The following is a 70,968-nucleotide window of genomic DNA, read 5'->3' as shown; positions in this document are numbered from 1 at the left end:
ACTTTTCGCGGAAAAGCGTCCGTGGCCAATCTAGATGCGCTTTTCCGCAAAAAAGCCCCGATCGCCATTTTCGTGATCAGGGCTTTTTTGCGGAAAACAAATCTGAGCTGTCTACACTGGCCCTTTTGCGCAAAAGGGACTTTTGCCCGAACGGGAGCAGCATAGTATTTCCGCAAAAAGCACTGATTTCTTATAGTAGGAAGTCAGTGCTTTTGCGGAAATTCAAGCAGCCAGTGTAGACAGCTGGCAAGTTTTTCCAGAAAAGCGGCTGATTTTCCGGAAAAACTGGCCAGTCTAGGCACAGCCGTAGTGTAGACAAAGCCTGAGGGTATAATGGGTTTTCCCCTCCCGCTAACTGGGCTATGGGTAAGCATGAAAGCATAGAAAACGGGAAGTGAAACCAAGTAGTCAGATGGACTGGGATGGTGTGATACAAGCTCTAGTCGAGCCAGCTACTGCTGTATGTAAGGGCTTGGCTTGCAAAAGAATTGGTGGATTATGAAGACAAACGTGGGCGCCCCTCCTCCATTCAGATACCCTGACAGGACAAGTTTCAGAGGGGTAGGCATGTTAGTCCGTTTCAGCAAAAACAACACAAAGTCCTGAGGCACCTTAAAGACTAACACATGTAGTAGGGCATAAGATGCACCTGATGAAGTTGGCTCTAACCGACAAACGCTTATTCCCCTAATCAATCTGTTAGTCTTTAAGGTGCCACACGGGGGCGGTGGATATAAGAGGCAGAGGGAGGCACTACCTTCCCAAATCGCCACCCGGGCCCCACCCAGACTCCGCCCTCAGAATGCCTAATGTAATGCACTGGGGCGGAATCTTGCTGCCCCGGCGCCCATGCTCCGGAGTTGGGGAGTGGGCCTCGGCTGCTGTGGGGACGGGGCCTGGGGAAGAAGGGGCAGGGCTGAGGGCTTGCCTCCCCCAGTCCTACTCTCACCCATTGCCCATAGTGCCCAGGACTCCTCATTAGACAGCTGTACTGCTATTGCCTGGAGGCTCCTGTGCTCACAGAGCCCTTGCTGAAAGGGAGCTAACGCCCTGGCTCTGTCACTAGTTGGGGCAGGCCAGGATGAATGGCTTTGGGCTGGCAGGTGTTCAGCTAAATAGCTTGAGCAGGAGAAACAATGTGACTAGAGAAACAATGGCAAAGGGAAGCAGGCTTACCTGGTCCCTGTGCTTCAGTCAAAAGCAAAGTGTTTTCCAATTTCAGCAATGCCAGGTTAAAATACAGGCAGTCACACCCACCCACAGACCACCCAGGTCTGTATATCAATAATTATAAATTAGTAAATATTATGTTGCTCAAAAAAATCAGATTCATCTACCTGGGTGACTTTCCTACAAATGTAACTGAGGACTATTTAGGAAATGTTGACCTTTGAATAAGGAATTGTGCAAGTGGGATAAGCAACCAAATTTATCTTCAATCTTGTGTAATGAACAGGTACTGAAATAACAAACAGAGGGACTCCTGACCTGTGTGCACAGTGGGGAAGTGCCCCTTACAGGGATTTGGGCTTTTTCTCTCCTCCCTCCTCAGATTCCTAGAAGTATTGATGAGTTTGCTGGGTTGAAAATCCCTCTGGAATTCTGCCACAAGCTTGGATGAGTCATTCAGGGTACATCTACACTGCAACATTATTTTGAAATAACTAGCGTTATTCTGAAATAACTTTGTCCACTTCTACTCAGCAGGCAGTTATTTCGAAATAGTGTCAAAATACTGTCAAGCTGGAGGACTTCTTACTCCGACTCCTGTAACCCTCATTGTACAAGGAGTAAGGGAAGTCGGAGAAAGGGTGCTCTGCTTCGAAATAAGTGCTGTGTAGATGCTTCCTATTTCAAAACAAGCTATTTCGAAATAAGCTACGCAATTGACGTAGCTCAATTTGCATAGCCTATTTTGAGTTAAGCCCTGCTGTGTAGATTCACCCTCAGAGATTTGTATGTAGAAAGGTTACTGCACAGCTGTGAAGCAGGACTAAAGACAAGAAGCCCTGGGGCATTGCTGGCATTTGATGGCACAGATCACATTAGTGGATGTGCAGTTAAATGAGCCTCTGATTTGGTGGCCGATGAGGTTGGGTCCAGTGATGAAAAATGCTTGTATGGGCAGAGTTGGCACCGAGCTTTGTCAACACCTACAGCCCACAACTTAAACCTCTCCAATGCATTATCAAAAATCTACAACCTATCCTGGAAAATGATCCTTCACTCTTCCAGGCCTTGGGGGGAAAGCCCCAATGTCAACTCTGCCCACACATCTACACATCCCTCTGAAGCTTATCTACCCACTATCTTTTTTTCTTCCTCCCCTTCCATGTTTTTCCTTCTTTCCCTCTCTCTCCTTCCCTTATTTATTCTTGGATCTTCAGATGACCGGAGTGCTGGAAGTCCAGAAGAGGGCTGTGCCCATGAAAACTCATGATACCATCCACATGTTTTGTTAGACTTTAAAGTACTACTAGACTATTGGTTGGTTTTTAAGTTTTTCTTGTTACAGACTAACTCTGCTACCACTCTGAAGCTTTTTAACAGGAAAGTGCTAATTCCTGCCTATGAAAAACAAATGATCAGTGTGTGAGATCAAAGTCTTCAGGTGCATTTTTCTGTCCTCATACTGAAAGCCCCTGCTGTCTGGTCTCTGTGAGCAGAAGCTATAAATACAGACATCGGGAAAAGTTCTCCATCTCTGGACTGTTGGGATTCTAACAGGGCAAAATAACTGGATGGGAAGACAGAGATCCTCAGATTAATTCTGGGTAGCCCTGAACGTCTTCTGGGAAACTGTCTCATTCCTACATCTCGGGTACTTTTTGTAATTATAGTGTGTGTGTATGTGTGTTAGAGAGAGAGAGAGAGAGAGAGAGAGAGAGAGTGAAAGAGACTGATCTACTTTAACTCTCATATCTCTTAGTCATAGAACCTTTAGCTAGTTTACTAGAGAATTGGCTACCAGTGTTGTCTTTGGTGTGAGATCTAGGATGCAAATTAACCTGGGCGAATTACTTGTCTCTTAGAACTGGGTATAACCTGAAAATGTTGTAACTTTTGGTGTAAGTGATCATTTACCATATAGTCCAGCTTGTCTGGACAGCAAGATAGCCTGGAATGTGTAGCGACCCATCTGTAACTCCATTCTAAGAATAATGTCGTACTGTAAAAGGTCACACTTGTTACTGAGTTGGTGAAATCTAATGATAGATCATACCAGTAGTTGCATTTTGACACAGTGCTCTGAGGTTGTCACTCTCAGTTGTGCGTCACCACAGGCAGTGGGACAGATGGGATCGCTGTTAGCTTGACCTGTTGACAGCCACTTTAGAGTTTGACATTCCCCCTCTCACAATGGAGATTACTGGCATTCTTACCATGATATCCCTCCTTTTTTAGGTGCCCGCCATATTACTCTTTTGTAACCAATATAAGTAGGGTCTGAAGGAACGAGTCCCTTACAACTAGTCGGAAGGGGGGAGGGACCCTGAGTGTGTCTATGTGAATACCGTTTGCTCCCACTTAGCTAGATGTGTTAGATATTCAGCAGATGAAATGGTATTTTGCTTCCTGTAATCAACTTAATTTCCAACCCAACAACAACTATGTTTGCATGCAGTACAGGGTTATCTGAAGTATGGTTGCTGAGGTTTGTCATTTTGTGGGAACACAGAAAAGCAGGACTGTGCTATATTGGTCCGTTAGCAGAAAGAACCTTGCTAAGCAGGGGCTTGACTTTCAGAGCTCTATAAGAGTAGAGGGGCGAGGGAAGGTTATTCTGGTCAGGAGGCTTCATACCCTTCCCTGCCTGGACTTTAGACCTGTTCTCCACACACCCACCTGTTCAAATAACAGAACTAAACAGGCATCATTAGGTGCCTCTCTCTTATGTTAATTGTGTTGGTGTTCTGGTATTAATTGTGTTTTATTATTCTGCTTGCTAGGTTGAAACTACTAGGAGCTGAAATCACTTGAGATGGATGGGCAGAAGTCACAGCCAAGAGGTGGACGGCAGCGGATGGTGACCGACAGCCAGTAGCAGAGAGTTGCAATGAGTGGCCAGCAGGGCGGCAGCAGAGCTGCAACGAGTGGCCAGCAGGGCAGTGGTAGAGACCAGTGAGTAGGCAGATGGCGAATGATCAGCAGAGTGAGTAAGACGCCTCTTTACCTCCCTCTTCCAAGGATGCAGCTCTGAACTCTAGGTCTGCTCTGCCCAAAGGCAGCAATTGTGAGTGGGATGCAAAGAAGGGTTGGGCATGTGAAGGGGAAGAACATGCAAGGTCAAATTTACTCTTACACCTTGACTGCGTCTACACTGCACAGTTTTTCGGAATAAGCTATTCCGGAATAGTTATTCCAAAATAGTTTATTTTGAAATAGCACATCTACACTGCAGGGAAGCCTCACAATTAGTCCAAGGCAGGCTTTCCTAATGTAGACGTGCTGTCTCAGTTTAGAGCCCCAGGAGGAATAACTTTGGCTGTGTCTAGATTACATCCCTCTTTCTACAGAGGGATGTAAATTAGGCACTTTGAACTTGCAAATGAAGCCGGGATTTGAATTTCTTGTGCTTCATTTGCATAATCACATAATAGTGCTTTTTCGAAGGAGCACCATTTTGAAACTAAAACCACGGTCTAGACACAGATCATTTGAAAAGGGAAGGCTTTTGTTACAGGATCTTTCAAAAAAGCCTTTCCTTTTCGAAAGAACCGCATCTAGACCGTGGTTTTACTTTCATAGCGCTTTTTCAAAAGAGCGCCATTACAGGATTATGCAAATGAAGAGCAGGAAATTCAAATCCTGGCTTCATTTGCAATTTCATAGTGCCTACTTTACATCCTTCTGTCGAAAGAGGGATGTAATCTAGACACAGCCCTAGACACACCCTAGTGAGAGGCTATTTCAAAATAGCAGCAGTAGAGCATCTACACATGCCTTATTTTGACATGGCTTTTTTTGGAATAGGCATTATTCTTCATAGAATGAGGTTTACAGAAATTGGAATAAGCCATCCATTATTTTGCAATTATTTTGAAATAACGGAATTGCTGTGTGTAGATGCTTGCATAGTTATTTCGGAATAACGGCCGTTATTCCCAAATAACTTTGCTGTGTAGACATACCCCTTGTTAAAACCAGGAGTACAAAAATCATCTTTAATGGCTCCTGAAAGTTAGGGTTGCCAGATGGTTTAACCAAAAATACCGAACCCCTCCCCGCCCAAAAAAATCCACCAGGGAAAAAATTCTGTTGAGGGAAAAAAAAGGAGTCCAAGTTGTTGACGGGGTGGAGGTAAAAGGGACCCCAAGAGTTAAGAAATAAAAAAAAAGCATTAAAACAGCATGCCCCTCTAAGTGTGTGCAGAGTCAGAATAGGGATTGCAAGAGGGGAGATGTTGAGCACTAAGACCCAGGGAAGACATTGCTTCCCCTTGCTCAGGTCTTTAAGCTTTTTGCCAGTGACCATCTTGTTTTCTTGGTCGAGCCAGAAAGCAGCTTCCCTGTGGAACCAGGTAAGCAGGAGGCCCAGGGGTGGGGGTCAAAGGGCCTGAGGGGAGGCCAGGGGCTGGGCCCAGTTGCCAAGTGTGTTGTAAGGTTGCCAAGTGTCTGGTATTTTTGTCTCCTGGCAGGGAAGAAAAACCAGAAAATACTGTACATTTCAGGTGTCTGGTATTTTTCTTAATTTTTTTACGGGCAAGGAAGCGAAAATACCGGACTGTCCGGGTCAATATTGGACACCTGGCAACCCTACTTGAAGTCAACTGAATCAGCTTGATGGTGTTACAGTTTAGAAAAATCAACCTACTGCGGTTAAGTTTGACCTAAATTCCTAGGCTATGTCTAGACTGCCCCCATTTTGCACAAAAAATATGCAAATGAGGCAGTGCGGTATAACGCCGTGCCTCATTTGCACAATTAATGCGGCTCCTTTTTGCACAAAAGACCCTTCTTGCGCAAGAGCCATTCTTTTGCGTTTTTTTCAGGAAAAAACAGCTCTTGTGCAAGAGGGGAGGTTTTGCGCAAAAAGAAAATATCCACACTGCTTGTTTCTGTGCAAAAACCCCAGCGCAAAAACGGATTGGCAGAAAATATGCTAATGAGATTTCATCTTATGCTAATGAGTCCCTCGTTAGCATATTTTCTGGCAGAAAAAAACCTGACACTGTAGACGTAGCCCTAGTGAAGGAGGCAATCAGGCCTGAGTGCCAAGAGGGCACTGTGATGGATGCTGAATGTGTCTGAGCACGGTCTCTGGCATTATGACACAACATCCTGTGTACAAAACTCTCATAAGTAACAGCTTCTCTTGATAGTTCTGACAGATTTGTGTCTGGGTTCCTTTGTTTCCTGATCAGCAAGAACTGTTCCCTCAGGCTGTTGCGAGAGGGGCATGATTTGTGTTTCTCGTTTGCTTGTCTGGTCTTGTTCCAGAAATGAGGAATATTTCTGCCTGTGTACTTATCGCTCCTCTACTAGCTTTCTCTAGAAATGAGTTCTTGTGAGATGTGAGAGTGTGTTTGCTCCCAGGGGGCTCCTTCCTGGCGGGCTTTGCTTTTGGACATGGTTGGGCTCCCCAGTTCTTTGGAGGTACAGCTGTCTACTCCTCCGCTGAGACTCACAACAGCCTTCCTTTGCTTTCACACAGCCCCAAGGGGCTGATACAGCTGGGACCCCTGGGTTGCAGAGTTGTCCTAGCCAGTTCCCCTTTCCCCAGTTGCACCCCCACACTCTCCATGGGGGGGAGAGATAAGGGAGCACAGCAGCTGGAATGATAGCCCTATGCGAGCAAAGGGGACCTCTAGTCATTTTAGGGAGCCCTCTGGGGTTGGCTGCAGCAGCTGTGGGGCACCTTACCGGTGCTGGGGCATAAACCAGATGAAATCCTGAAGTCCGCACGTACCAAGGGAAAGAGGAGGGGGAGGCCTGACTAATCCAATTCTCTACGGGGGTGGAGGGGAGAGGAGGGTTGACTGAGGACAGAGGAGTGTTCTGGCAGCCTGCGGAAGTGGCTTCCCAGATCTCTCTGTTCTCTGATGTAAAACAGCTGGCGCAGAACAAAGAAACATGTGTTCCAAGGTCATGCAGAAACTGACCCTTGGCATGAGGGCGGGGGTGGGGAGAGGAAAGAGGCATGAAACTTTTTCCCGTTTGCACGAGGGCCCACCACAGTTGCTGTGCAAGAAGTGCTCCCTGACTGCACTCTTGTGAGGGCAAGGAGGCTCGCTTAGAGGGCCCCATTCATGCTTCCTCTGACTGGGGCTGCTCCTGCTGCTCCCCCGTGCGGCTTTCGGATGCCCTTGTGCGCACACAGCCTGGTGCTGCGTGGGTGGTAAATTGCCTATTGGTTTTAAAGGAGAGGGAGCGTACTCAGAACTAGCAAGGGGTGGGCCGTGCCGGAGAGCCTCCGGAGACACCAGAGGAGTAAGCCTAACCCTGCTCCAGCAGGACTGAAGAAACTACCACGGCAGCTAAGAGCAGAGTCCACACCTCCAGCTGGCAGTATGGGCAGGTTTGGGATCCATCACAGCCCATGCAAGGCTGTGCCTCTAGACCAAGCAGCTGACCAATATTCAGGGGCTGTTTCTTTTAGGAGGAAAACTTGCTGAAAGGAGTCAGGACTAGTCTTTGGCGCAGTCCTGTTTATTTCCAAACTGCCTGAGGATCTTTTGACCCTGAATGCAGCAGGACCAAAGAGCAGGCAGTTTCCTTGCTGAGAAATCCAGCCAGCCAGTCCCAGGTCCTAGGGAGCTCTGTCTCGGCTGTCTCAGTTAGGGTGGCCAGGTGTCCGGTATTTCCATCTCCTGTCCGGTAAAAAAAAATTCAGAAAATACCAGACACCTAAAATGTCCGGTATTTTCTGATTTTTTTTCCCCCTGCCAGGAGGCAAAAATACCGGACACCTGGCAACCCTCCGACACATTCAGCAACCAGGCCCAGCCCCTGGGTTCCCCCCTCCCGTCACGAGGCCCCTGGGCCCCCCGCTTACCTGGTTCCACAGGGAAGCTGCCTTCTGGCTCGATCAAGAAAATAAGATGGCCACCAACAAAAAGCTTCAAAGGCTTTTCTTAAAGGGACCATGCTGTTTTATTTATTTAATTTTTTTGCTCAACAACTTTGGTCTCCCCTCCTTTTTTTTTCTCTCAACAGAATTTTTTTCCTGGTGTTTTTTTTTTTTTTTTTGGTGGGGGGGGATGAGTTTGGTATTTTTAGTTAAACCATCTGGCAACCCTGGTCTCAGGGCTGTGATCATGAGGCTTCTCTTGCTGTCCCGAGGTTTTTTGTCTTCCCCTTGGCTTTGTACTCCCAACGTGTACACCTTGTCTGACAACCCCCTAGTCCTGTATTCATGGCTGGTCTCGGAGAACCCTGCAGCTTCACCTCTCATGTGTCTCAGGGCTTTGGGCTGTGGGTTCTGTGGTTTTCAGCTGTGGCTACTGTAACCCTTCTGCCAGACACAGTGGCATCAACAAGGGCCGGGGGCAGTAACTGTGGGTTTCTTTTCCACAATACGAAACCAAAACTGGCTCGAGACGCCCCCCCCAGTGCCCTGGCACAATTACACACCCCCCCCCGGGCGACTCTCACAGGCAATGCCTCCTCTCTTGCAACCACAGGGTCAGAGTGTAGCAAACTTTCATAAAGGAAGGGAAGCAGCTCAGCATTAATCTGAGCTGCTAGGATTCATAAACATTAAACCATTAGCCCAAAAGACCCACCCCGGGTAAACTGGGCAGTTCCTTTTCCCATCTGTTTCTTATGTCCAGCAGCCCAAAGTCCCTTTAATGACCCCGGCCCTTCCCTGCAGACTGCTCCCAGTTGCTGTCCTTGGTCAATGCGGCCCCAGAATGCAGAAGTTCATCTGCAGAGTTCATTCCTAGCCTGGGTGGTGGTGGGGGGTAAGGAGGCACGTTATACGCTCCATTGCCTGGGCACTAGCCAGACATGCGGCAGGCCATGCTGCTCTTCGCTGTGTGTCTTCAGCCCCCATTCACATAGCTCTCAGAGACTTTAGCTCTCCATGAGCTCAGCTGTTAGTGAGGGGAGCCTTGATGCTGGTGTGCACTAGGCAGTCTTCTTGTACCAGAAAACTGCCCCAAAGTTAATCTCATACTTAGATCTTGGCAGCCGTATTTCAGCTCTCCAGCAGGTAACAATGTTACTTGCACACAATACTCACTCTCTCTAGGGGCACCCACCCTTACCCATCCCTAGGGCTCAGGTGTAACCCTCTCAATATACAGAAGGGTAGCCGAGTTAGTCCGTAACTGGAAAAACTTAAACAACGAATAGTCTTGCAGCAACTTAAAGACTAACAAAACGTGTCGAAGGTATCATGAGCTTTCGTGGGCACAACCCATTTCATCTGAAGAAGTGGGTTGTGCCCATGAAAGCTCATGATACCATCGATACGTTTTGTTAGTCTTTAAGGTGCTGCAAGACTAGTCATTGTTTTTTAAGTTTTTCCTCTCAATATAGGGCACCTACCCGTATCTGTTTCTAGGGCTCAGGCATAACCTTTCCAAGATTAGGCACCTACCTTCACCTTTCTGCAGGCTCAGGTGTAACCTTATACTTTGCAGGTTTGTGGGATCTTTTACCAGTGAAGGAGCCTTACACAGTAATATTCTACTTAGTCTATATCTATTCACAATCATCAAAAACAGATGCATACACCGGGCACAGAGTTCTTACCACTCCCAATGAGACAGATGAACTCATCTTGCTGACCAGTCAGGATCAAGTCCATCTGAGGGACTCCAATTCCAGCATGGTGTCATTGGCACAGGGTTGAGATCTGGCAGCTCTGACCTTGGAGCTGTATCCTGGAGTTGGTTCCCAAAGAATTTCCTTATGGGCCCCAGTTTATATAGTGGTAACTGAGTCCTGCTAACCTATACTTTAACCAATTAGTTTTGTATCATTTTACTAACCAAGCATGACATACTGTAACAGAATTACCTAACCAATCATATCCCATCACTTTAGTTGATTTATACCTAGCAAAATTAATTATACAGCTGACAGAAACAATTAAAAAACAGACAGAGCTCATACAAACAATAGGAAAGTGAGGCCTATAATCATAGAATGAGGATTTCACACCCTCAGCTATTGATAAACACTTTATTGCCAGATGAAATGCTGTTTACTAAGTTTTCTCTCCTCATCTTGAGATCTATTTCTTTATCTGGCGACAGTGGGTGCTATTAGGACACGATCGCCTTCTCACAGCTTGGTGTGACACTACTGTAATGCAACATTGATAGAGTGTGAGCATTTGACTTCAGGCTGCACAGCTAATAACGGCTGCTTTTCAATCTGGGAAGGCTTTAGACCTTTCAGTATGGCCATAGAAAAACCATATGGTGACAACAGAGACTCCCAATTGAGTCTGACTTAGCTCTGTCATACCGTGGGGAAGGGGAGAGTCAAATGGACTCACACACACAAATGCTGGTTACACTGGGGGGTGAAGAGGGATGTTAATTTCACCTCTTTAAGGGCCAGCAGAGCTAACTCCTGTTGTTCTCACCCAGCACCCATGTGGCATAATGCTACCTGTACCTCATTGACAGCAGTCAGTGCCTGGTGAACTCTGCCATTGAAAGCCCTGGTGTAGACAGGCTGCTTAGCTGTTGCTCACCCTGTTACCTTTGCTGAGAGCCCGCCTTACTGACAGGGCCTCAAGGATGATTGTGAAAGAGATAGAGAGAGAAAGAAAGGGCGAGTGTGTGTGTGTGTGTGTGTGTGTGTGTGTGTGTGTGTGTGTGTGTGTGTGTATGTGTGTGTGAGAGAGAGAGAGAGAGAGAGAGAGAGAGAGAGAGAGGGTGTGGGTGTGTGTGTGAGTGTGTGAGAGAGAGTGAAAGTGAGAGAAAGTGTGTGTGTGTGTGTGTGTGTGTGTGTGTGAGAGAAAATGTGTGTGTGACTGTGTGTGTGTGGGAGGGGTGTGTGCAAGTGAGAGAGTGAGTGTGTGGGGTGTGTGAAAGTGAGAGTATGTGTGTGAAAGTGAGAGAAAGACAGAATATAGGTGTATGGGTGAAAGTGAGAGAGTGTGTGAGGCTGTGTCTAAACTACACCCCTCTGTAGGCAGAGGGATGTAAATTAGACGTTTCGAAAGTGCAAACGAAGAGGGGATTTAAATATCACGCGCTTCATTTGCATAATCGTGTCATGGCACTGTTTCGAACATCGCCATTTCGAAAGTGAAACCGCAGTTTAGACGCGCTTTTTTGAAAGATCCTGTTCTCCTCATTTTTTGAGTGTAGTCTAGACGTAGCCTGAGAAATAGTGTGTGGGTGAGAGAGCGAGAGAAAGAAAACCTGACTCAGACAGACTTCAGCCTTTGTCTCAGGCTGTTGGCGGATGCAAGTGAACTGACTTTGCTGCCTTCCCCCAAAGCAGGGGATGTCTTTACTTGGATGATAAAAGAAAGTGAAGGTCCCGAATTTAGGGCTTTACATTGTTTCTTCATCTACCATGGCCTGTGAAAAGGCAGGTGTTTCTGCTTGTGGATAAAAACGAGAGCTTCTCCTGGGACATGGCTACCATCTCTCAGGGAGGTGGGTTAATTATGCCGAGGGGAGAAGCGCTCCCGGATGGATGTGAAAACAAGCCCTGGTTGCTGTGCTGGCTGCGAGATCGCTGGGTGCCATCCCTATTCCTGTACTGCACCATCACTATGGTAATGGGGCGCCTTGGCAAGTGGAGAAAGATGGTCAGGGACAGAGGCTGGAGCTGCAGGACAGGGAGGCTTTTAGCTTCTGCTTGGCCCTGTCTCTGTCCACTCGCCCCTCAAGGTCAGGAGGGACAGGAATAGGTGAGTGCAGAAGCAGGGGGCAGGGAAAGCCCTCAGGTCCAGCAGGGACCAGGCAGCCTGGTGGGGTGGAGAGGTTGACACTGTAACCCATGGGTGAGTGAGCAGAACAGGTCCTGCTCTGTGCCACTCTGCAGAGGACACAGGTCCCCACAGCCCCAGCGAGCGAGCTTGAGTTCAAGCTGTAGCTGCCACTCAGCTTTTAGCTCCTGGGATCACCCTGTGCCGGCCAAGATGGCATGTGTCATGGAGCAGAGCCCTACGTTCACAGGGCAGAAAGCACAACTGACCAGGCATGACTCCCACACTGCCCCGGGCAAGGCCTGGAACCAGCCGTTTCAGTCTCCCGCTGGTGGGGGCAGCCTTCTTGCTAAAGCAGCCGTGTCGCTGCTGGCACTGGCCCCAGTGCAGGCTGCCCAGGGGGACCCTCTGGCAATGGTGAAGAAGTGCAGGTCAGCATAAGAAAAGCAATCCCATCCCTGCAGCCAACCTCCATGCCTCCCCAGCCCCCTCGGGGACTTCCTGCTACCACACTAAAGGAACAGCAGCCCCAGGCTTGGGAGTTTTGTCTCCTCTTGGGAGGGCCAGGCTAAATCCAGAGGGCCGGGGAGCAGTGTTCTCCTCTCTGCCCCCTCCCCCCATCTTCCCTTTTCAACTGTCTAATCACATGTAACCTCCTTTTTCCTCCCCAGGTTACTCAGGAGCAGGTCACACTTACAGGTGTTCCTGGGCGCTTGATGGTTTTAACATAAAAGGAGATCCTGAATACCCCAGTGGTGGTGATGTTTAGTTGGGGAAAACCCTATTTTCAAATGCGAGAAGTATGGGTAATAAGCAGGAAGAACTGGAATTGCTAACCAATAAATACAACTATGATATCATTGGTATTACAGAAACCTGGTGGGATGGGACGCATGATTGGAATGTTGGTATGGAAGGGTACGGTTTGCTCAGGAAGGACAGACAGGGAAAAAAGGGAGGAGGGGTTGCCTTGTATATTAAAAATGTACACACTTGGACTGAAGTGGAGATGAATGTAGGAGATAGCTGTGTAGAGAGTCTCTGGGTTAAGCTAAAAGGGGTAAAAAACGAGGGTGATATCATGCTAGGAGTCTACTACAGGCCACCTAGCCAGGTGGAAGAGGTGGATGAGGCCTTTTTTAAACAATTAACAAAACTATCCAAAGCCCAAGATTTGGTGGTGATGGGGGACTTCAACTATCCAGACATATGTTGGGAAACTAACACAGCGAGGCACAGGCTATCCAATAAGTTTCTGGACTGCATTGGAGACAACTTTCTGTTTCAGAAGGTTGAAAAAGCTACCAGAGGAGAAGCTGTTCTGGATTTGGTTTTAACAAATAGGGAGGAACTAGTTGAGAACTTGAAAGTGGAAGACAGTATAGGGGACAGTGATCACGAAATAATAGAGTTCATGATCTTAAGGAAAGGTAGAAGGGAGACCAGCACAATTGAGGTAATGGATTTCAGGAAGGCAGATTTTGATAAGCTCAGAGAACTTGTAGGTAAGGTCCCATGGGAAGCAAGACTGAAGGGAAAAACAACTGAGGAGAGTTGGAAGTATTTCAAAGGGACGTTGTTAAGGGCCCAAAAGCAAACAATTCCGCTGTGTAGGAAAGATAGAAAATATGGCAAAAGACCAGCTTGGCTTAACAAGGAGATCTTGCACGATCTCAAAATAAAAAAGGAGTCATATAAAAAATGGAAACTAGGACAACTAACAAAGGAGGAATATAGGCAAGCAACACGGGAATGCAGGGGCAAGATTAGAAAGGCAAAGGCACAAAATGAGATCAAACTAGCTACAGGCATAAACGGAAACAAGAAGACCTTTTATAAATACATTAAAAGCAAGAGGAAGACCAAGGACAGGGTAGGCCCACTGCTTAGTGAGGAGGGAGAAGCAGTAACAGGGAACTTGGAAATGGCGGAGATGCTCAATGACTTCTTTGTTTCGGTCTTCACCGAGAAGTCTGGAGGTGTGCCTAACGTAGTGAATACAAGCAGAGAGAGGGTAAGTTTAGAAGATAGGATACACAAAGAACAAGTTAAAAATCACGTAGGAAAGTTAGATGTCAGCAAGTCACCAGGTCCTGATGAAATGCATCCCAGGATACTCAAGGAGCTGATAGAGGAGGTATCTGAGCCTTTAGCTATGATCTTTGAAAAATCATGGCAGACAGGGGAAATTCCAGAAGACTGGAAAAGGGCAAATATTGTGCCCATCTATAAAAAGGGGAATAAGAACAACCCAGGAAACTACAGACCGGTCAGTTTAACGTCTGTCCCAGGGAAGATAATGGAGCAGGTAATTAAGGAAATCATATGCAAACACTTGGAAGGTAATAAAGTGATAGGGAATAGCCAGCATGGGTTTGTGAAGAACAAGTCATGCCAAACTAATCTGATAGCTTTCTTTGATAAGATAACAAGCCTTGTGGATAAGGGAGAAGCGGTGGATGTCATATACCTAGACTTTAGTAAGGCATTTGATACGGTCTCGCATGATATTCTTATTGATAAACTAGGCAAATATAACTTAGATAGGGCCACGATAAGGTGGGTGCATAATTGGCTGGATAACCGTAGTCAGAGAGTTGTTGTTAACGGTTCTAAATCCTGCTGGAAAGGGATAACAAGTGGAGTTCCTCAAGGGTCTGTTTTGGGACCCGTACTGTTCAATATCTTCATCAATGATGTAGATATTGGGATAGAGAGTACGCTTATTAAGTTTGCAGATGATACCAAACTGGGTGGGGTTGCAACTTCTTTGGAGGATAGGGACATAATTCAAAATGACCTTAGCAAGTTAGAGAAATGGTCAGAGGTAAACAGGATGAGGTTTAATAAGGAGAAATGCAAAGTGCTCCACTTAGGAAGGAACAATCAGTTCCATACATACAAGATGGGAAGCGACTGTCTAGGAAGGAGCATGGCGGAAAGGGATCTAGGGGTCATAGTGGACCACAAGTTGAATATGAGCCAACAGTGTGATGCTGTTGCAAAAAAAGCAAATATGATTCTAGGTTGTATCAACAGGTGTGTTGTAAGCAAAACTCGTGAAGTCATTCTGCCGCTCTACTCTGCACTAGTTAGGCCTCAGCTGGAGTACTGTGTCCAGTTCTGGGCGCCACATTTCAAGAAAGATGTGGAGAAATTGGAAAGGGTACAGAGAAGAGCGACAAGAATGATTAAAGGTTTAGAGAACATGACCTATGAAGCCAGGCTTCATGAACTGGGCTTGTTTAGTTTGGAAAAAAGAAGATTAAGGGGGGACATGATAGCGGTTTTCAAATATCTAAAAGGGTGTCACAAGGAGGAAGGAGAAAATTTGTTCCTCTTGGTTTCTGAGGACAGGACAAGGAGTAATGGGCTTAAAGTGCAGCAGGGGAGGTTTAGATTGGACATTAGGAAAAAATTCCTAACTGTCAGGGTGGTCAAATATTGGAATAAATTGCCAAGGGAGGTGGTGGAATCTCCCTCTCTGGAGATATTTAAGAACAGGTTAGATAGACATCTGTCAGGGATGGTGTAGACGGAGCTTGATCCTGCCTTGAGGGCGGGGGGCTGGACTCGATGACCTCTCGAGGTCCCTTCCAGTCCTATTATTCTATGATTCTATGATTCTATCCACATCCTTGCTGCTGTCCCTTGCTCATAAAGAACATACAATGGCGGTGCCTCTACCTGGCTGGCCCTGTACACACTTAATGGTGTGCCTTTGGAGCCTCCAGGAATAAAATTATTCCAGCAATAATCTGGATCTAACTCCAGAACAACAACTACAAATCATATACATCTAATAGACTACATTAGAATGAACAACCTTTACTTAGCAACTTAAAGAAAACAGGGTTTAACAGATTAACAGTGAATAACATTAATAAAGTGTAAGCAGGGGCTGAACTACTGTTTGTTATCAGCCAACTAAAAGGAGGGAGCTGCTCTGGGGGTGGGTGTGCTCATTCCAATTGTTTAGCTCTGCAAGATAATTAACTGTTAACTGTTGACATATAAATACACCTCATGCCAGGAGGGGGAAGGAAATCTGCCATACACAACGGCTACGTCTACACTGGCCCCTTTTCGGGAAGGGACATGTTAATTTCAGCCATCGTAGTAGGGAAATGCGCGGGGGATTTAAATATCCCCCGCGGCATTTAAATAAAAATGTCCGCCGCTTTTTTCCGGCTTTTAGAAAAGCCGGAAAAGAGCATCTACACTGGCCCCGATCCTCCGGAAAAAGCGCCCTTTTCCGGAGGATCTTATTCCTACTTCTAAAAGCCGGAAAAAAGCGGCGGACATTTTTATTTAAATGCCGCGGGGGATATTTAAATCCCCCGCGCATTTCCCTACTACGATGGCTGAAATTAACATGCCCCTTCCGGAAAAGGGGCCAATGTAGATGAGCCCAACCAGACCAACCTCAGAGGATGAGTTTGTCCCATCTACATCTCCAGATCTTCTGGGAGATGAATGGGCTGTTTGTCAGCTCAGCGCTGTAGTCTGGACGCGTGGGTGTTGACATCAAAGGCATTTGTTGACCACCCAGGTGTGCCTCCTGGGATGAGGTTTACCTGAGTGGTTGACAAATGCCTTTGATGTCGACACCCGCGCGTCCAGACTACAGCGCTGAACCAACAAACAGCTAATCAGGCTCAGCACGGCAGCCATGTAAATTTAAATGAAGCGGCAATTATTTAAATCGCTGCTTCATTGTCCTATGCCTGGTAGCCTCATCTACATCCTCTGTCGCCAGAGGCATGTAGTCTAGACGTAGCCGTAGACGCCATGCGGAGTCTTATTGCTAGTCCACTGGAAGCTGGAATCTTTTGTAAGTCTAGGTGATGGCTAAAGAGTTGAAATCACTAAGAGCCGAAATCACTGGTTTGGCCGGGAGCCAGACCCATTGCAGCCAGCGGAGCGGCTGGTGGGAATGACTGGCGGGTGGCTGGTAGGAGCGGCGGCAGGCGACCAGTGGAGCATCCGGTGGGAACGGCCGGTGGACAGGAGCGGCCCGAGGCCGGCTGCAGCAGCTGGCGCCCTAGGCGGAGTGGCGCAATCGGTGCCCCTGCCTGCACAGCCGTCAATGGCCGTGAAGTCATCCCGAGGCACCCCGTGACATCATAATTGGGCGCCCGGGCCAGCGGCACCCTAGACAGCTGCCTAGCTCACCTAGGCTCATGGGCCGCCCCTGCCAGTGGAGTGGAACAAGACAGCTGTTGGAGCGTGGAGGAATGGCTCGTGGTAAAGGCTGCAGCAGAATCGTACGGAGAGGTGGCGCCATCGGCCTCAGACCACGTAAGGTGCCCCTATCAACCCCCCTACCCCCCTTTTCACCCAAGTTGGGAGGTAGAACCCTGCAGGTGAACTTTTGAACTCTGGGCAGCACTGACCAGGGACAGAGACTTTTGGGGTGTCGGACTCCAGAGACTCTTGGGGTGTTGGACATTGCTCATGGTTTGGGCTATGAACCCTGTTTGTGGTATTTTCCCAAGTTAATGCCATGTGACTTCTCTCTCTGTTTCATTCAATGTTTCTTTTCTACACTCAGACTCTGTGCTTGCGAGTGAGGAAGCATTGCCTCTCAGAGGTGCCCATGGGTGTGTGAATTTCCCAGGCTACTGGGTGGGGGCTCGAGCCAGTTCTGTGTGAGATGGACCCCTAGATATTGAACCTGGCCCTGGTTGCTGCCGGGCCTACCCGGTAGAAGGGTTACAAAAGTACACAGCAATAATAGGAAACGTATCTATCTGGCATGTGCACTGCCACCATTTATCCCACTCCTCAGAACTCTCAGTACCATACACTTGCTTGTGTGGACCCGCTTGAAGATTTTGCAGCTGGAGTGGATGATTCTAGTCTCCTTCTGAGTGCGGGATGCAGAGTAGCTTCTAGCCACAGGTACAGCTAAAGGGCAATCAGAAGCAGCCTGCTAGATTCCAGTCCCAAAGGCTCTTAGTACAAATATGTAGGCTGCAGCCTAACAGCTCCTGGACTGGATAAAACTCCTCCACAGCAGCCTGGCTCCCTTTCTGTTCCAAAAACAAAGAGAAGAGTCCACTGACTGCTAAGCTTCTCTTCACACACATGGAGAGACCCTGGACCCAAAACAAAGAGTCACTTCTTTCCTTGTTTCCTCCAGGACTCATGGGAATTGTAGTCTCTTAGGCTAGATTGCAGCCCAGAGAATAAGCATCTTTAGTAAGAAGACTACACACACAAACCCAAACACTCCTGCTCTGTCTCTGCCCTCCCGTCCTTGAGGCCCTACCCCCACCCCCTCGCTAAAGCCCCTCCCCCACTCACTCAAGCCTCCCCCCCCCCCTTCTTTTCACTTGCTCTCCCACCCCGACTCTCATTCACTTTCACCAGGATGGGACAGGCGGTTGAAGTGTGGGAGGGAGTGTGGACTCCGGGCTGGGTCCGAGAGGCTTGGTGCATGTGAGGGGGCTCTGGGCTGAGCCTTGGGCAAAGGGTGAGGATGCAGCATGGGAGGGTGTTCAGGGCTGGTGCAGCAGGGGCTGTGGCGCTGGGCTGAAGAGAGATGTAGGAGGGGGTGCAGGCTCTGGAAGGGAGCTTGCGTGCAGGAAGGCGCTCAGGACAGGTGCAGGGGTTTCCGATGTGGAGGAGGGTGCGTGGGGTGGGCTCTACAAGGGAAGTCAGGGTTGGGGAAGGGGTGCAGAAGGGGGCCAGGAGGCAGGCTCCAGTGCCGGTCAGCAGCGCAGCAGGGCTAAGGCAGGCTCCCTGCATGCTCTGGCCCCACGCTGCTCCCAGAAACAGTCAGCAAACCCCGGCAGCCCCTAGATGGAGGAGGGCAGGTGGCTCTATGTGGTGCCCCTGTCTCTAGGCACTTCCACTGCAGCTCCCGTTAGCTACAGTTCCTGGGAGCCGTGGAGTCATTGCTCAGGGTGGGGTCAATGGGTGGAGACCCCTTGTGCCCCTCACCACAGGGGTCTGCTTCTGGAAGCAGCGCAGGGGCCGGGTCAGGCCTTATCCCTCCTGTGCTACTGGATGTTTTGTGGCTAATCTCCCAAGTTGGCTTCAGTAGCCTCTGGGAGATCGAGCCCAGTTCCAGGAGACTGAGAGGGCTGGCCATCCTAGAGAGCAGGAGCAGAACTTCCTCTGCCATTCTGCCCCCTCCTGTTACTCTATGCTGGGGGTGGTCAACCCATTCAACGAAGAGAGCCGAAATAGCGGTGGAAAAAATGCGAAGAGCCACACCGGAGGAAAATAAAAAAGATGCTGCCACTTTAAAAACCACGGGGTTAGACTTTTTGGCCACACCAGGCTCCCGCCAGCCACCACCATCTTGCCGACATATTTTTGCCGCATCAGACGGCTCCCCTGCACCCAGTGAGCACAGGGAGCCGGAGGCCAGGGGCTGTTTATAGGGGTGCATGGGCGGCTTAGCGAGCCACAGGGGAGGCATTGCAAGCCACACTTTCAGGGTGAAGAGCAGCATGCAGCTCGTGAGCCGCAGGTTGGCCACCCCTGCTCTATGCCCACCCTTGCCTGCAGGCCCTTTTATCTTCATCTCCTCTGCCTGAAGGGCTGGACACACTTCCAATTGCATAACTCCGGTCCCTCAGGGTGTGAATAAGCCGCTCCATGGAGTGAAGCAAGTCATGCTGACCTAAGCGCCAGCGTGAACAGGTCTATGTCAGGGCAGAGTGTCTCCTGCTGACAAGGCTGCTGCCTCTCACAGAGGCGGATTGATTATGGTGACTGGGGAGTTGCCTGCTGGGGTCAGGAGAGCAAAGACCAGCAGAGGTGGGAGCCGTGTGACTTCTCCTGAGGAGGGGGGAAGCCACCTGGAGCAGATGGTTCAACGGGAGGAGCCAAGCTCAGAATTTCTGTGTTCTGTAATAAACAGCGGAAGTCACTAACTCTTGTGTCACACACACTAACCAGGGCCTCTGGGCACCTTTCCAACTGAACAGAAGCCATCCTAGATAAGACAGGATGCTAAACCAGGTCTAGAATAGGCAAAGCACAAAGCTACTCATGTTACAGCTGCCACCCTGCAGTTCTACAAGAATCTGTTCCTGGTTGCGCTCAGAGGATTAAGGCTGTCAGACAAACAACTGTCTTTCTCTAAACACACGCCCAGTCTCTGTGTGCCTGCACAAGGGAGGGGGAGGGAATAATATGCACCCCTTGATACTTACTGCCTTTTCAGGGGGATGGGACTGAGCCCTGTAGCTCTGTTCCCCACTCATGCAGGAGGGTGGGAGGGGGCAGGAAGAAGGTGAGGTCTGGCTCTACACCCTCCCTCCCCCAGTAGAAGAATTAGGACAGCATGGCCGGAAGCGTATGCTGCAACAAGACTCAGCACTGCTTGCTCCCTGGAGCCCGGGCAGGGATTGTGAATTCCAGACCAATGATGGGCCCCTTACTGCGAACTAGACCAGTGTCTCTCAATCAGTAGTACGAGTACTCTCAGAGAATAAGCCTGGGGGGTACGTCAACACCACTGAAATTTGGAGAAAATGGAATTTGTTTTAAGTTTTACAGTGCTTTATTATTTTTGTCCTTTTTACACCCAAAAAATGTAATCGCCTGCCCAGCTACGATGAAGTTGTTTAAACAAATGTGTTGCAATGGTAGAAAAAAATGGTGTCTGAAAACTGTAGGTACTGGGGGTACTTTATAAAAAAAGGTTGAGAAACACTGAACTAGATCACAAACCAAATGGAGCTCCCAGAGGCATGGGGTGAAAGAGGAAGGGCTAACCAGGTGTGCACAGTTTCTGTTCTTACTAGCAGACATTTGTACATATGAAAATAAAACCTCCAGGATTGTGTGTGCCCTTTGAGGTGCCTGGCAACTCCAAGTGAGCTGCAAATGCTCGGTACTTCTGAAAATTCGGCTGAGCTCCCAAAATCAGCCACACTGGCAAATGCTGGTGGAATAGCATGAGACTTGAGGGCTCCCTTAACATGGAGCTGCTCTGAGCCTTTATCTGAGTGATTGCATCCTCCCCACGGGGTTGTTGGGGCCCGGCCAACTGGCTTCTCTCTCAGTTCCCTAAGCTTTGAAGCCAAGCAGTCAACTGTTCCCATCTGTACAAGGGACTGATTACCTCATCCCCATGGGTGGCTGGTCATGCAGGGGAGGGAGGGCACAGACTTCCCAAAACTGCCTACATGCCTGGCCACGAGGTAGGGCTGCAGCACAGTAGCCCGGCTCCCTGGCCGCCAGGTTAGGCTGGGGCTGCGGAATGGCAGCCCGGCTCCCACAACCACTAGAGAAGGCTGGGGTCAGGGATGCAGCACTACAACCCTGGTCCTCCAGGTGACCAGGAAGGATGGGGCTAAAGGTGGGTGGTACTCAGATCCAGGGGCGGAGCCCCAGATGGAAGGAGCAGGGCTGGGACTTGCCTTCCCCAGCTAGGCCTTCACCTGCTGCCCATGCCTATCCCCATCCCCCACCAGCAGATTGTCTTTTGCTTTCATCTGGGCCAGAACCTGAGCCCGAAGTCAAAACACTTCCAGTTTTGTCATTCATGCTTAAATGTGACACTTTACACTCAAATTTGAATAAAGACGCTAATTATCTTACCCATTACAAAGATAGCTTCCCCAATTATCACCTCTAATATCATTAGCTCACAGACATTTACCTTCCCCCCCCCCCCCCCCATCACCCTTCTGTTCTGAAATTTGATTTGTCCTTTTCATATGTGTTCATTTTTTTAATTGTATCCTTTGGTATATATGGTTGTGACAATTTTCTTCCACTATTTGATCTGAGGAAGTGGGCCTGGCCCACGAAAGCTCATCACCTAATAAACCATCTTGTTAGTCTTTAAAGTGCTACACAGTCCTGTTTTTTGTTTCAGCTGCACCAGACTAACACGGCTACATTTCTACCACTATTAAGAAAGTACAATGCTTATTAAGCCTAAGCAAACCTCAGAATAAAATGCAATGCCTACGTCCCTTCTGCTGCCGGGAACCCCCAGAAGAAGGACAGCGGACAGACCCCAGTGGCCAGTGCAAAGCATTTTCTGCGGCTTTGGACTACACTGAGGTTCCAGTGTTAGGAATATCCCTGGCACTTACATACTGTTGGATCTACAGTAATCACATCTGTTGTTTTGAGAACCTAACAAGATCGTTGATACATTGCATATTTTTCCACATCCAATAATTAGCTTGTTGATACTTTGCATATTTTCCCAGGCTAAATAATTAGCATTATCAGGTGGGAAACATTCAGCAAAGATAGCTATGTGATCTTCCCAAGCCCTCCTGTACTCCCATGCCAAGTGGCTGGCTTTGGGACCTGTCCCAGTTTTTGTTGAACGTCAACGGTACATTCCTACACTGTACTATCCTGAGCAAACAGCTCACTCTTTGAGAATAACAAAAGAATAATAAGCAGCAAAAAGCACAAATGGCTGCCTAGAGCATCCAGGCCTGTAAGAAAATGCAGGCACAAAAGGAATGATTGTGGTGCACCACCCAATTTCCTCGACCACCACAATCATAAGAACAGCCGTACTAGGTCAGACCAAAGGTCCATCTAGCCCAGTAGCCTGTTTGCTGACAGTGGCCAGCACCAGGTGCCCCAGAGAGGGTGGACTGAAGACAATGATCAAGCGATTTGTCTCCTGCCATCCTTCTCCAGCCTCTGACAAACAGAGGCCAGGGACACCAATTCTATCCCCTGGCTAATAGCCTTTTATGGACCAAACCTCCATGAAATTATCTAGCTTCTCTTTAAACTCTGTTATAGTCCTAGCCTTCACAGCCTCCTCTGGCAAGGAGTTCCACAGGTTGACTACACGCTGTGTGAAGAAGAACTTTCTTTTATTAGTTTTAAACCTGCTACCCATTAATTTCATTTGGTGTCCTCTAGTTTTTCTACTATGGGAACTAATAAATAACTTTTTTTATCCACCCTTTCGACACCACTCATGATTTTATATACCTCTATCATATCCTCCCTTAGTCTCCTCTTTGCTAAACTGAAAAGTCCCAGTCGCTTTAACCTCTCCTCATATGGGACCCGTTCCAAACCCCTAATCATTTTAGTTGCCCTTTTCTGAACCCTTTCCAAGGCCAAAATATCTTTTTTGAGGTGAGGAGACCACATCTGTACACAGTATTCCAGATGTGGGCGTACCATAGTTTTATACAGGGGCAGTAAAATATTCTGTGTCTTATTTTCTATCCCTTTCTTAATAATTCCTAGCATCCTATTTGCCTTTTTGACCGCCACTGCACACTGTGTGGAAGTTTTCAGAGAACTATCCACGATAACTCCAAGATGTCTTTCCTGATTTGTCATAGCCAAATTAGCCCCCATCATACTGTACCTATAGTGGGGGTTATTTTTCCCAATGTGCATTACTTTACACTTCTCCACATTAAATTTCATTTGCCATTTTGTTGCCCAATCGCTCAGTTTGGTGAGATCTTTTTGGAGTCCCTCACAGTCTGCTTCTGTCTTGGCTATCCTAAACAGTTTGGTATCATCCACAAACTTTACTACCTCACTGCTTATCCCTTTCTCCAGATCATTTATGAATAAGTTGAAAAGGATTGGTCCCAGGACTGACCCTTGGGGGACACCACTAGTTACCCCTCTCCATTCTGAAAATTTACCATTTATTCCTACCCTTTGTTTCCTGTCTTTTAACCAGTTCTCAATCCAAGAAAGGACCTTCCCTCTTATCCCATGGCCATGTAATTTACACAAGAGCCTTTGGTGAGGGACCTTGTCAAAGGCTTTCTGAAAATCTGAGTATACTATATCTACTGGATCCCCTTATCCGCATGTTTGTTAACCCCGTCAAAGAACTCTAATAGATTAGTAAGACAGGATTTCCCTTTACAGAAACCATGTTGACTTTTGTCCAACAAATTATGTTCTTCTACATGCCTCACAATTTTATTCTTTACTATTGTTTCGACTAATTTGCCCAGTACTGAAGTAAGGCTTCCCGGTCTGTAATTGCCAGGATCGCCTCTAGAGCCCTTTTTAAATATTGGTGTCACGTTGGCTACCTTCCCGTCATTAGGTACGGAAGCCAATTTAAAGGATAGGTTACAAACCATAGATAATAGTTCAGCAATTTCCCATTTGAGTTATTTTAGAACCCTTGGATGAATGCCATCTGGTCCCGGAGATTTGTGAACATTAAGTTTTTCTATTTGTTCCAAAACCTCCTCTAATGACACTTCAATCCGGGACAGTTCCTCAGATTCATCACCCACAAAGGACGGTGCAGATTTGGGAGGCTCCTTAACATCTTTAGCAGTGAAGACTGAAGCGAAGAAATCATTTAGCTTCTCCACAATGGATGCAAAGAAATCATTTAGCTTCTCCACAATGGCTTTATCATCCTTGATTGCGCCTTTTATATCTCGATCATCTAGCGGATGCACAGGTTTTTTAGCAGGCTTCCTGCTTCTAATGTACTTAAAAAACATTTTGTTATTTCTTTTTGAGTTTTTGGCTAGCTGTTCCTCAAAAACTTTTTTTGCTTTTCTGATTACATTTTTTATACTTGATTTGACAGTGTTTATGTTCCTTTCTATTTATCTCACTAGGATTGGACTTCCACTTCTTAAAAGATACCTTTTTGTCCCTCACTTCTTCTTTTACATGGTGGTTAAGCCAAGGTGACTCTTTTTTAAGTCTCTTGCTATGTTTTTTTAATTTGGGGTATGTATTGAAGTTGGGCCTCTATTATGGTGTCTTTGAAAAGTTTCCATGCAGCTTTCAGGGATTTGGCTCTAGTCATTGTGCCTTTTAATTTCTGTTTAACTAACCTCCTCATTTTTGTGTAATTCCCCTTTTTGAAATTAAATGCCAGGGTGCTGGACTGCTGAGGTGTTCTTCCCACCACAGAAATGTTATTATATTATGGTCACTATTCCCAAGCGGTCCTGTAACGGTTATCTCCTGGACCTAATCCTGCGCTCCACTCAGGACTAAATCAAGAATTGCCTCTCCCCTTGTGGGTTCCTGCACCAGCTGCTCCAAGAAGCAGTCATTTAAGCCATTGAGAAATTTTATCTCTGCTTCTCTTCCTGAGGTGACATGTATCCAGTTAATACGGGGATAATTAAAATCCCCCATTATTATAGAGTTCTTAATTTTGGTAGCCTCTCTAATCTCCCTCAGCATTTCAATGTCAGTATCACTGCCCTGGTCAGGTGGTCTGTAATATATCCCTACTGCTAATGTCTTATTATTGGAGCATGGAATTTCTATCCATAGCGATTCTATGGAACATGTTGATTCATTTAATATTTTTATTTCATTTGATTCTACATTATCTTTCGCATACAGTGCCACTCCGCCACCCACCCGGCCTGCTCTATCCTTTTGATATATTTTATATCCCGGTATGATTGTGTCTCACAGATTTTCCTCATTCCACCAGGTTTCAGTGATGCCTGTTATGTCAATCTCCTCCTTTAATACAAGGTACTCTAGTTCACCCATCTTATTAGTCAGACTCCTAGCATTTGTGTAGAAGCACTTTAAAAAATTTGCCACTGCTTATTTGTCTGCCCTTCCCTGATGCATTGGATTCCTTTATATGTGGTTGTTTGTCTGCTCTGGCCCATGGTTTGTCCTCTCCCCTCCTTTCTTTCTGACTATAGCTTAGAGAATCTCTATCAATGGAGTCTCCTCTAAGAGAAGTCTCCCTCCGATTTATGTGCCTCTCCGCACCAATCGGCTTTCCCCCATCTCTTAGTTTAAAAACTGCTCTATGGCCTTTTTAATGTTTAGTGCCAGCAGTCTGGTTCCACCCTGGTTTAGGTGGAGCCCATCCTTCCTGTATAGGCTCCCCCTCTCCCAAAAGCATCCCCAGTTCCTAATAAATCCAAACCCCTCTTCCCTACATCATCGTCTCATCCACGCATTGAGACTCTGAATCTCTGCCTGCCTGCCTGGTCCTGTGTGTGGAACTGGAAGCATTTCCGAGAATGCCACCATAGAGGTCCTGGATTTCAGTCTCTTTCATAGCAGCCTAAATTTGGCCTCCAGGACATCTCTCTTACCCTTCCCTATGTCATTGGTACCTATATGTACCACAACCACTGGCTTCTCCCCAGCACTACACATAAGTCTATCTAGATGCCTTGAGAGATCCGCAACCTTTGCACCAGGCAGGCAAGTGACCATACAGTTCTCCCAGTCATCACAAACCCAACTATCTATGTTTCTAACGATCGAATCACCCACTACTAACACCTGACTCTTCCTAACTGGCATTCCCTCCCCCTCAGAGGTATCCTCAGTGCGAGAGGATACCGCAACATCCTCTGGGAGGAGGGTCCCAACTACGGGATGGTTTCCCTCTGCTCCTATTGAATGCTCTGTTCCGTTGAGACTTTCATCCTCCTTAAGAGCACTGGGGCTCTCAGACTGAAGGTGGGACAGTACTACAGTGTCCCGGAAATTCTCATCAACATATATCTCTACCTCCCTTAGCTCCTCCAGTTCAGCCACCCTGGCCTCCAAAGCCTGAACTCGGTCTCTGAGGGTCAGGAGCTCCTTGCAACGGGTGCACACATACGCCACCTGCCCACAGGGCAGGTAATCATACATGTTATACTCGATGCAATAAACAGGATAGCCCCCACTCTGCTGCTGGGCTTCTGTCTCCATTTTTCTTATGAATAAGTTTAAGTATAAACTGGGCTTCTTTTTAAATCTCTGGAATATAGATTATTCTAAGAGTTATGTTTTAAAGAAGGTCAGAAGTCACTAGTGCCCTCTAAACTCCCTCTCCAAACTCCCTGTTCGCTGCTCCTGTTCGCAAGCTCCCTGGTCGCTGACTCACCGGCTTATATAGCTCTGGTAGCCTTCCGCATTTCCTCTACACTGGGATATAACAATAGAAGAGATCCCTGCCTCATTTGACAAGCCCCCAGCATGGAACTGCTCAGGGAGAAACCCCTCCAGCAGCTGTAAACAGGATGAATGTAACTAAAGCCAACATGAGTCCTCCTGGGAAACTCCAGTGGCCAGATCTGCCAGTAAGTGCAGGCCTGGCATTAGCAAAGACACGGTAATCAGACGCAACAGGGCATGTGTGGTGATAGAACATGCCCCGGTGTACAACATTGCCCAACTTTGGACCTATGCCAGGAGGTTTTGTTACATGACGTAGTTTTCATTAAAGCTTAATCTTTAATTTGTGGAGACTCCAGAACAATGCTGGGGGGTTGGCAGGCAACCAGGCCAGTTCCCGTAACTCCAAGGTACATGGTTGCTAAACCAAAATGTATTCCTGGCAGTGCCCTGTTTCCATACAGACTTTTACTTTCTTCTCATTTTAGTGTGTCAGAACTTTAATCTGGTTTCTGCTAACAGCTTGAAATATGTATATGGTGGGCATGAGAGTCATCAGTGCATTCAGATGCATGCACACTTCAGAGCTTGTCTACATGCCTGTTTGTTTGTAATGTGTTTCTTCTAGACTAATCTAAAACCTGTTTTCAACCGACAGCTTTGCATATACACACGCCTCATGCAACAAGGGTTGCCAGCTGGTTTAATCAAAAATACCGAACACTCCCCCCCCCCAAAAAAAACAAAAATTGGGAAAAAAGTTGATTGAGGGGAAAAAAAGGGGTGGGGGAGACCAAAGTTGTTGAGCAAAAGAAAAAAAAGGACTTCAATATAATAATATTAATAATAATAATACAGCATTAAAACAGCATGGCCCCTTTCAGAGTGTGTGCAGAGTCTCAGAATGGGGATAGGAACAGGGGAGCAGTTGAGCACTAAGACCCAGGGAAGGCATTGCTTCCCCTTGGTCTTTAGCCTTTTTGCCAGCAGCCATTTTGTTTTCTTGATCAAGGCAGAACTCAGCTTCCCTGGGGAATAAGGTAAACAGGAGGTGCGGGGGGTGTCAGTGGCCAGGGACTGGGACCAGTTGCCAAGTGTGTCGTAGGGTTGCCAGGTGTCTGGTACTCTCACTTCCTGGCCAGGAAAAAATCCAAAAATACCGGACATTTTAGGTGTTTGGTATTTTCTGAATTTTTTTTACCAGACAGGAGGGGAAAATACTGGACTGTCTGCATCAATACCGGACACCTGGCAACCCTACATGCAACATATTCAAACAAAAGAATAATATTTTTTATAATACTCAGCATTGTTTTGGGAACCCCTGCCCTAGAGAAAGGCCTGGCCCATTCACACCTTGAACCCTGGCTGCACTTCTGGCTGCTCCATCTTGGAAACGCTGAATTGAACTGGCAAAGGTACAAAGATGGGCAACCAAAATGACAAGGGGGTCTGGAACAGCTTCTCTACAAGGAGAGAGAAGACAAAGCCTGGGACTGCTCAGCTTGGAAAAGAGACTCAGGCTACGTCTACACTGCAGGATTCTTGCGCAAGAACTTTTTGCGGAAGAGATCTTCCGCAAAACGTTCCTGTGCAAGAGCACATTCACATTGTCATGTGCTTTTACGCAAGAGCGCGTCCACACTGCCCTGGACACTGTTGCACAAGAAAGCTGATGGCCATTCACAAGAGCTTTTGCACTAAATGGCTTATTCCTCGTAGAAAGAGGAATAACTCTTGCGCAAAAAGCCCTGTCTTCTGACAATCTACTGTACTTTTTCTTGCACAAAAATGCGCTTGCAGTGTGAATGCTTCATGAGTTTTTGCGCAAAAACTCTGCACTGTAGACGTAGCCCAAGGCAGGGATAGGAGAGGGGTCTGCAGTATCAGGACTGGTGTATAGAAAATGGACCAGGAAGTATTTATTCACTCCTTCACCTAACGTGAGAGCTAAGCCACCCCACCCCACAAAGAAACAATGGGTATAGGGTTTAAAACCAATATGCGGAAGTATTTCTTCACACTACACCCTGTAAACCTGTGGAACTGGTTACCTGGGGAGGCTGTGAAAGCCAAAAGTCTAACTGGGTTAAAAAAAAAAAAAAACCCTAGATAAGTTCATGGAGGAAGGTCCCTCAATGGCATTATCCAGGATATGTAGGGATGCAACCCCATGCTCTGTGTGTCTCTAAACTTGATTGCTGGGAGCTGGGACTGGATAACAAGGGGACCACTTGAAAATTGCTCTGTTCATGCCCTCTGAAGCATCCGCTCCCCCAGCAGCTCCATGCCAGGGCTGGAGAAGAGGTGCACTGCTCCAACCGCAGCAGGAAGCAGTCATATCCTGGGGAAAGATGCACTCCTGCCGCAAAGCATGATTAAGAAAGGGGCTCTCAGGTTTGCAGCCCAGGCCTGTGTGGGGCTGGGGGTCCTTAGCTGAGGGGCCTCTTTCGACTACAGCCCCAGGCTGTAGCCTGTAAATCCCCTGGGCTCTGGGCCAGTCCTCCTTGGTGGTGGTGGGAGGCAGCTCTGTGTGCTGCTATTTACCACCCTCCCCCCACTCTCCCCCTGCTGGAGCCAGGTCACCATGAGCACCAAAGCTGTCCCGACTGCCCTTGCATGGAGACTCCACCCTCACAGCTCCAACTGGCTAGAAGTGAGCATGGGACAGCACAGGCCATGCAGAGCCACCCATTCCCCACCACCACCAAATGGGGGCTACCCCAGGTAAGTGCCCAGTACCCCAATCTGCAGCCCCAGCTCTGAGCCCCCCTCTCCCCCCACTACCACACCACTCTGGCTGCATCTACACTAGGGTTTTTTCTTCAGAAAAAAATTCACTTACCTCCACACTGCAATCGCATCCTTTAGACAAAAAAAAAAAAAAAAAACCACCACACACACACACACACACCACCAAAAGAACGGAAGCATGTAGATTAGACAGATCGGCAAAGGGAAATGAAGCTGCGATTTAAATAATCGCAGCTTCATTTAAATTTACATGGCTGCCACGCTGAGCCGACAAACAGCTGATCGGCTGTTTGTCCGCTCAGCGCGCTAGTCTGGACGCTCCCACACAGACCTGAAAGCCCTTTATCGACCTCCCCGTTATGCCTCGTAGGATGAGGTTTACCAGGGAGGTCGATAAAGGGCTTTTATGTCGGCAGGGGAGCGTCCAGACTAGCGCTTCATTTCCCTTTTTCGAATAAACTAATCTACATGCCTCCGTCGACGGAGGCATGTAGTTTAGATGTACCCTAAGGGTTGGGGATAGCAAGTGATGGAGAGGAGGAGTATAGACAGGGCAGGTCTTCAAGGAAGGGGCGGGGCACTAGATCTTGGCTTGTTCTGTCATTTAAAAAGTGACCTTGGGTGCAAAAAGGTTGGAGACCACTGCTCTAGGCTGCTAGAAGGAGATCCTATTCTAATGGCACCCACTGTCATCAGATAAACAGCTATCAAGATGGGCAGAGAAAACTTAGTTAACAGCTTTTTGCCTGGCTAGAAACGGTTTGCCAATAGTTGTGGAATCCACATTCTATTGTCCTCGCTTTCCTATTGTTTGTGAGATCTCGGTCTGGTTGTAAATGTTTCTACCATATAATTTTTACTAGGTATAAATCAACTAAGATGGTAGGGTATGATTAGTTAGGTAATTGTTACAATTCATTATGATGGTTAGTAAAAATTATACTAAAATACGTTATGGTATAGCTAAGCAGGACTCATGTTTCACTATATAAACTGTGGGCTAAGGAGACCAGCAGGAAGGAAAAGAGAAAGGAACACCAAGAAGAGGGAAGAGCTGGAAGAAGAACTCACCTCCAAAACCCCGCTCAAGACCTCTGCATGACTGTGACATGCAACAGTGAAGATCCAGAGAGACCGACCTTGCCTGGCCACCAGGGCAAGTCTGCCTGCCTTTAGCAAGATTGGTGAGCATGACACTGTGTGCTTAGCATGCATATTATGATTGCTTGGGAATGGTCAATAAATAAAGAATATTAGGCTATGTCTACACTCGCAGCTTCTTGCATAATATGCAAATGAGGCTCAGTGATATTCCACCCTTAGCCTCATTTGCATATTACTCACACAAGAAGCCATGAGTGTAGACATAGCCTTAGGCTACGTCTACACTGGCATGATTTTCCGGAAATGCTTATAACGGAAAACTTTTTTTTTTCCTGCAAAAAAGCCCCGATTGTCATTTTCGCGATCGGGGCATTTTTGCGGAAAAGACTACTGTGCTGTCTACACTGGCCCTTTTCCGGAACAGTTTTCCAGAAAAGGACTTTTGCCCGAACAGGAACAGCATAGTTTTTCCGGAAAAACACTGATGATTTTACATTAGATTGTCAGTGCTTTTCCAGAAATTCAAGGAGCCAGTGTAGACAGCTGGCAAGTTATTCTGGAAAAGCAGCTGATTTTCCAGAATAAGTGGCCAGTGTAGACACAGCCTTTACTGTGTAAGGCTCTTTCAGTGGCAAAAGATCCTGCAAATCTGCACGAACTTACACCCTGAACCCTAGAAATTGGGTAAAGGTGTGGGGTAGAGAAATTTGTACAGGTCGACACCCTCCTGCATATAACTCCTGCCCCCCCCCCGCCTTCTGTCCTGAGCTTTCTCCTATACCCCAAACACTTTACCTCAGAGCCTGCATTCCCACAACGAGCCCCCTCCCATACAGAGCCACTCAGCCCCACCATTGCTACAGATCATCCCTGTGCAGAATGGATTTTATGTGCACCTGTATGGAGGTGATGTGTCACATCCTCCCCTTATTCATGCACATAACATTCATTCTGCACAGGGACATAACATTTAGAAAGAACCCTGCCTGGGACCCTTCTCCCTCCTCTCTCCCAGCAGCCTCTCCTGACCCTGCTGCCACTGGGAGGGGAGGCTCATTTTTAGGGACCCTTGCTGCCTGCCAGGAACCTGTCTCCTTCCTGTTTCCTGTCGGAGTTGACAGCAATGGCCAGATGTTCTGCTCATGCCCACTCCTGCTGCAGGCCTACAGGTGTTCATGGCTTTCTTCTGGGGCTCTTCCCCACACTGACTTCTCTTCCCCTCCCCTCCCCCAGCACGCTCTTGCTCACTCTCCTCAGCATAGGCTCTCTCCTGTGCTGTGCACCACCCATCCGTACGTAACAGGCTCTGGGGTGCTGGCTCCACAAGTGTCTTTGTTGTGGGTGTCACGCCCACTGCGTCTCTCCTGGGAAGGAAGCAGCAGCTGCCCCTGGCCGGCTGCCGAAAGGCCAGGCCTTCCAGTGCCCCTAGGTGAGCCCCGGATGTCTACCCCACGCTCCCTTCTGGGCTGCTTACACGCCTGGCTGGCCAGGCAGCCTGAGCCCACCGGCCCAACTAGCAGAGCCCTGCTGAAATGATGAGGGAAGCCAGAGGCCTCCACACTCCTATCTTCCCCACCCAGCCCAGCATTTGGCACAGTGCCAGCCTTAAGGGTTTTGGCTGCAAAGAATAAAGCCGAGGTACAAGAGAGAAAGGTATGTTTATTGAGCCCCATTCCCCTGGCACGTGGCTCTACAAGTGCCTGCCTCCCCAGAAAGAGAGTGAAACATCCTCCTCCACAGGGTGGCGGCACCCACCCCTTTTCTTTGGGCCAAGAAGGGCCGGCTCTCATTAGCACTCTCCCATGCCCTGCCGGGTATCCAGCAAACAGCCCAGCAGCTGAAGGGCTGTGTAGTGAGCATGGGCCAGTCATCATCAGTGGTAGGGTGGTGGTGTGGGAAAGGTCCCCTACAGAACAAATCCGTGTGCCTCAGCGTGTCTGGTGGAAAGGAGGGCAGGGGAGGGCACTTCTAGGATGCATGTGATGTAGGATCACAGCTAGCGTGCCACTCTGAGGCCAGGAGGAGAGCCCTGCCTTCCCCAGCTCTGGAAACAGCAGTAGATGGCCAGGCACCAGTCGTAAGGGAGCAAACAGAGCTGGAGATGGACGTCAGAAGTGTGGCAAGGGGAACCCTGCCCAGAGAGAGGCATAATAGCCAGGACATCCCCTTTGTGGCCAGCTGCCGTGGTGCTAGACTCCGTGAATTCCATGAGAGACCGCGATGACCCCTGCTGCCAGGAGGATGATGATGAGGATGACTGTGAGAAGGGTCAGGACCAGGGCCAGGATGTTCAGGCACTTGGCAGTGGAGCCGTAGCTGCTCGCGCCACTGACATCACCAACGACTTTGCGATCCCTGGCCTGGAGGGAAGCAAATGCAGCATATGAACCTTGTGGCTCCAGGCAGGGTGTGTGAATCTCAGGGCTCACAGGCCCGGAGCCCCTCCCATTTCCTGGCACTCAGGCGGAAGGTCTGCTAGTTTCCCCCACACCTTGGGGCCTGTGAGACTCTTGGGGGTGGGGTGAGCCACGTGTGGGACTCTCCAGATGGTGAAGCAAGGAGCGGAAGTGATAGAGGTTGGCTGTGGGTGAACACCTGGGCCTGGGGAGAGGGGGATGGGCAGGTCTGTGGAGGAGGGGCAGCAGGACCTAGGTTTAGGAAACTGGCAGCTTGGCTTTTTGGAATGCCTGCAGGAAACCGGTCACTGAAGGGGAGAGTGAACCAACCCAGAAGCTTCCTGGAAGGTGGGGGCTGGGGAGCTCCTGCAGCCCTGTCTCTCCCCCTCCTCCCCCCCCCCGTAACTCCCTGTGTTATAGAGGGGCAGAATGCAAGTGGTACTCGCCCTCCCCCCCATGTCTGGCAGGAGACCTATGACCATATCAGAGCCTTACAAAGCAGCACTGGGGGCTTATCTGTGCCCCCCCCCCCGGGCGGTAAGAGGAGAGGGGCAGTCCCCACCCGCCCGGGGGTCCCTTCAGCCCCCTTCTCTCTCCCAGCTGTGGGTTCCCCACGGCTGTAGGGCCCCACCAGTAGCGCACAGCCCCCCCGCCCCCCGGGGCTGGTCTCCCGCGCGTCACTAGCGGGCCCCTTACTCCGGCCCCCCAGGCGGGTTCGCCGGAAGAGGCCCAGCCAGGGAGCCGAGCAGGGTGCAGCGAGCGGGGGCAAGGCGCGGGCTGCGGAGAAAGTTACTGCGCAACTTTGGGCAGTTCCCACGGCCAGAGCGCGGCCGCCGGGGCAGCGCAGCCCCTGGCGCCCCGCGGCTGTGAGGCGCGCCCCGAGGGGGCGGCCGGGGGCGCAGGGGTCGCTCCGCGCGGCCCGCCCCCGCTCACCTTGACGGAGAAGACCAGCGCCATGAAGCCGAGGCAGCAGAAGTTCAAGTAGAGGGTGGTGAAGACGGACCAGAGGACGTGGTCGCGGGGCGGGGGCTGGTAGGGTTGCATGCTGATGACCGTGGAGGTGACGGCGGCCCCGGGCGATACCACGCCGATCTCATGCTCTTCCTTCAGGTGCTGGTAGTTGTGCTGCGGGAAGGGCTGGCTGAGGGCCGGGAAGGGGAACTGCGCGTTGTCCATCGTCTCGCCGGAGCCTGCCGCTACGCACTCCTGAGCAGCTCTGGGCTGGGACAGGCGTGCGCCCTGATCAAGGAGCGAAGGGGTGGAGCCCGGGAGGGGCTGGGTCCCTGTTTCCTCCCTTTATAGTGTCCCACCTCCTCACGCTTAAGTTTCGGTTTCCCAGCCTGCTGAGAGCAGTTTGGAGAACAGAGAGAGGATCCAGCTGGGATCCTAGGGCCCTGCAGACACAAAAGGCCTAGGGGTAGGTGCCTGATATAGGACTTTTCACACTTGGTCTCTGATCACCCTACCGATGGGCTTCAGCTGCTCAGCCAACACCCTGGAGTGCCAGCCCCCTAAGTGGGCCACAGCTAAGAGCACAGATTGTTTAGCGTCACTTTTATCCCCCCCCTCCCCGCCCCCTGTAGGCTACCGCTGGGTGGGATGGAGGCCTCAAGAGAGACAGGCCCAAAGGGCTGACAGGCACTGCACCCCCATACACGAAGGCATCTGCTTCTAGCGCTTGGAGCACGACACATACATGCTGGGATTTTTGAGAGCCCAAGGGATGTAGACACCCAGCTTCCCTCCAACTAGACCCAAAACGGGATCACACATCTCACGCTCCAGGACAGGTGTGGAACACCCAGTCATGAACAGCTGGAAGAAATCTGACAGGTGCATAACAGCAGTTTGGTCCCATAGACTGTACATCCCCCTTTGCCTGCAAGGTAGGATCCCTGATGAAGCATAAATCAGGTAGCAAGTTTAAAACAAATTAATTTAAAATTTAGAAGCTTCAGGGGGTAGCCGAGTGAGTCTGTGCAGGAAAAAAACAACCAATGGTCTGGTAGCACTTTATAGACTAGAAAAATATGTAGATGGTATCATAAGCTTTCGTGGACACATTTTGTTAGTCTATGAAGTGCTACCAGACCATTGGTTGTTTTTAATTTAAAATTAATTGGCATTAGGTTTAAAACAAACCAAAGCAAGTATTTCTTCATGCAATGCATAGTTAACCAGTGGAACTCCTTGACAGAAGATATTGTGACTGCCAGGACTTAACGGGGCTCAAAAAAGAGCTAGATAAATTCATGGAGGGTAGGTCCATCAATGACTACTAGTGAAGGTGGATAGGAATGGTGTTACTAGAGGCTAGGAATGGGTGACAGGAGTGGGATTGCTTGAACCTGTTGTGTTCATTCCCTCTGGGAGCATCTGGCATTGGCCACAGTCAAAAGACAAGATACTGGGCTAGATGGACTTTTGGTCTGACCATTCACAGTATGGCCATTCTTATGTTCTCAAAGCCCTTTATAAGAAGGGGTCAGTTATCATTGCCTTCCTTTTTGCACATGGGGAAACTGAGGTACAGGCCCATGAAGTGACTTGCCCGGGGTCACCCACTGAGTCTGTAGCAGAGCCAGGAACAGAGCCCAGATTTCTGAATTCCAGCCCAAGCTGCTAACTCAATCTGGCTTCTAACTGCAGGTAAGAGTGTGACTAGGACCCTCAAAATGTAGCCTACAACCTGTGGGGTTGGCAATAGCAGTGAATGCTGCTGGGCTGATGTGAAATGAGGCAGACTTGGGGGTGGTCTTCCAAGGCTTGTCCTGTTTCCATGTGTCTGCCCACCTCCCGGGACCTGCTGAATTCCCATCTCATGACTGATAATATCTTGCCAGATTGGAAGAAGTGGCGCTGTCCTTCACAGCATAACCATGTTGCCGTTGTTGGGCCCAGAAAAACAAGGCCTGGTCAACTTTATGCTAAGGAAAGTTAACAAAGGCTAATTTCGTAGGCCTCTGAGTATTCTTGACCAGAACCAGGGAAGTGGTTCAGACAGAGGCGTGCCCTCCATGCTGGCTGAGGTTATAAAAGTAAGATAAATGATAAATTACATATTTGTACCAACTGCGGCTTGCTTTGGGAACTGGTCAGAAACTCCCTGTTTTTGTTCCCCTTCGCTAATCTTACCTCCCTATTTTTTGCCCTTTGTTTGTACCCGAATCTTTTGTCTCCTTGTTCCTGGTACCTACCTTTTGTGATTGATAAGAAAGTTGCTGATGCATTATGAAGCGCTTCTGGCCACAGTGTATAGTTGGCTAAGATATGCATAGATATTTAAAGTTTCTAAAAAGGGGGGTAAGTGGCTTGGGTGAAGAGCTTATGACGCAACGGAACTGTCTTTATAAGCCTGCCTGTTACTAAAATCGGGGCTGGTTCTCTTCAGAGACGGGCCGCTCTCTATTGTTGTGTGCACTCTTCAATAAAGAGCTTGTGATTGGACTTTGCTGGTGTTGCCTGTCTCTTTGCGGTCAGACAACGAACCGAGCCGTTTGGGCTAGAGTCCCTGACACCGTGCCCTCTCCTTGCGTTACGCTTAGTAGCTCTGCACAAAATAGAGCTGTGATGGATAGGCAGGCCAGCACTCGGTGACTAAAAGATTAAACTCAGAGGTAGCTAGGGGGTGTTGGCAGGGAACCAGAAGAACCAATGGAATACAGTGCTGAAATTTGAATGGTAAAGATTACCTGCTTGCCGTTTCTCTTTGTGTGATTTTAAACCAGGAGTTGAGAGAAACAGATGATTTAAATCCAGGTAGGACTACCATGTTCCAAGGAATACTGGTCATGGAAATGGACTGAACCATGAAGAGATCGTGGGTACATAGGGAGAAATGTATATTTAGTTGTGATCAGGTTATTTTCTTTGTTTTGTTGTTTGGCTAACTTCTGTGTGCTAATTCATGTGGACTCTCTTCCCCCGTGTATCTAAGCTACAGCCCAAAGATACCATGTTTCTTTATGTTTTGATCTGGTCTTTTCTTAGTTGCTTTGTAGCACCTAGCAACCAAGTACGTTTGATCAAGTATATCTTTTTGTTTTGTTAATAAAATCACCTTTTTTAAGGAGATGATTTGATTCTTATGTCCTGATAAATAACGGGGGTCTGTGTGTGTGCCTGCCTAGACTGAGAGGTCAGCTATCAAAGACTGCAGTTTGTTTTCTGTGTTTTTTTCTTTTTCAAGCTTTTTTGTGGTAAAAGAGCTTAGGGTAGGCCTTGGGGAAAAGTTCAAGTGTTTCTTCCTGGTTTTCAGGGTTTTAATTCACTTGATGGTGGCAGCCTATCTCCCCGGGCCAGTGAATCTGTGACCTTGGGGAGTTTTTGTAAGCAGAAGCCTATAGAGGCAAGGTATTTACAGACTTTGTGGGCCCTCACCTTCTGCACTTGGAATGCTGGAGTAGGGAATAGACCTGACAAAAGCAAAGGAGGCAACTCACTTATGTCTGAGGTGCTTAGTTGAAGTGGTTCCTGTGGCCAAGAGGTGGCCTTGGGTGAGCAGCATCTGACAGGAGCAGGCCTCTAGGAGCCAGGCAAGGGCTCAGCCATGGAAGCTGCTTTTCCTGCTCAGTAGAGACAGGGTGTAAGTGATGCCTGAGGCAGCCGGAGAAATCTGGAGCTGTTTGTTTGATGAGGGATTAGCCTGTTTGCCGACTTTCCCTGCTGGGTGGGGTAGGTAGCTCTGGTAAACCAGGAGCTGTCTGCTCAGGCCCTGCTGTTCACTCAGGCCCTAGGCCAGAGCTGCCTATGCCAGCAAAAGAGGGCCAGCACTGTAGCTCTTCCCCAGTTCAGCCCTGTGACTGTGCATTGGGAATCCCCCCTGATCCTGCACCCCCTTAGCAGCAAGATGAGACTTCACCAGCCAGTGGAACAGAGAGGCTGTGTCTACACTGCACCCCTTTTCCAGAAAAGGGGTGCAGTGTAGACACAGCGAGAGGGTTTATTGCTTCTCCAGGATACAGCACAGCATAGATGTGATGTGGACATAAGGAGTCAGGGGCTGGCAGCCCTAGACCCCTTGGGACAGGGGTGCCTGGGCCCCTCAACTCCCAGCACTCTGCTTAGTCTCTTCTCTTCATGGTTTTCCAGCCAAAAACTGCCCAGTTCCCAGGCCCAGCTCCCCAGCCAAGTGGCCGTCTCCACCTCCCTTCCTTTGTCTCTCCCCCTGGGAAGAGACTTGTTACCTGTTCAGGCTGGGACTAGGTGTCTGGGCCAATACACATGTATGGGGTGAGTCGGCGGGAGTCACACATCACAGCGTGGGGGAACCCCGGGTTACAGAGCAGACAGAACCCCCACTACATCACAAGCCCCACCAGGGTTGGTAAGCATGGGGCCGCTAGGGCCGCCAGGTGCTCTCACCAGCCCCAACAGGCTTAGAGGATGGTAAAGGAGCCTGTTCCCTTTCTGCACTACTGCTCCTGCCCTGACTATCCCGGGTGAAGCTGGCCGAGGGTGGGGAAAGAAGGCGAGCTAGAGGGTTAGCTAGCGTAGCTAGTCCCAGAGGCTCAGTTACAGACTAAGGAGCTCTGAGAGGCTCCCCCACTCCTAGCGCCCACCCAGTGGCAGAGGTGACGTGGGACAGAGTCAGTGTTTGCCTGGTGATCTGTCACAGGTGCGGGACAATGACAGTGACCAGTTCCTGCTGGGTGCGGTTCCTTTCCTCTACCATGAGATATGGTTGAGATAAAGCTGATGTAGCGGGTTTCCCCTTCCCGTGTGCTTGTCAAAAGTCAGAGGAAGTGGTGCAGAGGTGTGTGGTTTGCTGTGAGGATGTGATTCTGCACCTTTCTGCCACAGGACTCTTTCCTCTATGCCCTTCCCCTAGCAGCCTGCTTCTCACTCGGCAGGAGCGCAGAGCCCACTGTCCAAGGAGCCAGGGTGCAAATGTTGCCTGTCTCCCTCCCCTGCCACAGCTGGAGCTGAACAGGACCCAGCCTGGGGCTGGGAGCAGCCCAGAGAGCATGTTCATGCCTGGGGAAAGGCAGAGCTGGTGTTTTGCATGAGCTGATCTCTAAAGCCCTGTTTCCGAGAAATCTCGTTGTAGCCCGTTAGCTCTCGCTTCCCCGACTTGCATGGGAAGACCCGCCTTTCCAGCTGAGTAGGTTTCTCACGTCAGAGAAAAAGTGAGCAGCAGAGCCCATGTGGGGGCGTCAGGGAGAGAACAAGCTGGATTCATGCAGTGGCTGTCGACCCAGCAATGCACTGGCCTCTCCCTACTGCTGCCCCAGCAGCCCTACCTCTGTTCTCCCTTGGGACCACCCACATATCCACCCTCTTACTCTTTCCAGTAAAGCCCCCTCATGCCCTTTCCTTGGCACAGACCATTCGCCTCTCTTCTCTCACCCTCTCCCGGGCCCGGAGTTTACAGACTGGATTCTGCTCCTCTGTATTCCTGACCCCAGTGGGCTCAGGAGTCCCTTTCTCTCCCACTCCCCCCAACTCTGCCTTCTCTAGTACAGCTCCCCTGCATCCTCTGCTCAGCTTCCTCCTCTCTGCCATTTCTCATGTCCTGTCCTTTCTTGGCACAGCTGGCCTTGGCTCTTCCCCTTTCTCCCCCAACCAGATCCTCCTGTGAGAGAGAGAGGCTTTTAAGAATCCAGGATTTAGCACTGATTGGTTTTGGTTTATAGGCCATTATAAAATCGAGGTGTGTGTGTGTGTGTCCTTCTTGCTAAATTCAAAGTCAGATTTCTGAACCCACCACAGCTGTAGGGTACATGGAGATGCAGTGTTGTCAGCCTCCAGCATTCAAAGCTCAGGAGTCAGACCCAAGAATAATCAGGATGTTGATTTCAGCAGCAGTTTACTAAAAAATGGTTTGAGGTTCTTTCATTGCCCGCTGGTTCCTGAGTTTATAGGTTCCCTTGGATTTTCCTCCACAACTACAAGGGCTAGGAGGAGCTTAACTTTGGGAAACAAGCTCTCTCTCTCTCAACTTTTTCCATGAATTTTTTTGACCCCGGTAGCTGGAGTCTGCGGATAAATGCCAAGTGTTACAAGATTCACAATAAACACCACAGAATTTTGCAACTCTGGATCTGGGATTTACGTTTAGAGACATCTCTAGCTCGTGTGTTTATGTGTCTATGAGTGTGTATGTGCATGTAGGCGTGCAGATGCACATGTGTTACTGTTCCCTTCTCCCATGCCCCTTCTGCTTTTTCTGAACTACATCCAGAGCCCACAGAAATAATGGAAAGAGTTGCAGCAACTTTGATGGGCCTTTCAATGTTTCCTATGAGCTGTGCATTTGTGCATCCATTTAGGGCAGATTTAAAAACCACCCAGCTGATTAGAAGAGCTCCTTCAACTGGGTGTTGTTTCTACTGGGGGTGCACATTCGCCCATGCATCAGTGCACATAAACATTGATTCTACATATGGATAGAAAAAAATCCACACCTGGATGGGAAAGATAAGAGGGAACTTTTAAGTCTGGATCAAAATGTCTGTGTCCCCCTCGCGCCAGCTCCTTTCTGTGGGTGCTGCTCTGGGTGTGCTGCAAGTTGCTCTGTCTTCTGGGGGGAAGGAAGGTAACGCAACAGAACTTCCTCTTATGTCCTTTTTAATCGTGCAGCTTAGTTTACACACATCAGGAGAGCAACAGCTTCGGGCCCCTTTCTCAGACACTGGGGCTGAGCATACCTGGGGCGTTTTAACACTGCCAGGGACTCTTCTTGATTAACAAGGAGCTAGAAGACTGCTTCAGCTCCATCCCAGCTGGGCAGTCCTTTTTAACAGATTCTTGCTTAACATTTCTGTTGCAGTAGCATCTCAAGAAGTGGGCTGTGCCCAAGAAAGCTCATGATCCCATCTACATGTTTTATCAGTCTGTAAAGTGCTACCAGACTACTGGTTGCTTGTTAAGTTTATCCTGTACAGACTAACTCGGTTCCCCCTCTGAAGCTTCTGAACTTGACCAGTTATGATGTAAACTTCAAAGAAATGTGCGGAAGGATGCAGCAGCAGACGTCCAATTAAGTAAAGTCTGTGAGTACAATGTTTCATTTCTACTATTATTAATCACCATGATGATTATCAATAATATTAAGTTGTATCTTTTCAATTATGCAAATGGGCATTCTTATACAGCTCTTTGTTGCCCACTTGTTCTGAATTTGGATGTAGTTTGGCTCTTTGTTTTGAAAAGGTTGCTGATCCCTGAGCTAAGCTGACACACAGCGCTCTTGTCCCAGAGGAGTGTCCACATAAGGAGTTGCACAGTATACAGGCAGTCCCCGGGTTACGTACAAGATAGGGACTATAGGTTTGTTCTTAAGTTGAATTCGTATGTAAGTCGGAACTGGCTCCAGATTCAGCCGCTGCTGCTGAAACTGACCAGGGGCTGACTACAGGAAGCTGGAGGCAGAATTGCTCTGCCCCCAGCTTCCTGGAATCAGCCATTGATCAGTTTCAACAGCGGTTGAATCTCGAGCCTGGGACAGAACAGCTGGGCTGCCAGGTAGGTCCCTGCAGGACCAACCCGGCAGCACCCCTGCTGCTCTACCCCAGGGTCCACAACAAAAGCCTGGTCTGCTGGGGAGGGGGCGCACTAGCTGTGCCCCCCCCAGCAGACCAGGGACACGGGGAGCAAAGCCGCAGCGGCGGTGGGGAGCCGCGCCTCTGAGGCTTTGCTCTGGCAAAGCCTCAGAGGCGCGGGACCCCGCCGCTGCTGCGGCTTTGCTCCGGGTGTCCCTGGTCTGCTGGAGACAGTCCCCAGCAGACCAGGGACACCCAGAGCAAAGCCGGGGAGTCGGAGGAGTCTCGCGCCTCTGAGGCTTTGCTGTGGCAAAGCCTCAGAGGCGCGGGATCCCGCCGCCGCTGCGGCTTTGCTCCCGGTGACTCTGGTCTGCTGGGGACCGTCTCCAGCAGACTAGGGACACCGGGAGCAGCTTTTCTCGCCCCTGAGGTCGAGGTGGCGGGACCGCTGCGCTCTGGGCGGTCCCGCTGCCTGCGAGCTCCGGGGTGAGAAAGCCCTGTTCGTAAGTGCGGATCCGACATAAGTCGGATCCGCGTAACTCGGGGACTGCCTGTATAATCAGAGTGGTTTCACTGGTCACTTCCCCCAGAGTCAGGCTCTTAGTCCAGCCTTGCAAATATCTAGTCTGCAGCCTAATCACAGCAGCAGCACAGGAGTTAAATCCCTGTTCCGCAATCATGCTTATATCAGAAGTATGAATGCTGTTCTCCTATGTGGCCTACCAGCTGTGAAACTTGCAAAAAGCAAGACAGCCACACCTAAATCTTGCTGGAAGCTCCCTTGGCCTTATTTGAATCAAAGATGGGACAGAGAGGTGTCTCTGTTAGCATTCAAAATGGACAACAGAAGGTCCAAGACTGGAACCTCTAGGACCCAACGCAGGGGAGCATTGCCTGATGGGAAATCTCTGCTCTGGATGCTGACGAACCCAATCCTGCAAGCACCCAGGTCAGTAATGATCAGATTAATTTTAGTAATAAATCCTCGATTGGTATCCAAAATACCAAAGCTGCCTAATTGCAGTAGGAGCTCCTCCCCACTCCCAAGGAACAATGCCCACAGCCAGGAATGAGTAGTTCTTATTGTCTAGCCTGAACAAAACAACTTGGGTGTGCTCCCTTAAATCATCAGTTTGTCAGTAAACGAATCTAGTGCCCCTCCCTTGATGCATTAAACCATTGCATATGCTCAAGTAGAGTGTTCTGATGCCTGGATCTAACTCCAGCCCCAGTTCCATCTTCTATTAACTGGCCATGCTGCAGGCCAGGGCCGGACCAGCCATTCTGGTGCCCCGGGCAGACAGTTTAATTGCTCCCTGGGTTGAGGGAGGGCTCATGCACGGCCCGCCCCCGCCCGGCGCGTGGAGGAGGGCATGCGGAGCTGGCAGCGGAAGATGCACGTGCCTGGCCCGGCCCAGCCCAGCTACCGCTGCTGGTGCACAGCCCGAGGCTGCCCGGGGCAGGCCGAGCCTGGCCATGCAGGGCCCCGCAGCTGTGGGGGGAAGGACACTGCTGGCCAGCTCTGCAGGGGTTAATGCGGCCCCCACCCCGGGCAGCTGCTGCAGGGTGGCCGCTAGGAGCTGCTGCAGCCCGCAATCCAGGAGCCGGGCGTGCGGCACCTGATGACGGCTATAAGGGGCGCTGTGCAACCCTTACAGTTGCCATCAGGTGCCCCCCATAGGTTGGCGCCCCGGGCAGCTGCCCGACTAGCCCCCCCCCCCTTAATCCGGCCCTGCTACAGGCTCTGCTCTGCACGTCTCCCACACTCTGGATCCCCAGCTACCATAAGGGATGTAAAATCCCATTTAATTCACTAACCAGATAAACATATTGTTTAATCGGTTGAAGGGGAGAGTGGGTGCACATGTGCACACACACGCTGCAGCCAGGAGCTGAGCTGCCTCTTCTTGTGCTGTGCCTGGGCCTCGCCATGGACAGAGGCTGCTCCAGCATCCCGATTGGAACAGTCCCTGCCTGACAGAGCCAGGGAGTCGTTCCAGTCCCACCGGTTAACCTTACCTGGTAAGCCTCACCTGTTAAGGGGTGAGGCTTTACTGGTTAACTAGTTAAACCTTCTCATCCCTAGCTACCCTGAGGGTGAGCCCACCACCCTGTCCTTCAAAGGCTAATGCCCTATCCCTGAGGTCACTGGAGATCCCACTCCACCTCCCTATTTTCAACAGGTCCCTTTTTCTGCTTTCCAAATGTGGAAGCCAGCTCCATCCCTGGGGCAGCCGGTGTTGGCTGTCTGGCCACTCCCAGGGTGGGCTCAAGGGAACCACCTGGGAATCATGATCAGTTCAAATTTCATGGAGGGGTGAGGTTTCTCTCTCTCTTCTTTTAGTATAGCTCCTCACCCTGCCTTTATAGCTTAGTTCTGGTTTGCTAGCCCTAACTTTTGTAATCAGCTTTACGTTAGATTTAATATTGTAACTGTTTTTTGTTTGGCTCTCCTCTTACTGTAATTTGTTACTGCCTGGAAATAAATAACTTTCATGTTTAAGATACTTGCTTTTCTCTCTCCCTCCCTGTCAGCCAACGGTCAGGGCAGGGTGTGTGTGTGTGTGTGTGTGTGTGTGTGTGTGTGTGTGTGTGTGTGTGTGTGTGTGTGTGTGTGTGTTACCGAGAAAAAGGTTTAACGTCCGTGACTTTACTGCTAGGACTGGGGTCCCGTCGCAGAAGGCAGCCAACAGGCTGACAGACACCCTGGGTTTATAGGAAGAGCCTATTACATCTCAGATTTTAGCTGCTAGAATACAGGATCCCTTCGCAGCAGGCAGTCTAGGAAAGACTGAGAGATGCCCCAACGGATCTGTCACCTGGGAGTGACACAATCCAAATGCCCAAGCTCTTCCTATACCTGTCCCTTGTGACCGGCTGAAGATCTTTTTAAATTGTGCTTGGTTCTGTTACAGCAACTGAAGGAGTCAGGTTAAAACTTAAACAGTTACTATTTTATTGTTACAGGGTAAACTTAGCTGTTAAATGCTACTACTGTGTTACAGATAACACAGCCACTACAAAGGACAGGACAGAAATTACACTAATAAGTCACTTACAGGTACCATGAAACCCTTTTGGTTCTCTGAGCTCTTATTAAATGCATGCAAATAGACACCTAGCAGGTATATATTCTCACCCCTGTGTTCCATACTTGGCATGGCCAGAGTCTTTCTCTCAATCCCTCGGGAAGAAGTAGGGCGAGGTTGGGCGTCCCACAGACCTCGGGAGTCAATCAATACCTGCCAACAGGTGTAGATGATTGGAGCTCAAATGGGGTGGGCTTCTGAACCCCTCTTTATACCCCTTGGGTAGGCTTCTTCCTGGTCTCAAGTGGCCAATTAGGAAAAATGGCTTTGAACACCAAGTTTCCCATGAAGGGTGCAAAGCATAATTCACACCTGGGAAAATGCAGACAATGGGCACCTCTGGTATGTGATGGGCGAAGATTCCTCTCCTGGGACAGTGCAGGCATGTCAATTATTGGTACTAGCCATCAGGGTGACGGGAGGCCCCGGGTCGTCAGCTAGCCCATTTACTGTCTGGTTTCTGTTTATGGTAGAGTCAGGGACAGGCAGCACACCTGCGTTCCCAGGGCATCAAAGGCTGACTGCCTTTCTCTTGCTCTCTGGGGGCAGGGGAGGGAACCAAGATGGGGTTCATGTCTGGCTACACTCCCCTCCCCCCACGCCCCTTTGTGGGTGTTGTTTTTGGCTTCTCCCATTCACTCTGCAGCAACACTTCTTGCACCTGAGCTAAAGATCCCTGCAGCACCCACAAATCCTGCGGGGTTTGATCCTCAAGTGGGTTACTAGCAGAGTGGTTGTGACGTGAAAGTGGGGGCAGGGACGTGCTGAACTGGGGGGCATGAGGGTAGCAGCTGACAGTGCTGTTTAGCCCAACCCGATGAGTCCAAGGGCACATGAGGGTCCCAGCTTGGCATTGCTGTGCAACCCAGCCCACTGAGTCCAGGGACAGAGAGAGAGAGTGTGTGTGAGAGAACAACCCGCTGTTTGAACCCAAGGAGGGTGGACGGGCACCAGCCCTTCCACTTCTAAAAGCCCTTCCCTCAGCCTTGCAGGAGGATCAACTGGACCCAGGGGGACAAATGATGGAAAACAGAATCAAGGGGTGCGGGTCTGTCACGGCTCACAGGTTGTGCTCATGCTTGGCCCGTCCATCTCTAGTGCAGCAGCCCCTTCTCAGGGAGTCCACTCCACTGCAGCGACCCTCTCTTGGGATGCTCACTCTCACCTCAGGGGTCCTCCCCTCCGCCTCTGGGATGGCACCTCTCAGGGCCTTCAGCCGCCTGCCTCCGCCGTGAGCCCCCTCGGGGGACCCACTCCCTCTGGACCCCTGGGGCCTCCACTCGCAGAAGGAATAGCTCCACCCTGTTCTCCAGACCAGAGCAACTATCAACCAGCACCAAACAGGAGGGTCTACTGAGCTCTGAACACAGCAAAGAATCTCTCAGGCCAGTAGGCCTGGGCTCTCAGCCCACACGTCAGTCTCCCCTGCAGCCAGCTGAGTCCTGCCTGCTCGGCTCTCAGTCCCCCCAGTCTCCCAGCAGCCCCTCCCCAGTCCATTGTCTTCTCCCCAGGTAACAAGTTTGCCTGGGCCCCTCTCTTCTCTGCCCAACGTTCTCCCCTTGCTGGGGTGAGCTGGGATGGTTGCTGGGGTCCCTCTCTGCAGCCCATTGTCTGTCGTCTGGCCAGAACCAGCTGTGTCCTCTGAGCAGGGCCGGGGTCACCAGAGTACCAGACACCACAGCTCCAATTCTGCACTGTTCTCTGAAACAACAAACTCCCCACCTTTATCACATTAAACCAGTAACTTCTGGGCACTGAGTGCCCCCCTGTATGCAACACTCCCTTCAATCCCCCAAACTCCCCACATCCTCACAGGATCAAAGGTTTAAAACAAGGGAACCAGCTGGGGACACCGAGCAGAGAACCCCAGACAGCGCCTACTGTTCCCTGAACTTGTCCAGGGAGCCAGTGGACACCGCCCGGAGGAACCCAGATGTGTGAGACCAGGGAGGAACAGAAATAGGCCCCACAGTTGCAGTGTCCCCCTTGTCCAGCATCCTCTTCCTGGAAATGTACAGGGCGACTTTTGCCAAGGCCAGTAGGAGGTTGACAAGAAGGGTCTAGCAACTGCATGGTGCCATGGATGGGGTGTGCATAAATAAAAAGGTGTGGAGAAAAGTGCAGCCAGAACCTCAACAAGAGGTTCTTGAGGAACCGAAAAAGGGGCCGCAGCCTGGCGCACTCAACATAGGTGTGTGCCAGGTTTTCCCTTACGTCACAGAAGGGGCAGGCGTCTGGGATTGGGGTGAACCACGTCAGGTACACGCCTGTGCTCACGGCTCCATGGAGGAGCCACCAGCTGATGTCCCAGATGGGCCGTGAAATTAAGGTGGAATAAACATTGGCCCATCGCGTTTCCTCACCCTGCATAGGTCTTAAGTCGTCCCACCATTTGATATCGGGGCAGGACACAAAGGTGAGGAAATGCAACGTGTGGCGCACAGGCATTTTCAAATGGTCTCCCGGCATGGTTCAAAGACAGCCCAGCTGCATATTCTGTAGCTGACTGGGGGTACAGGGATGGGGAGGGAAGAACCCAGCCCTGGGGAACCTAGGTCTGCAGGAGCGCGCCAGTGGGAGGGTAGTGGGAGAAGCAGAGCTCCATATGAGATCACCAGTGACACAAGCAGCACACAGATAGAATTATCAACCTGCCTCCCCCAGAAAAGTAACCCTGATAAATGAGCCTACCCCCAAAGTTAATGGGCCAGTCTGGAGAGAGGGGATCATGGGAGGTGAGAGCCTTGCTGGAGGAGATTGCATGTATAGAGTAAGACAGGGGCAGTATGAAAACGCTCCACCCATGGGGATCAGAGACCCATTCTATGTCTTGGGCCACCACCAGCTTCATTCCAGTTGGAAAAGCTGGCACCTGGAGATACAACTGCAGAGGAGACGCTGGGAAGAGCAGTCAGGAGAAAGGCAGACCTGGAATCAGGGCAACTCGAGCAGCCCAGGTGGTAGGGGATATTCTGACCTATGGTGCGTCGTGCCCCATCTTTTTTTAAATCATTACATTCACTTGCATCACTTTGCAGCTCCTCTTTTGGATTTTTTTGTGGGGGAGGAGGGTCTAAAGAACCGCTGTCTCTCGCCTGCATTTCTCCCCTTCCCCAGTACGCTACATCCTCCTGCCTTCCCCTCTGCTTCAGTGAGTCTCCCGCTGGGCCAGAGGAAGTTGTCACCAGGGGAAAAGAAGGGAAACCTCAGAAACTTGACCCCACCCGGAAGCAGGCCATAGAAAATTTGTGCCTGCTTCAAGATTAGAGCTGGAATGTGGCCTGGCGCACATCAGCCGCTGAGAATGGGACGATTAGTATGTTATGAAAGCAAGCTGGCAGTGGGAGGGGCCTGGGGCCCACTGAAAAACAAACTCTACGTATTCTAGGAAATAGCATGAAGTGGGAGTTAACTGAGTGCCGAGGATGAGAGGAAAAGTCTCAGGGGAGTAGCCATGTTCAACTGTAACTTTTAAAACCAACAAGCAGCCCTGCAGCACCTTAGAGACCAACAAAAGTATAGAGATAGTATCATGAAGCTGCCCCTTTCTCTCTACGCTGCTCATCTGAGGAAATGGGTTTTGCTCATGGAAAGCTCAGGATACTATCTCTATATTTTTGTTAGTCTCACTCTAAGGTGCCACAGGACTACTCGGTTGTTTGGGAAGAGGGGAACTTATCTCCGGTAGGGGTTAATGGCAAGTTCCTTTGCCTAGGGAATCAAAGGAGTGTAATGCATTTCAACCCCCAGGGAGGTGGTATCAATGCATTGTCCTGCCATTCCTGTCACCCAGGGCTCCAGCCACGTAGAGGTTAAGAGACATTCTTCCAAAGCAGGGATTGGCAATAATTTTAGCGAGGGAGGGACCTCTCCAAGAATTTTGGGAAGTGGTCACAGGCCACACTATCCTATCATATTAATGGACGAGCTGTGGCGTCTGGGAGGGAGTTTGGGTGCAGGAGGGGATTCAGACCTGGGGCAGGAATGTGGGGGGCGGGGGGGTGTGCACGGTCTCCGGAAAGGGGATCTGACCTGAAGCAGGGAGTTGGGGTGTGGAATGGGGTGCCAGGTACAGGCATGCCAGGTGCGGAATGGGGCAGCCAGGAAGCCAGGAAGCACTTACCATTGGCAGTTCCCTACTGGTGGCACACAGGGGTGCTCGGGCAGACAGGCCATGGTGGCCCCACACCGCTCAAAGCTGCTGCAGTGCTGGGGCAAACATGTTTCTGCATGCCCCTTGGGGGGAGGGGCAGAGGCAACTGATCAATGTGAACGGGGGGGGCGGGATAGCCTCTGCCCCAGGCCCTCCCTCCCTGCATTCACTGGCAGTGCAGAGCAAGGCAGCCCAAGCTCACATCTCCCTCCGCTGCATTGCTCCATGAGTGCGAGTGGGGCTGGACCCCTATTACTGGCACCAGCCCCCCTCCACTAGTCTCCATCCTAGCTACTCTACTCCTCCCCCTACCTGCCCAGTCCCCACCCACAGCCCACTCCTCCCCCTACCTGCCCAGTCCCCACCCCCAGGCCACTCCTCCCCCTACCTGCCCAATCCCCACCCCCCTCCTGCCCCCTGCCCTCCCAGACCCCAACCTCTAATATGCTCCTGCACTTACCCTCCCAGTACCCACCCCCAGTACACTCTTGCACCCTGCCCTCCCAAACCCCAACCCCCAGTACACTTCTGCATCCTACCTCCTACCCAGAAATAAGAACGAAAGGAGTGTAATGTAATTAATGCAAATCAGCATAGGCTTTTGGAATGCAATCTTGGACTGCATAACGAGGAGAATCTGGAGTAGGAGTAGAAGGTTATTTTACTTCCATACTTGACAGTGATGCAACCACTGCTGGCCTGCTGCATTCAGTTCTGACACCCATGATTCAAGAGGGATGTTAATAAGTTGGAGAGTCTTCAAACTGGAGAACATGCCTATTGGTGAGAGCCTCAAGGATCTCAAACTTGTTCTCTTAACAAAGGAAAGGTTAAGGGTGATTTGATTACAGTCTAGAGATGTACTTACCAGGAGAGCAAATATTTAACAATGGCTCTTCAGGGCAGCAGAGAAAGGCATAGCTGGGCCTGGTGGCTGGCAGTGGAAGTTGGATACACGTGTATTGGGGGGCAAGGCACATCTTTTGAACAGTGAGGCTACTTAACCACTGGAACGCTGCCACCCCAGCACACTCCTGCACCCTACCTGCCAAGACCCCACACCCCCAGCCACCTCCTGCACCCCCCACCCTAGCTCCCTCCTGCACTCTCCCTTTCTTCCAGACCCTGCACCCCCACTCCCTGTCTGCTCCCTGGCAGTCCCCTCCCACACACTGAACCCCTCATTTTTTGGCCCCACCCCACAGCCTAGGAGCACCCCACAAAATCTACGCGGCCCTGGTCCTCAGAAGAGTTATTCTGGCCCTGGGGGAAGCCCTGAGCCTCCCCCACTCCAGGGCTGGAAGGGAACTCCGGTGTCCTGTGTTGCATGAGTGAGGTGTGTCTCTTTTCCCCCTTCTTCTCAACTGGGGGCCAGGTCACTGAGGAGGGTTTTTTTGTTTTGTTTTTTGCTTTTTAATTATGTGTGGCCCTGTCTGGTTTTTCGGTGGGTCAGTGGCCTCTGACCCACCCCTGCTTTGCAGCCTTCCCTTCACAGGCCCAGGCAGGACCCCCAGAATCTTCTGCACATTCAGACAGATCCTGCCCCTCAACCAGAGTTCACGTGGGACATGCCCCACCCCCAGACTCCATGCCCCTACACATACACGCGTGTCCAATCTCACCCTCCTTTCCCCCAGCCCACTTCTCTTTCTGTGCACGTCCTCCGGGCTGTCTGCCCTGCTAACCACACAGCAAATTCTGCTGGGCACGGCTCTGTGAGGCATGAACCAACATGCAGCCCTGGCAGACTCTTGAACTGGTGAAACGGAAAACCAGGCCCTGGGCTGGTCTCCTGGAAGCAGGGGCAATGTGCAAAGAGGGGGCATGAGGGCACATGTGACCCCCCCCCCAAGCCATGGGCCGGAAGGATGCGGGGCCAGAGCCTCTGGGCAGCCTAGGGAACTAGCGGAAGTGCCTGGCGCCCATAGCAAATGTCACCCCCCTCCCCCACCAGCAGCAACAGGGGAAGCAGAGCAACACAGCTGCACTCCCTTGGCTGCCAGCTGTGTCACTCGGGAGGGGCGGGACCTCCCCCCCCCACGCTCACTGGTGGGAAGCAGAGTGACCACTGGTGAGCACAGGGGAGAGGGAGAGGGCAGCCCCTGCTGCTGATGCCAGACCCCCACCAGTCCCCCAGGCCATGTCGCTGAGGGAAAGGGGCTTGGGAAAAGAGGCGGGGGGGCAGGGTGGGAAGAGGCAGGGCATGAGCAGGGCTTGAGGTGGAGGGGACATTGTCCCAGCCTTCCCCTGGGCTAGGGGCGATGTGAGGAGCAGTCACACGGGGAGGAGTCACATGACTGGACTAGTGCTGCCCCGGTCCTTCCTCACCAGTTGCCCCGGCCTGGAAGCGGTGCCTGGGGAACAGAGCCGGCCAGTGCCCTGGTAAAAGCAGGCTGTGAGATCACTTGATTCCAGACAGCTCCCTTGCTGTATGCAAGGCGCAGTGGGATCCCGAGGCCGAAATCAAGTGGAAACAACCTGCCTCTGTGTTTGGCTCCCTCTCTCCTCGGCGTTGGTCCCTCCCCCAAAGGCAGCAGCACCAGAATGATGGACGGTCTGGGACCTGCTGCATAAAGGGGGCTGTGTCCTCTTGCAAGAAGAGTCTGGGGAACAGCTGGTGGCCCCCTTCACACTGCTGTTCCCTAGGCAACGGAAGCGCCTCAGAGACACACTGGAAGTCCGTCTTCGGAAGAGCGGCATCCACTCAACGCCCTGGGAGGCCTCGGTGCAGAACAGAGCAGAGTGTGCCACGGCCTAGCCCAAGCCAGAGCTCACCTTGAGGAGAGCCGATATTGATGCGCGAGAGACAGAGACGCGACAAAGGAGGAGGGTACAACAGTCCGGCCAACTGCTATGTCTCCTCCAAGCTTACACGTGTCACGTCTGTGGGAAAACCTGTAGGGCCACTTAAAAGCCCACCCAGGAACCCCCTTGGCAGATGTGCACCTCGCACTGAGGGAAAGCTGATGAAGTGTTACCTCGTTATTTGCATCAAGGCAGGGCCCTGTGCAAACATAGGTAACTCACCGACCCATAGTGCCAATCACAGCTGCGTCAGGGGGACTGTCTATTCATTCTACTCCCTGGCTCTTCCTGCCTGCCACCAAAATTCTGTTGAATTTTGCACATTGCACTTCTGCCACCAACAGCATTTGGCCTTGAGTTTGTCCTGTCCTCTGCCCTGCAAACTGAGATAGAAGAGCCAATACCTTGTGCCTAAATGTCAGACAAGGCAGGAGTGAAGAGTACAGTAATTCCTCATTTAACATGTGCCCGTTTAACACGTTTTCATGATAGCACTATTTTTTTTTAAGGAACGTTTTTTGAATTACACGACCCTCCCCAGAATAACGTGATTTCCCCAGCTGACCTGTTGCCAGCGGCTGCGTGGGGCTTCCCCCATCTCCCTGCAAAGCGGTGGAGGGTTCGCCACTCGCCGCGCCATTCCCCGTTGACTCCCCCTCACTAGACGCTTTGCCCCCTCTCTTTCACCCCCGCTTGCAGGCCGGCGGCTGGGTTTTCCCAGCCAGCCCATTGCCAACAGCTGCGCAGGGCTTCCCCCGCCTCCCTGCAAAGTGGCGGAGGGTTCGCCGCTCGCTGTGCCGTTCCCCAGTGACCCCTCCTTGCCGGACGCAGTGCAGGTCCCAGCAGACTTGTCACAGGGGCATACTCCCAACCCAATTCCTCCTCCCCTCTCTTCCCCTTCCCTTCCCCTGAGCCAAACACCTCCCCTCCCTACTGTAACCCAGTCCCCTTTCTCCCCCACCCTTATGTCCCTGTCCCAACACACACCACTGCTTGAAACCCCCTCCTTTCCATTATTTTCAATGGGAAAATTGACCCCGCCTAACACGTTTTCACTTAACATGATCATTTTCTGAAACGTATCTATAGTGTTAAATGAGGAATTACTGTATTACAGTGTGGAGCAGATGTCTCGTAGGAATCATTCCTCCAGACCCTGGGGAGTGTCAGATCTGCCTGAGCAGATACCATGGATACATAATAATAATATTTTGGGTAATGCAAACGGCTCACCTCCCTCCTCCCATTGCTTTAGTCCCTTCTTGCCTCTCTGGTTACTTGCTCAGTCTCCTCCCCTCTTCCCCTCCTTCTCTGTCCCCTCCGCCTCCTGCCCCACTCAGCCTTGTTTCCGTTCAGTCCTATGCTTCACTGCCATGCTCAGGCCAGCATCCCAAAGGGACTGTTAGGAAGGCAACTAGACAGGGAGGTACATTAGGGGAGTGTTGATTTTAACAAGCACTGGGCTATTTCACCCATAGCCTGGCCAGTCCTTTCCTGGAGAGCTGCAGGCACTCCTACGCCAGGGTATGAACCGCTGGCTTCCCTCAGACACCTCTCCTCTCCTCCAGTCAGCTGAAATGCTCAGCAGCTGGAATCAGATGGTGTTATTATTAGTATTGCAGCTGCACTCCCAGGCCCCTCGCAGTAGCAGGGCCCCATTGTGCTGGGCACCGCACAAATGGGAGGAGACAGGCCCTGGCCTGGAAAGCTCCCAGGCAAAGTGGGAGACGGGGACTCAGCATGCAAGCAGATAACTGAGTACAGAGGCTCAGAGAGAGCAAGTGCTCATGCAAGGAGTTTGTGGCAGAGGGACGTGAGAGCCAAACCAGCTCACCAAATCTGACCAGGAACCAGAGCTCCATGTTTCCCCCTGGCCCTAGCAGGTCTACAGTGCATAGTTTTAAATAGGGACGTCTTTGTGTAGATGACAACACGATGAGCAGATAAGCCTGAGCTTATCAGTTCGTCTTGTCAACTACACACATTTACTCCCCGCACCTTGCTGCCTCTGAATCAGAGGCAGCAAGGGAGAGGGAGAGGGAGCAGGATCGGGTGCCTGTGAGGAGCTGGCTATAAGCAGGCTCCCCACAAGCACCAGATCCAAGTACCCCCCCTCCCCCGCCACGCACTGCTGCCTTTGATGGAGAAGCAGTAGTGTGGAGGTTGAGGGGTATAGGCTGGATGCAACACACATGGGAAAACGGACAACACACATTGTAGCCAGACAGACTGCCCCCCCCCCCCTCACATCTCATCCATCTTATTTGCCTCTCTGAAGCATACAGGGCAGAGAAGGAGCAGTAAAATCAGCATAGTCTATGCTGGCTCATCTGATCCTGAGAAGCTGAAAACATAGATATGAGGAGAGAGCGATTAAGGCAATAAGCTGGCCTCGAGGCTGCGAGAACTGCCCCGGCTGGCACCCATGTTGATTCGAACACACACACAGTCCCTGGGAGAGGAATTTGCCACTGAGAAAAGAATCCCCAGTAATTCCAATTTAGTTATCTCTCTTACAAGTGTAAATTAAGTTCACAACTCCCTTGTAAGAACTGGTCTCACAAAAGACAGACCAGCCCCATTTGGCATGACAGACAAGAAAGAGAAATATGTGACCCCATGAGTATAAAGGTGGTACAGCAAGCTCATCATCTAATAAACCATCTTGTTAGTCTTTAAAGTGCTACATTGTCCTGCATTTTGCTTCAACTACCCCAGACTAACACGGCTACATTTCTATCACTATTCTCTTTTGAGTGTCATTCTACCCTCTACCTGCTGGTCGGGTTAGGTGTTTGACCTCCTGAGGTTCTATGGGGACGCCCACCTCGTATTTTCGTCTTTCCTAGGAATTGAGGGACTGGCCCTGGCCTGACATGCTGGAGTCGAGAGGCACAGAAGGGGGTAAAAATTGTACCTGGATGTGGTCCTCTGTCTTAAGTGTACACATAGAAAGAGTAAGCTGTTACTTGGTTCCATTATTTCTATTTTTCTATCTTTATCTTCTTTGTAACCATTTTTAAGATCTATATTTTGCTAGTAGTTAAGAAATAGAACAATAGCCATTGCAACCATATGATTTATAAGCTTCCTCAAATAAACCTGTAACTGTTTAAGTTTTAACCTGACTCTTTCAGTTGCTGTAACAGAACCAGGCACAATTTAAAAGAACTTCAGCCGGTCATAAAGGGACAGATATAGGGAGAGCTTGGGCGTTTGGATTTGTGTCACACCCAGGTGGCAAAATCCATTGGGGCGCTTCTCAGCCACCCCGAGGCTGCCCGCTGCGAAGGAATTATGAATTCTAGCAGCTGAAACCTGAAGTGTAATAAGCTCTCTCTGTACACTTATTGGGGCGCCCTTCAACCTCTTCCAGGTTGCCCACTGCAAGGGACCCCGGTCTCAGCAGTTAAAGTCTCGGGTGTATAGTACACACACAGTATAGGAAGAGCTTGGGCGTTTGGATTTGTGTCACACGCAGGTGGCAAAATCTGTTGGGGCGCTTCTCAGCCTCCCCGAGGCTGCCCGCTGCGAAGGAATTATGAATTCTAGCAGCTGAAATCTGAAGTGTAATAAGCTCTTCCTGTATACTTATTGGGGTGCCCTTCAACCTCTTCCAGGTTGCCCACTGCAAGGGACCCCGGTCTCAGCAGTTGAAGTCTCGGGTGTATAGTACACACACACACACACACACACACACACACACACACACACACACACTCACTGCCCTGACAGTCAGCTGACAGGCTTTCAAGCCAGCTCCCTGTATGTATCTGCTCCCACGGACTCGCCTGCCCCCCATTGCTGCCTCTTACAGAGGCAGGTGGCTCCTCTAAGCACCAGCTCCCCAGTGCCACCTGCCTCTCTCCCACGCTACTTTCCCTATCAGAGGCAGCAGCTTTGGGTGGGGGGGATAGAGAGAAGCTGCTGTGAAGCAGCCTGTGTCCATGGGGGGGGGTCCAAACTTCCCGTGGACAGAGGCTGTTCCACAGTAGCAGCCTCTGTCCATGGAGAGCTCCGACTCCCTGTGGACAGGGGCTGCTGCCACCCCACACTGATGCCACTGTATCAGAGCCCTCAGCATGGATTGGCAGGCAGCCGGTCTGTGTGGGAAGCTAGTTTTTAAACAGGCTCCCCTCGCAGACCAGATCCGCCTGCTACCCTGCGCTACTGCCTCTGATATAGAGGCAGCAGTTCAGGGTGGCAAGGAGGCTTCCCAGGAGTGGACCCAGGAGTGCACTGGATGTTGGCCCCACCCCCGGGGGCTATCGAATAGTCACGGAACCACTAAGGGTATGTCTACACTACCCTCCTAATTCAAACTAGGACGGTAATGTAGGCATACCGCACTTGCAAATGAAGCCCGGGGTTTGAATTTCCCGGGCTTCATTTGCATGAAGCTGGCCGGCGCCATTTTTAAATGCCGGCAGTTTGAACCCCGTGCTGCGCGGCTACACGCGGCACGGGGTTCGAACTGCCGGCATTTAAAAATGGCGCCGGCCAGCTTCATGCAAATGAAGCCCGGGAAATTCAAATCCTGGGCTTCATTTGCAAGTGCGGTATGCCTACATTACCCTCCTAGTTAGAATTAGGAGGGTAGTGTAGACATACCCTAAGATTTCATGTGGTTACACAACTATTCACGCGGTATCCAACGTCCCTACTGCTAAAGTGTATTTCCCAGGCAAGAGCTGCTGGCCACAAACAGGCTCCACAGAGGTAGCTGGGAACAGGGTTTGGCTCAAGCATATATAGATAGACATAGCAGTAGCCAAGGTTTAACTCCAACATAGGCCGGGAGGCCTCATCCCCAGGCCCATAGTGAAATCTCAGTTTCCAGCCTGGCTTGGAGGGGTATTAACGGAAACAGCAGAGAGTTTTTCCATTTTTGCCACCAAACCAAGTGAGCCTGCCAGCTGTGGGAGTCCACGAACAAGCATCGGATTTGTCCAGCTTTTTCCCGTTCAGATCACTAGGCAGAGGTGCGTCTAGACTGAATTGGCGCAAGAGCACTGACGTTCTACTGTAAGAATTCCGTGCTTCTTGCGCAAATACTTCGACGCTGCCGCTCAGGGATACGCCCTCTTGCACAAGAGGGCCAATGTAGACAGGTACCTTAATTTTTTGTGCAAGAAAGCCCGATAGCTAAAATGGCCATCGGAGCTTTCTTGCGCAAAAGCGCGTCTATGCCGGGCACGGATGCTTCTGCACAAAAGCACTTTTTGCGCAAAAGCATCCGTGCCAATCTAGATGCTCTTTTGCGGAAATACTTTTAACGGAAAAACTTTTCCTTAAAAAGTATTTCCACAAAATCATGCCAGTCTAGACAAAGCCAAGGTATTTTTAATGACTGTTTAATTTCCCGCATTTTCTGCAGGGTATTGTTTGTGTATCTGTCAAACAGGCTTACTTCTTAGCTAATTAACTGTCTGGCCTCTAGTTCCATAGGGAAGATCAGAGAGGGAGTGTGAGAAAATAAATGCAACCCAACCCTCTATCATTTTATTTGCTATTGTCCTGTACCATGAACATTTTTTGACCCGCTGTCCTATTTCTTTGGTCGGTTTAAATGATGGAGCTAACACAGTTTGATGGGCACCCCCCTGCTCACCTCCCAAAGAACATATTTAATCTTAGGAGCAGCTGCTGCAGAATGAGAGTTTTTAAAGGCTTCACTGCTGCCCTGGTGACAAGCAAAATAGCTTGTGGCAGCAATGAAATGTGTTGTGATCATTCTCCAGCCTGGCGGTTGCAAAGCCCAGCATTCCTATCTGTTTCCTTATGCTATAGCGCCACCATCTGCTAGTTTAAAGTGAATTTTCCCCTCACCTTCTCACTAGGGATGTTAAATATCAGTTAACTGAATAGTTGTTTAACCTCATGAATTCTTATCGGTTACTTGACTGTTCTATAGGCCCCGGGGGTGGGGCTGGAAGCTGTGCACTCTGAATTCCACTCCTGAGAAGCTCCCTGCCACTCCTTGCTGCTGCCTCTGATACAGAGGCAGCAGGGTAGGGTGCCAAGTAAGAGCTGGTCCATGAGAGGAACCAGTTTAAAAACCAGCTCCCCTCGTGGACCGGCTGACACAGAGGCAGCAGTGCGGGTGGCAGCAGCCCCTGTCCAGAGAGTCGACTGAGCTCCCAGACCCAGCATAAGCTGGAATTGAGGCAGGCTGCCTGCCCGCCTGGCTCCTAATAAACTTTAAATGCAAAGCTGCAGTGGAGATAGTTTCAAGACCCTGCACAAGCTGAGACTGTTGTTGTTTTTAAAGTTTCAGACTAACATGGCTACCCCCTGAGACTTCTCCCCACTGTTGGAGATGAGCCAAATCTACTCTAATTGAATTAACATTGATGTCACACTCTCATCTAGCTCTTTTTTGAACCCTGTTAAAGTCCTAGTCTTCACAACATCATCTGGCAAGGAGTTCCATAGGTTAACTGTACACTGTGTAAAGAAAAATTTCCTTTGGTTTGTTTTAAACGTGCTACCTACTGATTTCATTTGGTGACCCCTAGTTCTTATATTATGGAAACAGGTAAATAACTTTTCCTTATTTACTTTTTCCACACCAGTCATGATTTCATAGACTTCTATCATATCCCCTGTTAATCTCCTCTTTTCTAAGGTGAAAAGTCCAAGTCTTTTTAATCTCTTTTCATATGAGACCCATTCCAAACCCCTAATCATTTCTGTTGCCCTTTTCTGAACCTTTTCCATTGCCAATATATCTCTTTTGAGATGAGGCGACCACATCTGTAGGCAGTATTCAAGATGTGGGCGTACCATGGTTTTATATAGGGGCAATAAAATATTCTTGAATTTATTCTCCATCCCTTTTGTAATGATTCCTAATGTTCTGTTTGCTTTTTTTTGACTGCCGCTGCACGAGTGGATGTTTTCAGAGAACTATCCACAATGATACCAAGATCTCTCTCTTGAGTAGTTGTTGCTAAATTAGTCCCCATTATTTTATTTATATTGTTGCATGTATCAGGAGACTGGAAAGAATCACACCTGGAGGACAAGCTGCCAGCTGGCTTGTCTTATGAACAGGAGGTCACAGCGCACAATGTTCTGAAGTGATGAGATTTAGCTAAACCAGCGGTAAGCAACCTGCAGCCCACGAGCCACATGCAGAACATCAGAGTTCTTGTGTGACCCATGCTCAGGGTTGCCAGATCCCGTTGCTTCCGTCTGTGTAGGTTTTTTCCCTACCCCTATTACCAAAGTGACACACACATAAAGCAAGGCACGTGAAGCGAGGTGCGTGCGGATTGCACACGACATTCACTGTGAGAGCCAGGTGCTCCCTCTGCATCCCCTCAAAGCGCTGCCATGGTTCCATCCACACACCCCTCAAAATCTAGTTACACAACCACAGTTAGCAAAACTACCCTCTCCAGGGAGACCGTCTTGGTTAGAATAATCCTGCGGCCCACTGAGATGAAGGAGGGCTGCTTATGAGGCCTGCTCACTAGCCTAGGTTGCCCATCACTGTCGACACTACAGAGTTGTTTTGGAAAAAACTTCACTTACGTCCACACTGCAATTGCGTTCTTCCGAAAGAAAATTGAAAGAACAGACGGGTTTTTACAGCATTGGTAATCCTCTTTCTACAAGGAAATCCTCTTTCTCTTTCGGAAAAAGGTGTGTGTGGACAGGGAAGAGGGAGTTCATTCACAAGAAGAGGAAAGAGTAAAAAGCACAGGTGCCCTGGTGGCTACTCCGTCCATAGTAATCACAGCTTACATGCGAGAGAGCATCCATTCAGTGTGGATGCTATCTTTTGAGAAAGCACATCGCTTTTTCGATGCACGATGGCAGTGTGGACGCTCTCTTTCGGAAGCAGTTTTTTTGGAAGATCTCTTGCAGAAAAGCTTCTTCTGAAAGAAGCCTGCAGTCTAGACATAGCTTGAGTTGCATTCTATGAGACAAGAGGGTGCTGCATTAGATAAGTTTAGACTCAGGGGCTATGTCTACACTACGGCACTAATTCGAACTAACTTAATTCGAATTAGTTAATTCGAACTAAGCTAATTCGAATTAGTGCATCTAGACCTAAAAACTAGTTCGAATTAGCATTTTGCTAATTCGAACTAGCATGTCCACACTGAGTGGACCCTGAACCGGGGTTAAGGATGGCCGGAAGCAGTGCCAGCAGGACATCAGATTAGAACTTAGAGCGTGGAGCTGCTGTCTCAGGCTAGCCGAGGGCTGTGCTTAAAGGGTCCCGACCCCCACCCCAGACAGACAGTTCTCAGGGGTTCCCCGCTTGCAAAGCAGTCCTGGCTTGGAGTGCCCTGAGTGCCCACACTCGGCACATCACAGCACTCGGCCATCAGCCCTGCTGCACTTGCCGCAGGCTGCCATCCGGGGGGAGGGTCAATTGGGGGGCTACAGGAGAGCTTCCACCCCAAGAAGCCCGCAGAGCCACCCCAGTCCTCCCCATTGGGGGCTTGTACCCCATTCCTCCCTCAGGGTATGTCTACACTACCCTCCTAGTTCGAACTAGGAGGGTAATGTAGGCATACCGCACTTGCAAATGAAGCCCGGGATTTGAATTTCCCGGGCTTCATTTGCATGAAGCCGGCCGGCACCATTTTTAAATCCTCGCTGGTTCGAACCCCGTGCAGCGCGGCTACACGGGGCTCGAACTAGGTAGTTCGGACTAGGCTTCCTATTCCGAACTACCGGTACACGAGGTGGAACGAGGTGTACCGGTAGTTCGGAATAGGAAGCCTAGTCCGAACTACCTAGTTCGAGCCCCGTGTAGCCGCGCTGCACGGGGTTCGAACCAGCGGGGATTTAAAAATGGCGGCTCCCCGCTTATGCAAATGAAGCCCGGGAAATTCAAATCCCGGGCTTCATTTGCAAGTGCGGTATGCCTACATTACCCTCTAGTTCGAACTAGCGGGGTAGTGTAGACATACCCTCTCTCCCTTCCACTTACCCCTCCCTAGCCCCCCCTTCCTGATGTACAAAATAAAGGACACGTGTCTTCAAAAATAGAAACTCTCTTTATTGAACAAAACTTGGGGAGACTGGGAAAAGGAGGTGGGAGAGGGGAAGAGAGAAGGTGGGAGAGGGGAGGGCAACTAAAATGATCAGGGGTTGGGAACAGGTCCCATATAAAGAGAGGCTAAAGAGACTGGGACTTTTCAGCTTAGAAAAGAGGAGACTGAGGGGGGATATGATAGAGGTCTATAAAAGCATGAGTGGTGTGGAGAGGGTGCATAAAGAAAAGTTCTTCATTAGTTCCCATAATAGAAGGACTAGAGGACACCAAATGAAATGAATGGGTAGCAGACTTCAAACTAATAACAGAAAGTTCTTCTTCACAAAGCAAATAGTCAACCTGTGGAACTCCTTGCTGCAGGAGGCTGTGAAGGCTAGAACTAGAACAGAGTTTAAAGAGAAGTTAGATAAATTCATGGAGGTTGGGTCCATGGAGTCGGGGTAGAAATGGTGTCCCTGGCCTCTGTTTGTGGAAGGCTGGAGACGGATGGCATGAGACAAATGGCTTGGTCATTGTTTCGGTCCATCCCCTCCAGGGTCCCTAGTGTTGGCCACTGTCAGCAGACAGGTTACTGGGCTAGATGGACCTTTGGTCTGACCCAATACAGCCATTCTAAGCTCAGGGTTCAGGGTCGGGGGTCTCACTGGACCACCCTGATTTTCATGCAAACCTGCTCCTGGGTGGCCAGGCTGGCAGCTATTCTGCCCTAGATGGCCACTTTCCTGTGCCTAGTGCGGAGGTCGTGGATGAGGTCCACGATGTCTGCACTAGACCAGGTGGGTGTCCACCTCTTGCGGACCTGGGCAGGCTCCCGGGAGCCGCCATCCTGGTCCCGGGAAGAGGCGGAGGGCTGGGTGGCAGCAGGTGGCTGGTTCGTGCCGTGCCAGGTGCAGGGTCTGCTGGCTGGGTGCTGGTAGGCTTTCACCTGGCACGGGCACCGTAGCTAGACTGTGCCCCTTTAAGGGCTCCGGGGCCGGGAGGGGGGCAGACGAGTTTCCCTGGTGGTGCCCAGAGTGGCCACCAGGGAAAGCTGGGGAGGGCTAGCCTCCCACTAGTTCGAATTAAGTGGCTACACAGCCCTTAATTCGAACTGCTTAATGCGAACTAGGTGTTAGTCCTCGTGGAATGAGGTTTAACTAGTTTGAATTAAGCGCTCCGCTAGTTCGAATTAAGTTCGAACTAGCGGTTTGTATGTGTAGTGCCTATCAAAGTTAATTCGAACTAACGTCTGTTAGTTCGAATTACTTTGTACTGTAGACATACCCTCGGAGGTGCATTACGATTTTTCGATGTAACCAGTTGTTCCTGGTACTTCAGCCAACTTGCTATGACTCACATCCCTGTGCTTGGTTCACAAAACATATGTGTGTTTTCACACTATGCACATCTCAGTGCTGTGTGTTCAGCAGAGCTGTGTTCTTGGGTGTCGTTGGGAAGCACTGGGCCTTTGGGAACTGTGGATCTGTGCCCTATGAATGGGGAAAGGGAAGGGATGGACACTTCAAGGGAAGCTTTGACAGGATTGAGGGTTGGGCATATTGATCTCTAACCGTCAGAAGGACAGTGGGAGGCGAGGGCTTGTGTTGCTCAGGGCTGGAAGAGTCAGGGTGCTGATCCCTGATAGGCAAAGACAAGGTGGGAGTGTGGTGTCCCACAACACTGGTACCCTCAGCGTGCGTCTACACAGCACCCTTACCTTGAAATAAGCTACACAATTTGCACTACACAAATTGCCTAGCTTATTTTGAGCAAGTTTTGAAATAAAGCGCTATTCTAACAAGTCCCTTAACTCCCGGGGAACAAAATATATTTTGAAATAATGGGCATGTTTAAGGACATGAAATTGCTATTTTGGGATACTTCTGGAATCCCCAAATAGCCCTACTGTCTAGACATAGCCTTAGGGAGCATCCCAGAGTCGTTTCTGTGCAGCAGGAGACATATACACAAGCAGGCCAGTGGGCCCTATATACACAGGCAGGCCAGTGGGCCCTATATACACAGGCAGGCCAGTGGGCCCCTGTTCCAAAGTTAGCAGCCTCATCTTGCAGCAAAATAAAGACCCTTTCTCCCTCAGTTGCTCCATATAGCTCTGCGTGTCCAATGTGCTTTAATGGTGGCAGAAATTCTAAAAGTTCATAGCTTTGGAGGGTTATTACACATATGGCATGTTCTAGGGACTTTTATTAAGGCCAGCATTAGCTTTTATAGAGAACGAGTTTACACAACGTTAATGGGTGAAACTCTCCGCTGTGCAGAAAGGGTTCAAGTGGGACTTGTGTGGTGTATGAGCCATAGGCCGAGTCTTCATTCAGGGTGAACAAAAGTGCTTTCGGTTCATCATTTACCAGATGCGGCCTGGGATAACAGGGATCCAAATGGATGAAAGCCCTGTGTCTCTTCCCCGTTGCTCCTCTCACTGTCCCACAACCAAGTGGAATAGGATGGCGTGCTCAAGGTAACCGCCACAATGAAACTGAGCACAAGGCCCGGGACTGACTACTCTGGTGCTCAGAGTAAAGACGTAAGTATACCCCACAGTGGGATGGAAAATCAGCTGCTCCTTTAGGCTGCTTCCACTGGATTAAATTCTCACACAGAACTGAGACATGGTGGCTGGCGAGGCTGTGCAGCGCCAACAGCCACAGTAAAACGTGAGGATTCGGAAGGCACTTCAGTTCTTAGGTTTCGATTTTTCAACATTTGTCGGGGTGCTTGCAGCCCAAACACAGCTGCCTTGTGCCAGAATCTGAGCATGAAACAGATGGGATATTGACTAAGCAAAAGTGAGACTGACTAGCCTGTGTTCACTGCTCAGGCTGAGTGATGCACCAACAAAAGGAGGGGGAAAAAAGGGGGGGGGACTAACAGCAACAGTGACACAAAAAGAACATTTGATTTCAGACTTTTTATTTATTTATTTATTTATTTTAATTTTGCAGCCTGGAGAAGATGTAGCCACTGCCATGAAAAATTCACCCATATTCTCCATCTCTAAGGGCCAGATGGGCATATTCTGCATGATCAAGTTTTTGCTGCTGATGGATACTGGTAATGATAGACATCAGTCCATCCTCTTTTCAACTTCTGACTCTTTACAGGTGCCCGCATCTGTGAGAAGGTTCCCAGTTTTGGAATCACAGACGTAGTCCTCTTGGTCTATCCTTGGGTCATGCGACTGACACTTGCCTTCTTGCTCTCTGGGTCTCCCACCACCTGGTCCTGCTGGGCCAGATCCTCTGGTCTCCTCCAGACAAGGCACAGAGTTGAGGTTACTGCCCCCTGCAGAGTAATGCAGGAACTGAACCCCTTTAGGTCTGGAAGGGTTCAGCTCTAAGTGCTCAACACACAGCAAACCAATCTACAAATGGGACCAAAACCCCCAAATAAATCCATCTTACTCTGTGTAAAAATTTTATACAAAGAAAGTTTCAAGGTTAGACCCCTTTATCAATGAAAGAGAGAAATGACAGTGCTCCCCTACCCCCACAGGTAACAATTATTTACACCAAGCTTGATTAATAAAAGATTTATTTAAGTACAAAAAGTAGGATTTAAGTGGTTACAAGTGAAAACAGTTTGAGCAAAGTAAGTTACTAAATTAAAATGAATAGAAAATGCATAACTGATTCTAGTCCAGTAAGAAACCTGTTACATGCAAATTCTTACTCTAAACAGCTGTTCTGATCTTGGGTGAAATGCTTCAAATCAGAGTTGATCCTTTACTGTGACTTGGGTCTACAGTTTTTTCAAAGTTCTTTTATATTCTCGGAGGCTATGTCTAGACTGAAGGCTTTTTGCGCAAGAAGCTTGTTGTGGAAGAGATCTTCCGCAAAAACTTCTTGTACAAAAGCACATCAACACCGCAAAAGCACATAGCAAAGCATGGACACTCTTGTGCAAGAAAGTTCTGATGGCCATTCACAGAATAGCCATCAGAGCACCTGTTCTTTTTCAGATAGGCTCTTTTTGCGCAAGAAACCCCTGTTGAGCATCCACACACACCTTTTTGTGCAAGAACTCTTGCGCACAAAGGAGTTATTCCTCGTAGAAAGAGGTCTACCTACACCACAAAAACTCCTCTGTTCTGCCATTCTGCTGTAAATTTTCTTGCACAAAAATGTGCTTGAGGTGTGGATGCTCCGTGGGTTTTTGTGCAAAAACAGCTGTTGTTGCGCAAAAACCCTGTAGTGTAGACATAGCCTAAGTGTGTGCCAGGCAATTTCAAAATCCAGCTGACACCAAAGGCTGAGTGCTTCCTCTTGCTTAAATAGACTTTCCCCCAGGGTAGGAATCATTTATTTTACACCTTCCACTCCCATGGAAAAATACCAGGGTCAAAATGGGTACCAGTACCAAGTGGGATGGCCACATGCCTTTCTAGGACTAACCACCTTTTGGACATATAGGGTAAACAAAGCTTATTTATAGGTCATTGAGTTGATCACCAAGCCATTTGGTTTCTGGGGCACCAGTAATGGCTGCTCATTAGCACATTTAGAACTATAAACAGATCCACACTTCATATTTCTAACTTCACTTACAGGAATGATACCTGCACAAAAATAGGATATGCAGATCCAGCAGACTGTAACATTAAACTTGAAATATTTTGTCTAAAGCATCTTTGAGTGATGCATATTCATATCCATAAGCCAATTCTCATAAGGCAAGGGGGGTATCACAGGATAGATACCTACATTGGTCTTGAAACAATGAAGAGAGCCTTGGGAACCTATAACTTGCTCCTCAAATACAGCACTAGCACTATTCAGATTTATCCTGTCCTGTACCCTGAACCACATGATGGAAAGGAACATTTACAAATATGGACTATTATGCAAACGTGCCAACAGGTGGTGCCAACATTCAGCAGCTGAGTGAAGGATGCTGTGAGGCTAAATTTTAAGTGAAGGAAGGTCACCTGTGTCCTTTTCAAAACTGTTCTCCCCAAAATCCCTATTGACTAAGGACGGGGTGGAATTGCCAGTTCCTCTCTCTGGGGTCAGCCTTAGACCATGGACACTTGGAAGGAGCCTATCCCAACCCTCTGCAGCAGCAGTCACAGGGACAAGCAAGCAGCCTGAGATCAAAGACATGCTGCTCCCAGAAGCCCCGTTCACTGCTCCCCTCTAGGCCTAATGCTGACCAAATAACCCAGTTCTAGTGCTGCCCACTCCAGGACAGCCTAAGGACCATGGACAGGGCAGTATATCACAGGGAGGGGGCAGTATATAAAAGGGAGGCCAGATACAGCACTAACAAATTCTGTTCTCTGTTATTTGCATTCCATCTGTGATTGCTTGTGCATGCTAAGAACATAAGAATGGCCAGACTGGGTCAGACCAGTGGTCCATCTAGCCCAGTAGCCTGTCTGCTGACAATGGGCAGTGCCAGGCACTTCAGCAGGAATTAAAAGAACAGGGCAATCACTGAGCGATCCATCCCCTGCCTGTCATAGGTTGTTATTGGGGATGGCATTGCCCTGCAGACTGTGAGCTTTGGATCTAAGGCTTTGTCTACCCTGGCAACTGAGCAATAAAGCTTTTGTGATTGCTCAACCCCCTTCTTCCCCAAAGTACTAGGGGGAAGAAATAATCGTGGCTTCATTTAAATTTAAATGGCTGCCTCGCTTTGCCGATCAGCTGTTTGTTGGCAGATCGGGGCAGTCTGGACGCTCCCCTGCCGACATGAAAGCCCTTTATCGACCTCCCTGGTAAACCTCATCCTACGAGGCATAACGGGGAGGTCGATAAAGGGCTTTCAGGTCAGCGCAGGAGCATCCAGACTAGCGTGCTGAGCTGACAAACAGCTGATCAGTTGTTTGTCGGCTCAGCGCGGCAGCCATTTAAATTTAAATGAAGCCGTGATTATTTAAATCACGGCTTCATTTCCCTTTGCTGATCAGCCTAATCTACATGGCTCCATTGATGGAGCCGTGTAGTTTAGACACACCCCAGGAGTGCTCTCCCACACCCAATGAAGAAATGTGGCTTGTAGAAGGTGGACATGTTTGTCCACAAAAGCGTGGACACACAGTGTTGATGTTGCCAGACTGGGGCTTCCAGTTCGCATCCCTGCGGCTGGGACCCAGAATTTTCTTGATAAACAGGGTGAGTCATGGGTGATTAAGATAAGAAAGGGCTGTCTTTAGTATGTTTCCTAGGGTGTGTCTAGACCACAGGGTTTTGTCGACAAAAATGGGCTTTTGTTGACAAAACTATACCTGTGTCTACACTACCACCGAGTTCTGTTGACACAACGTCGACAGAACTCCGCAGTTTCGTCAACTGTGGTAAACCTCATTCTACAAGGAATAACGCCTTTTGTCAACAAAGTTCTGTCGACAGAAGGTGTTATTGCATCTACAGTATCCTTTGCATCTACACTCAGTAACTGGAAAGTAACTGGATGTAGTCTAGACACTCTTTGTCAACAGAAGTTTTGTTGACAGTATCTATCGACAAAGCCTCTGTCGACAAAAACCTGTAGTCTAGACATACCCCTAAAGTCAAATGATCTGTTCCAAACATGATGAATTGCTCACACTGCTTCCCACAGCATCCCTTGGCTGGAAATGGCAAACCGCAGCCAATGGGAGCGGTGAGGCTCCATGCCTATGGACCAGGGTTTCCCAACCAATGGGTTGGGACCCAAATATGGGTCGCCATTACATTTCAAAAGGGTCACCAAGTGTCTCCCCAAGTGGCTCTGTCCCCTCTCCTCCCCCTGTTTGTGAATTGCCTTGGGTCAACAAGTCTTCCTGAATTGTCAAAATGGGTCCCCATCTGGAAAAGATTGGGAACCCCTGCTAAGTATGGACACTTGGCTAAACAAAGCATTTCACAGCCTGCCAGAGGCTTACCCAGGCAGGCCCCAGACCCAACTTTGAAAACCGTGGCCTCATTGATAGAAAGTAACTGGAGATATTTTTTTACAATTGTTTCAACTGTTGTAGTCAAGAAGTAGCAACAAAGTTGCTAATAGAGCTCAGAAGTAACTGTTTGTTTAGACAAAAGAAATGCAGTAGACCTAATCTACCTGGATGTCAGCTTTTTTGAGCTGGAGTGACCTGAACTGCATGTCTAAATTCCCCTCACTGCACGTTTAGCAAATGTGTGTCATATTTTGTTTCACCTGTTTGGATTAACTTGTAGCCTGTGCTCCTACAAAGTGACTCAGTCAGAGGGTACGTCTTGACTACACTTCTCTGTCGACAGAGAGATGTAGATTAGGCATGACGAAATTGCTAATGAAGCAGGGATTTAAATATTCCACGCTTCATTAGCATAAACGTGGCCAGGGCTCGACAAATTCTGGAAAACCCTACTTGCCAGACAAAAAAGGGACTCGCCACCCTCCCCCCAAAAAGTGTTTTTTTAATAGCATAAATTCCTAATAAGAATAAGAACAGTAATTACTAATAAGTTATTAATAAATATCACCCAAGTTATTAATAAATATCTTATAAACCTCTACCTTTCCCCTCTGCTGCCATGTCTCATCCCCTTGTTCCATCAGTTCCCCTGGTGCCTGCTGCCTCCCCACCCCTTATCCTCCCCTGCTGTTCTGACTCCTGCCCTTCTCACTGCCCTCAGCCCTCCTGCAACCTGCCCCCCTCCACCAGCCCTTCTCTCCCCCCTGTGCCCACTCCTCCAGTAGCCCCACTCTGATCTGATCCTCATCCCCTCTCCTAACACCTCCCTCTACACACCTGCCCTTCCTCTCTCCTCTGGTGCTCGTCCCTCCCCTGCAGGTGTCTGCCCTTCTGCTTCACCCCCAGAATCCCCTGGCACCTGCACCCTCTTGGTTCCTCCCCCTTCCCTCACTGCCCCTGTCTCCTTTGCTCTCTCTTTCCCTGATGCCCACCCCCTCACCACCCTCTGCCCCCATTCCTCTCATGCCCCTGTGCCCTCATACATGACTTGCTCCATCCCCGCCTTCCTCATTCCCACCTCTTCTTTCTAGCCTTCTCCCAGCACCTCCCCCTCTAGCCCCCAGTGCCCTTACTCTCTCCTCTCCCATCATCACCCTGTCCCCCCTCCCACTGACACCTTCCCTCCTGCCCTTTACCTCATTGTCTGCACTTGGCCCCCTGGCATTTGTCTCTCCTGCACCCGTGTCCCTTGGTGCCTTCCTCTTTCTTCTTCTTCTTCTTCTCCTGACCTCCTCCCCTTCCCTCCCTTCCCCTCTCCTCCGCTCAGCACAAGCCCCTTCCCCATATTTTCCCCTCTCCTCCCCACAGTCCAGCCCAGCCCAGCCCAGCCCAGCCCTTTCCCCTCCCCCAGGGCCAGTTCTAGGTTTCTTGCTGCCCCAAGCAAAACATTTTTGGCCGCCCCTCCCCTCCCCTTTTTTGTTGTCTTTTACACATTTGCATTTTGTTTGTTTGTTTTCATTTTTGTCCCGGCATTTTATCCCTATAAATAGCAAATAGCATTTTCATTTGTTTTTTTCCATAAAGGCAAAGGCGCTCCCCCTTTCACTCGCTGCTGGGTCACAGCAGCCTTTTCCCTGCCCTGTCCAGCCCCTCCCTATGGACAAGCACCCCTCACTCCCGACCCACAGAGGAAACAGGGTGCAGGGACAGCACAGAGCCAGAGGGGTGCAGGGTGTGGGGTGCGGTGTAGGCATGGAGAATGGGATGCAGGGAATGGGAGGGACAGAGGGATCGGGGTCTAGGGGCAGTGCAGAGAATGGGCAGCACAGAGCTGGGGGGGCAGGGATCAGAGGGGAGCAGGGTGCAAGGGTGGCGCAGAGCAAGAGAGTCGCAGGGAAGAGGAAGAGCAGGGGATCCGGGGTACAGGGGAGGTGTGGGGAATGGGCAGCGCAAAGACAAAGTGGCGCAGGGTGGGTGCAGCAAGCAGGGTGGTTGGCCAGGAGCGGTCTCTCACCAGCAAGGGGGCTGGGGCCATGGCAGGACTGGAGCTGGCAGGGCAGGGCCTAGGTGCACTGCAGCCAGCTCCCAGGGCCACGCAGCCAGACTGCCACGGCCCTTTAAAATCAGCAGGGCCATGTCACGCCAGCGTCCTGGCATCTGCCGGCGTCCCGCTCTCTGGCTCATGCCCTGCCTCCTTGCGCCAGAGCTGCACATAGGCAGCCTGGTGTTGAGAATCAATGTGCTTCCCCCTTCCCTGTGGCGCTCCACTCCTCCGCCCGGCTGGCGGATCGGATGGGGCCACGCCGCCCATAGTGCAGGCTTTGGCCAGCCCGTCACAACCACCCACTGGGCCAGTCTGCCCCGCACTCGTCAGCTGATAAAATCTATTCACCACAGGCAAGCGGGCGAGTGCACTTGTCGAGCCCTGAACATGGCCACTGCTTTTTTTCGAAATGGATCTTTTTCGAAAAAAGGCAGTCTAGATGCAGATCTGTCAAAAAATAAACCCTTTTTTGAAAGATCCTGTAAACCTCATTTTTTGAGGAATAAAGGATCTTTCGAAAAAGGGTTTATTTTTCAAAAAATCCGCATCTACACTGCCTTTTCTTTATGAAAAAGCTCCGTTTCGAAAAAAGCGGCGGCCATGTTTATGCTAATGAAGTGCAGGATATTTAAATCCCTGCTTCATTAGTAATTTCAACGTGCCTAATCTACATCTCTCTGTCAACAGAGAGGTATAGTCTAGACACAGCCAGAGAGAGAGACCATGACAAAACTGACTTTCCTGGTGAGGTCTAAGGAGACCTGCTCCAGAGCTGAAATTCCCCTTGGAGGAACGTCTCACACCAAACATACAACACTTTCTGCAGCAGTGCCAGATGGTGGCTTCCAATAGTTCTACTACGCCATTAATTTAACTGGGGTTTCAGACCAGAGCTGCATTTGGCCTTTCAGTTTTTGCTCTCTTTCCCCCCTTCTTTGTCCGTGTTTTTTTTTTTTTGCTGCCTCTTTGGTTTGGTTCCTTTCTCTGCATCATCTGAGGAGTTGTGGATGGCTCTGTGCGATGCTGGGTTTGTCTGCCAATTGCCTCGCAGGTGCCTGTCTGGAGCTGACACAGGATCCCACAAACCAAGGCTCTGACTGCGAGCACCGAGCAGATGCTGTTGATTACAGGATGCCAAGGAGCCTGACACTGAACAGGCCCACTTCCCCCAAATTTGTAATAACAGTAATAACGACGACTGACACTTGTCTCACATCTTGCAGCCAAAGCCTGCAGCCCATGACAGCGTAATTACAGATGGGGTCCTCCAGAATTAGCTCACCCACCCAGAAATGTGCCTTCTGGGGGCTGGCAGGCAGCAGCCATTTGCTGGGCCCAACAGTGGAGGAGAATGCTGAAGCCAGGTGACACGTTACTATGGTGCTTATCGCTACCAACTTCAACAGGAGCTGTGGGCACTCAGGCCTGGATCTCTGAGGTAGCAAGGCCCCTAATGCCTATGGGTTACAATGCACTTTTGTGGCTCTGAGCCTCAGTATCTCTGAAAAACCAGGCCCAGCATGGCCTGAGCCTGACAGGTTGGCTTAAGCCACTAGCTCAGCGTCAACCTGGTAAGG

At 49.9% G+C, this 70,968-nt stretch overlaps 1 protein-coding gene and 1 long non-coding RNA gene across 2 annotated transcripts; one reads left to right on the top strand and one right to left on the bottom strand.

Moving 5' to 3' along the window:
* Positions 1-32,164: 32,164 nt before the first annotated feature.
* LOC102451606 (interferon-induced transmembrane protein 1-like) lies at positions 32,165-34,196 on the bottom strand. Its single transcript, XM_006131654.4, has 2 exons — positions 33,855-34,196; positions 32,165-32,885 (listed from the first exon to the last, which is right to left on the bottom strand). The coding sequence occupies exons 1-2, from the start codon at positions 34,095-34,097 to the stop codon at positions 32,715-32,717; spliced, it is 414 nt and encodes a 137-aa protein (XP_006131716.1). The 5' UTR covers positions 34,098-34,196; the 3' UTR covers positions 32,165-32,714.
* Positions 34,197-34,330: 134 nt separating this feature from the next.
* Positions 34,331-66,154, top strand: LOC112547205 (uncharacterized). The gene is made up of 3 exons (XR_003090961.2): positions 34,331-40,915; positions 62,822-62,994; positions 63,413-66,154. It is a non-coding gene; the product is annotated as an uncharacterized LOC112547205 (long non-coding RNA).
* Positions 66,155-70,968: the final 4,814 nt, after the last annotated feature.

The sequence above is a fragment of the Pelodiscus sinensis genome, chromosome 4 (assembly GCF_049634645.1).
Source record: "Pelodiscus sinensis isolate JC-2024 chromosome 4, ASM4963464v1, whole genome shotgun sequence".
Taxonomy (NCBI): domain Eukaryota; kingdom Metazoa; phylum Chordata; order Testudines; family Trionychidae; genus Pelodiscus; species Pelodiscus sinensis.
Note: the sequence above shows the minus strand (reverse complement) of the source record. Positions and strands in the feature narration are given on the sequence as shown.

Bases quoted from the DNA above. Each gene is read 5' to 3' on its own strand.
- LOC102451606 (XM_006131654.4), bottom strand. From the start codon at position 34,097: ATGGACAACGCGCAGTTCCCCTTCCCGGCCCTCAGCCAGCCCTTCCCG. The intron at 32,886-33,854 runs GTGAGCGGGGGC...GCTTCCCTCCAG, and splicing joins CGCTGGTCTTCTCCGTCAAG to GCCAGGGATCGCAAAGTCGT.